The sequence below is a fragment of the Protopterus annectens genome, chromosome 4.part0 (assembly GCF_019279795.1).
Source record: "Protopterus annectens isolate FY-2018-M chromosome 4.part0, PAN1.0, whole genome shotgun sequence".
Lineage (NCBI taxonomy): Eukaryota > Metazoa > Chordata > Ceratodontiformes > Protopteridae > Protopterus > Protopterus annectens.
In genome coordinates this window covers 1,085,902,026-1,085,974,114 of record NC_056733.1, presented here as the reverse complement: position 1 = coordinate 1,085,974,114, position 72,089 = coordinate 1,085,902,026, and positions in this window count along the sequence as shown.

Here is a 72,089-nt window from a genome sequence, read left to right as displayed (position 1 = left end):
CTTTTTCATTTGCAGTAACATATCTGTTCACCCTTTTTATGTCCTTCTTTCACTATGTGCTTACTTTAAGGCCATTCAAAATGTGATTTTTCTACTGCTTTGCATTTCTGTTGCCATTAGCCCCTTTTTCCATTGTATGATGCTTCTTTTGTTCTTTTATGACTTTTATTTTGTAATCTATCTAGCCTTTGTTGAATGGGTTATTCTCACTATGTTAGTGGCCTCTTTTCAGGAGAGACCCAAGGTGGCATTTATAGTACTAGAGGATATCAGGGCACACTTCCATAGGGTTGTTTAAGTCTACCTGAGCTATGACCAGCTCAAGCATATGGGGCCTTGGTTTAGCATCTCATCCAAAGGATGACACACTCAGGACTGCAGCACCCACATTATACTGCATTGAGGTGTTATCAATCCATCTACCTAGTACAGGAATAGAACCCACAGCCTTCTGCACTAAAGGTGCATGTGCTACCTGTTGTGCCACGGACATTGCTCTTTGTTAACTGGGGCTATCCATCTGGTTATGACCCAAGTTCAGTAAAAGTCTGCAAAGAAAAGCTTTACAATTAACAAAGAGCAATGATGAATCAAAACATGAATGAAAGTTTCACCATTTAGTAATGATTACAAACTACTTAAATTATCCTAAAGCAATTATAGTACTTGTCGAAGCATACAGAATAATTGACTGTCTTGATGTCCTGATACTGTAAAGCATAACTAAAGAGACAGATACAATATGCCATACTTGTTTGTAATAAATCTACATTAGTATTATTTTGACCAAGCCTTCATCTGTTTTAAATGACATTATCTTTCACAATACCATGCACAACTATATTGTTGGACATACCAACACAAAATCTACTCATTATCAAGTGCATGCCAGGGTAGCCCTACAGAATTTTGATTTTGTTTCATTTATTTACAAGGTACACCCACTCAACAAAAGTGTTCATTTTCAGGGGCAGTCTTAGACAACTGTCCAGTTAATTAACTTGCTCAAAATTATAGAGTGAGCAAATGGAACTTCAGGGAAGTAAATCATTAGGGAGAAGAGCTACAAAGTATTACAACACATTTTAAAACAATAATTTTACAGTATTTAAAAAGAATACAAAAAAACAACTGCAGTGTAAATATTTTATTTATTTTATTTTGACATTTGTTGACTGGGTTAGTCCAACTGGGCAGAAGCCCCTTTTCAACAGAGACCAGGGGAGACAAGCTCCAGTAGCAATTGAAAGGTTACAATATTAAAAGTTACACATTTAAAAGTTATAGAAATAAAAGTTATGAATTTTTACAAAAGACAAGTTACAAATGTATACACAATGAGCATAAGACACTGCAATTCAGTTCATTTTGCAAAGAGAATCTGTGCATACAGGATGTTATTAAAAAAAACAGCAGCACATATAGGATACTATATGACAAAACAGCAGCACGTATAGGATACTATGTGACAAAACAGCAGCACATATAGGATAATATGTGACAAATATAGGATACTATGTGACAAAACAGCAGCACATATAGGATACTATGTGACAAAACAGCAGCATGTATAGGATACTATGTGACAAAACAGCAGCACATATAGGATACTATGTGACAAAACAGCAGCACGTATAGGATACTATGTGACAAAACAGCAGCACGTATAGGATACTATGTGACCAAACAGCAGCATGTATAGGATACTATGTGACAAAACAGCAGCACATATAGGATACTATGTGACAAAACAGCAGCACGTATAGGATACTATGTGACAAAACAGCAGCACATATAGGATACTATGTGACAAAACAGCAGCACGTATAGGATACTATGTGACAGCAGCACATATAGGATAATATGTGACAAAACAGCAGTATAGGATACTATGTGACAAAACAGCATTATAGGATACTATGTGACAAAACAGCAGCACATATAGGATACTATGTGACAAAACAGCAGCACGTATAGGATACTATGTGACAAAACAGCAGCACATATAGGATAATATGTGACAAAACAGCAGCACGTATAGGATACTATGTGACAAAACAGCAGCACGTATAGGATACTATGTGACAAAACAGCAGCACATACAGGATACTATGTGACAAAACAGCAGCACGTATAGGATACTATGTGACGTGACTTTGAGGTAGAAGTTTATATAGTAGCATTTAGTAAATGGTTAGAAGGGCATATGATTAAGATAACTAGGGGCAAGTGCAGCTTTAGTTGTGTTGGTGAGATAATTTTTGACTCTGTAAAGCATCCCTAGGTTTTGGTGAGTTTTTCTTAAGCATTTTTGTATATGCAGGTTGGATTTAAGATTATCATCCACTATCATCCCTAATAATTTGCTATGAGAAGTGACTTCAATTGTTGTATTATGGAGAGAGGACTTTAATTTTTTTTTCATGGGCGAGAGATTTTGTGAAAAAAGTAGTAGTTTGCTTTTTTAGGGTTGAGCATGAGTTGTGAGTTACAAAGCCATGTTTCAGTTGCTGTTAAAGCTTCCTGAGTAGTTTTTGGAGGTGTACCATGTTGTCAGATGTGCAAATGAGTGAGGAACCATATGCATACCATGTTAAGGAGGCCTGTTGTGTGGACGTGGGGAGTGTTGGTGAGAATATTAAAGAGGAGGGAACCAAGGATAGAGCCTTGTGGTACACTGGTGGTGACTAAGAGACATGTAGAGAGGTTGGAGTGTCATTTTACTGAGTAATACCTGTTGGACAGGTAGATTTTGAACCATGGAAGAGTGGGCTGAGAGAGGTCTAATAAGGACATTTGAAGTAGAAGTTTGCTGTATTGTATATACTTAAAAAATATACTATTTATCTTCTTATTAAACATATTTCACTTGGGTGGGCTTATCTTCTTATGAGACATACTTCATTTGCATGGGAGAGCAATCACTTTTCTTCTTTGTGCAGTGTTACCGCTAGGTATTTTCTTATATTAGCTTTAAAATAAAATAGGGAAGTTTTACATACAGATGGGTATGGCTAAAGCGGTTCATATATTAGTACTATGATAACTGTCTTTGTGGGCCACTTTAAGCCTAGCCAATTACCCTATGTGAGAATCAAACTCTGCACCTTTAGTCTGCAAGGTAAACACCTTAAGCATTATGCCAACCTCCCACCCTGTAGTTTCCCTTGTCCAAGCTTTCATCATCAGCCCCATTTTTCCCATTTTTTTCTACATGGGGTCAGGGTGTCATGTCACTTGTCACCACGCTATCTCTCCCTATTCAATACCACTCTCCTACCTTCTTTGACATTCATGCTTGACTTTCACAGGCCTTCTCTCATACAATCTATCCACCTGTTTGCTGGATGCCCTCGTTCCCTCTTGCCTTCTTCTTGTCTGTCCCAAATCTTTTTTTACCAGATTGCCTTCTGCTTTCCTGTACAAGTGGCCAAACCACCTTAATCTGTTCTCTTTGACCTTTTCTGCAGTTAGAGCTACTTTGGCTTCTGCTGTTATGTCCTCATTTCTTTGTTTGCCCCACAGTGTGCATCCTATCACCCAACTGAGACACTTCATCTCCATGACCTTTTGCTTCCTCAACTACCGTGCCTTCACTGCCCAGGTTTCTATACCATACAGTAGTACTAGTCACACCATTGTTTTGTACACCTTACTTTTCATATTCTTGTCATTCTTCTATCATACACTACCCCTGACACTCTGTGCCAGTTGTCTGTAGTCACTCTGATTCTAGCTTTGGCCTCCTGATTCAGATTTTTGTTCTCCTCAACCACTCTCAGATACTTGAAGCTGTTAACCTGTTCCAGTGTCTTCTCTTCTGTCTCAGTTCTCAGTTTCTTCTGATTTCCCAAATTTGCTGCCATTACCACTGTCTTATCTGTACTCAGTTTCATTCCACATGCTTTCAGTTGTGCATCATATTCCCTCTCTCTTTTGTTGAAGTTCTTGCTCAGAGTCTGCTTGTAATGCCACATCATCTACATACAGCAACTTTGTTGATCTGTCCCCTCTGACCACCTGTTTGCTAATGTAGTCCATCACCAGTATGAATAGTAGTGGGCTCAGAGATGAACCCCGATGCACACCCACTTCATAGGTTCATAAGTAGGTACTAGGCTATCAGCCCTGGGGCCTATACAAGCCCAGCCAAAAAGGTACCCTGGCTTTTGCCACCCAAGAAAATTATTTTCCTGTGCCACTGTCGAGCAGAGCCACAGATTTGATCCCTGGGGTGAATTTCCTATTTCCCATCCAATCATCAAGATTTTTCTTGAAGAGTGCTAATGAGGAGCTTTGTTTGATATAGATAGGTAGTTTATTCCAGAGTATGGGAAGTCTCTGGGACAGGAATCTATCCCTCTGGCATGTTCTGTTTATTGTGGTGACAAGGTTTAGGTCCCTAGAGTGTGTAGCTTGGAGGGATTGGGATTTCTTTAAGTGGAGGATGTCCAACAGCTCTGGGTTTGACATAGCTTTGTATGTTAGGCAGAGAGCACCTCTGAGTAGGCGATATGCGATGGAGTAAAACTGGAGTTTTTTGAGACGGTCTGCGTAGGGCATCTGTTTGAGGCTGGTAATCCTCTTTGTGAGGTATTTCTGTGGCCTTTCCAGTTGTTGTAGATGTCTTGTGAGGTACATACCAAAAGGGGCATTGTACTCTATAATGGGTCTAATGAGTGATGAGTAGAGGGGAACAATGACCTCTTTTTTTCTGGATGAAAAACCTTTTGTGATGAGGTGTGCCACGTAGAAGGATTTCCTGACTACTGTGGCAATGTGATTATCAAAGGAGAGACTACTGTCCACCTGTGTCCCAAGGTCTCTTATCGCACTTTTGGTGTTAAGTATACTACCGCCTATGTTGTAGTTCATGGGTACAGAGTTTTTACCAAAGGGGATGACAATGCACTTTTTGGCATTGAGCTTGAGGCCATGGCTTTGACATCAGGCATCTGTCTTAGTGAGACCCATTTGTAGGATGTCCACATCGTTAAGAGTTTCGATTATGGCTCCTAGTTTGCAGTCATCTGTGAACTTCGTTAGCCAAAGACCTTCTGTGTTAGCCTGTACTTCAGAGAAGTAGATACCAAACAGGAGAGGACCCAGGACTGAACCCTGTGGTACTCCACTTGTCACTGGTCTGAAGTCGGATTTGGAGTCTGCTACTTTCACAGTGTGGGTTCTGCATGAGCCAGTTGGCAACCCATCTTGTGACATAGGGATTTATACTTAGTTTAGGGAGTTTCTCTATAATTCCAGAGTGGGGGATGGTGTTGAAAGCCTTGGCAAGATCTAGATAGGCTGTATGAACCACCTTACTCTTGTCTATGGCTTTGGTGACTGCTTCAAAGAAGTCTATCAGGTTTAGGAGACATGATCTGCCTTTTACGAACCTGAACGGGGTGGGGTCCAGAGTTTGGAGATTACCAATGTCTTTTATTATAAGTTCCATGATGATACGTTCCATGGCCTTGTAGACCAGGCTCATCAGGCTAATGGTGCGGTAGTTCCCGGAGTCTGTAGTGGCTCCCTCCTTGTGGAGTGGGATAACCGTCACTGTGCACCATTCAGCAGGCACGAAACCTGAGGTGAGGCTATGATTGAACATGGTACTTAAGTGGGGTGCCAGTTCGTTCTGTAGTTCATGTAGAACGCAGCCTGGGATGTTGTCTGGTCCCATGGATGCTGTGTTCTTGGCTTTGGAGAGTGTGGCTTTTACCTATGCAGCCATGATTACAGGAACTTTGCATTCTTCTGATATAGATATGGGCTCTTTAGGGGGTGAGAGGGAGATAACGTTAGCACTGAACCTATCTGCCAGGATGTTGGCACTATCAGTTGGGTCTGTATATTTAGTGCCATTGTGCTGTAACTCAGAGCAGATCTGAGTGTTGCCATTGAGATTCTTGACATAGCTATAGAATGCTTTGTGGTTGTCTTTAGAATCAGTGGCAATCTTGTTTTCGTAACTAGCTTTGGAGGATTTTATCAGGGATTGCAGCTTCTTACTGAGGCTGACCAGGGAGCTCCTCCACTCATGGGATTTTACTCTCTTTTGCAACAGTTCTTCCTTCTGTTGTACAGTTTGTTTATGGCAGGGGACCACCAGATTGGCTTCCTTTTTTTGGAGGATAGTGTCTTGGTTCTGTTTGGGATAGCATGATCCATGCACTCATGTAAGTGTTTTTAAAGTGCAATTGTGTAGGATTCAGTAGTCGTAACTGTATTGTCCATCTGCATGGGTGTCATGAAGTTCATCACTTCTGTCTTAAGAAGCATGAAGTTAGCTTTGGAGACATTTTTTAGCATGGTTTCTTTAATGGGGGGGGTGGGGTCAGGATTTGGATATCTCGGGTAATTAGCTAATGGTCGGATCGGACCAATGAGGCGTTGACTTCAGGTGTCGAACACCGGTCACTCATGTTGGTAATGACTAGATCTAGGATATTGTTGCCCCTGGTGGGGGTGCGAATTATTTGTTCCAGGGCATTGGAGTTTATAAATTCCAGAAAGCGTTGAGTAAAGCAGTTGGTACATGAGTAGTTTTCCCAGTTAATGGTGGGGTAGTTGAAATCACCCATTATTAGGGTGTTTGGTTGAACCCTAATATTTTCCAGTAAATCAAGAAAAGAGGAGTGGGAATCCTGGGGCATGGTGGGTGATCTGTAGCAAGCTACAATTTGGATTGCAGTTTTGCCCAGAGTTAGTTGCACTTGGATAACCTCAGCTGCATTATGCTGAGCAACTAGCCAGCAGGTGTGGATATCCTTATTGAATATGGACACACCTCCGCCTTTGGTGTTCTGGTCCAGGTTACATGCTGAAAAGTGTGGCATGAGTTATAGCCTGGTAGTGCAGGGGTGCTCTCTGGAGCCGTGAACCAGGTCTCAGTCACTGCACAGATATCGATGTTCTCCATTTTAAGGAGTGCCTTGAGTGAGTGTATTTTGAGATTTAGACTTCTAGCACTGAGTAGCATCACCCTCAGTTTTTGCTTGCCTGTTCTTGTTATGGTGGTGAATTTGTCATTTAAACCTTGCCTTAAAAAGGCACTATAGGGGTGGCAAGAACCTTAGCCAGTATCCGGAATCACAGGGGTGACAGGTGCAGGCCATCTCTGGCAAAGCATCGTGGTCTGTCGACCATGTCATCCCAGGCAGACAGATACTGGATCCCGTTAGAATGGCACCAGAAGCTAAGCCAATTGTTGAAGTCAATCATTTTGTCCTTGTACTGCGGCATCATTCTGGGTGATGGCAGAATGCTACTCAGGGCTAGGGTCATACCTGCCTGAGCTACAAGATCGGAGAGCTCTTCCATGTCTCTTTTCATGTAGTCCAGGGAGGTATGTCTCAGGTCGTTCACACCAACATGGACAATGACAGAGTCATATTTGTACTTGTTGTGGAGTGACCTGAGTGCGTGGGTTATGTGGCGGATCTTGGCACCTGACAGGCAGCTGACAGTAACCTTCTCCTTGTTTAGCCTGGTGAGTGGGACATCAGTGTGCCTTACTATAGAGTCTTCTATGACTAGTGTGTTGGGTACGTTGTTTTGCCTTATTGGCTGTGGTTGAGTGGCACATTGAGTCTGCGGGCTATGTGTCATTTGGGTTGTGTTGGGGGGGTGGAGGTTGCTTGCATTTCTGCTTTGGAGGTCTCTGTTGCTTGAGCAGATTATTACTGAGAGCCTCCGCAAATGTTTTTGTGTTTCTATGTGTGGATTTTGGTGGCGTAGATTTAGTGAGACTATGTGATGAGTGTGGTGTGGTACAAGTGTTTACCTTCTCCTCTTGACTGTCAAGTTCAGTCTTGATTGGAGAGAGCTTTACCTCCAGTTTGGCTAGATAAGTGCATCTCTCACAGGTTATAGTGCTGTGTAGTAGGAGGAGAGGGTTGTCTGTGTACATGAGGCAATTTCTACATTGCCCCAAGATGCCCAGATTCATCAGATAGACAGGAGAGAACACTGGGAGCTGACCCTTGGACATGCCTGAATAAAAAACTATTTTCCTCTAGACAAGTGAGGAAAGTGAGTACAAGAGCTGTTTTTCTCTAAGCAAGTGAGGAAAGTAAGTACAAAAACTGTTTTCCTTTAGGTAATGAGGAAGGTTGAGTGCTGTAGTAATTAGTAGGTTATTTAGTGCTTACAAGTTCTGAACAAGTGCTGATCACGAATAAGCAAATTCAAGTGCTAAAACTAAGAATCTGTATCTGGACTAAACTAGTTACAGGAAAGGGGGGAAATAAGTGCAAATGCGGGCTCTTAAATCAGAAAGTTGAGAGAGATGGGAAAACTGCCCTAACGGCCAAGAACTACAATTTCTGTGCCAGAACCACTCCTTATGTGGTAGATAGGTGACCTAGTGCTTACTACTCCCACTGATAAGCAGCCCTCCAACACAGAAAGCTTGGGGGTGGGGCTATGAGTACCCTCAGCAGCCATTTGTCCCCATGTCACCCTGCATCCTGATCGTATCTGCTGTAACATCATCTGAGCCTGCTGCTTTCTCTGGCTTCATTTCCGTTCGTGCTGTTCTTACTTCTTCTAGGGTGGGCTCCTCCTCTTCTCTCACTATAAGCTGTCTCTGTGGCAGTACATCTTCTGTGGGGTTTTCTTCATTCAGAAGCTGCTGGAAGATCTCCTTCCATCTGCCTTTGATGTCCTCTGGATGGGTGAGCAATTTGTTGCTGACATCCTTTAGGAATGGTGTCTGACTGTCTTCTTTATCTTCTGACTTTGCCTTGCAACCTGATAGTTTCTTTGTACCATCCACTGAGTCACTTTCCAGAAGCTGGTAGAGTCCCTCTGATGTGTAGTTCTTTGCTATTGCAACTCATCTCTTAGCCTCTTTGTTAGCCAACAGTATTCCTTCCTCACTTGGTCTATTCTTTCTTTCTCCCACTTTTTTCTGCTCTCCTTCCTTCTTTTGATGACTTCCTGGACTTCTATTTTCCGCCACCAACTTTCCTTATGTACCTTATTTCTATACCTGGCTCAATCACATATCTGTTCTGTAGCCCTCACACATGCTGTTTTGAGTGCTGCCATTCTTTTTCAACTCCACCTAGTTCCTCTTCTTGTGGTGCTAGAGCCTTGAGTAATTCCTTAAATTGTTGTGCTTTCTCTCCAGTCATCTTCCAGATCTTCTGCCTTCAGCTCCATTCTTAAATGAGCGTGAGATGTTTTTCAGAGGCGGCAGAAATCCCACAGTGCTACAGGAAGAACATATAAACTCCAAACAGGCATTGGTCAAAGGTCAGGATAGAACATTGTACCTTATGTATGGGAGGTGAAGACCTTAACTATTTTGGCAGCTAGCCATTTCAAGCTTTCACTCATTTTGTTTTGAAACAAACTGTCTTAGTGGCTGTTTTAGCAATATATACTTGGATGAATGTGTCTACAGTTAAGCATTAACAGCCTCTTGGCTAATCAGCCTTTTTTGTTTTTCATCACTGAGGTGAAAGTTGACTAGAAGGAGCTATCATATGGACAGCCATTAAGGAAGTTTTTGCAGTAGCTCTATTCCCCAGCTTGTACTAGGTGAAGCTCCAGGGAAGAGATGTGCAATGGGCTTCATTGAAGGCCATCTTGTCACTTTCACATTGAGCATGACCTCTCAGGCAGCAGTGACCTTCTCCATGCAGCTTGAACGGTGGTTTGTCTGGTGTCCACTAGGGAAGTTACACCACTCAGTTTGCCTCTGACTGTGAACTTCCCTCATCACACCCAAGAAGTCCCCCGACCTGCCTGACTCCTCCAATGCCAGGGCTACTACTCAAATCTCAGTCACCTGGGTCACAGTCAGGTTCTATCCTTGTGTGCCACAAAACATGCTATCTGTCCAACTACTACTAGAGAGATCTCTAGACTTTGTCCCTCATTCTCCAGTACACTAAGGGTTAAATGATTAGAAAACAAGCGTAAATCTTTGTTGGATTAACATTTTCAAAACTTCTCCATTTGATTCTGAAATTTACCAAGCTGTCTGCTTCTGAGGGAGCCCGGAAGGCCCACTATCAGTACTGTCCACTCTGTGTCACTGCCACTGCAGCCATAGGTTCATAGGTTCATACTAGGCTATCTGCCCTAGGGCATTTATAAGCCTAGCCAGAGTGTGTTTGGCTTTCGCCACCCATTTTAAATTAATTTTGCTATGCCCTTTTTCGAGGTTAGTATACTGTGCCTCTGTCTAACAGTGAAACAGAAGTGATACCCGGGGTAAACCTACTATCTCCCATCCACTCATCAAGATTCCTCTTGAAGAGAGTCAATGAGGGACTCTGCCTAACCTGGACTGGGATTTTATTCCAGAGTGAAGGGAGCCTCTGGGTTATGAATCTGTCCCTCCAGCATGTCCTATTTATTTCAGTGCTGAGGTTCAGGTCTCTCGAGCGGGTAGCTTGATGGGATTTGGATTTTCTGAGGTACAGCATGTCCATTAATTCTGGGTTGGACATGGCTTTATATGTCAGGCACAGATCGTCTCTGTGCAGGCGGTATGCCACTGAGTAGAGCTGGAGTTTCTTTAACCGGGCAGCATATGGCATCTGTTTGAGTCCTTTGATCCTCTTGGTGAGGTACTTTTGGGGTCTTTCCAGTTGCTGCAGGTGTCTGGTAAGGTACATCCCAAAAGGGGCATTGTACTCAATTATGGGCCTGATGAGGGATGAGTAAAGAGGCACGATGACCTCCCCTGATCTAGATGTGAATCCCTTCATGATTAGGTGGGCTATATAAAATGTTTTTCTAACCACTTTGGCCACGTGATCGTCAAATGAGAGATTGCTATCAACTTGGGTCCCCAGGTCCCTAATTACTTCTTCCGTACTTAAGGGATTACCACCTATGTGGTAATTTGTGGGCACTTTGTTTTTGCCAAAGGGGATGACTATACACTTTTTGGCGTTTAGCTTGAGGCCATGGCTCTGGCACCAGTTGTCTGTTTCTATGAGGCCCTTTTGTAGGATGCTTGTGTTGGCTGGAGAGTCAATTATAGTGCCAAGTTTGCAGTCATCTGTGAACTTGGTCAGCCACAGTCCTTCCGTGTTAGCCTGTACCTCCGAGAAATATATACCGAACAAGAGAGGTCCCAGGACTGAGTCTTGTGGGATGCCACTTGTAACTGGTTTGGAGTCTGACATGGCTCCAGCAATTCTAACCATGTGGGTTCTGTCCTTGAGCCAGTTTGCAACCCATCTAGTGACATAGGGGTTTATATTTAAGCTGGTGAGCTTATCTATAATGCCCGAGTGGGGTATTGTATCGAAGGCTTTTGCAAGGTCCAGGTGGGCTTTGTGGACCACCTTCCCCTCGTCAATGGCCTTGGTGACTGTTTCAAAGAAGTCAACCAGGTTTAAGAGGCAGGATCTGCCCTTAAAGCCAAACTGGGTAGGTTCCAGTGTCTGTAAGTCCCCAATATCTTTATTTATGAGGTCCATGATGATCCTTTCCATAGCTTTGCAGACCAAGCTAGTAAGGCTTATGGGGCGATAGTTTCCAGGATCCGTTGAGGCACCACCTTTGTGGAGAGGGACCACTGTTGCTGTACGCCACTCTTTGGGTACATATCCTGTAGTAAGGCTGAGATTGAACAGTACTTTTATGTTTGGGTTTAGTTCTTCTTGGAGTTCATGTAGGGCGCCGGGACACCGCCTGGTCCCACTGATGCTATGTTTTTGCTTTGGAGAGGCGGCTCTTACCTGAGCATCTGAGATGTCAGGGGCAGCACTCTGCTGGGATAGATATTTGCCCTTTGGTGGGAAGGTGGGAGAAGTTTGCTGAACCTGTCAGCTAGAATGTTGGCAATGTCTGTGGGTTCGGTGTATTTTTTGTCATTTTGGACTAATTCTGAGCATATCTGGGAATTCCCACCCAGGTTCCTAACATAACTAAAGAAAGCCTTGTGATTATCCTTAGTGTCCTGTGCAATTTTCTCTCGAAGCTGGCCTTAGATGATTTTATGAGTGCCCGTAGTTTTTTGCTAATACTGATCAGAGATGCCTTCCCTTTTTGGGATTTTGCTCTATCATGTAGTAGCTTCCTCCTTCTATTGTATAGTTTGTTTATGGCTAGAGTCCACCAGACAGGATGCCTAACTTTGGAGGATTGGGTCTTGGTTTTATTTGGGATTGCATGATCCATGCATTCCTGAAGGTGTTCATAGAATGCGTTTATAAAGGATTCTGCGGTCTGGGACGTATTTTCCACAGGCCCGGGGGCTTTGAAAGATTCCACCTTGGTTTTGAGGAGTGTGAAATTTGCTTTAGAGAAGTTTTTAACTGTGGCTTTCTGGGCAGGGGCTGGGGTCATTATGTGAATATCTAGTGAGATTAGTTTATGGTCTGATCTTACCAGTGAGGGATACACTTCTGGTCTGGAGCATAGAGTCCCCATGTTGGTGATGATCAGGTCCAGTATGTTTTCCCCTCTTGTGGGGGTGGCAACAAGTTGTTCCATAGCATTTGAGTTTATAAATTCTAGGAACCTTCGGGCTAGGGTGTTGGAGCTAGAGTAATGCTCCCAGTCTATGTTAGGGTAGTTGAAGTCGCCCAATATAATGGTGTTTGGAGAGACCTTCATATTTTCCAGTGTTCTCAGGAAGGCCGAGTGGGGTTCCTGGGTTTGGAAGGGTGGTCTGTAGCAGGCTATAAACTGGAAGGCAGTTTTACCCACTGTTAGTTGCACATGGATAGTCTCTGATGCTTTGTGCTGTGCCACCAACCTGGAGGTGTGGGTATCTTTGATGAATATTGATACTCCCCCCCCCTTTTGTGGTTCGGTCCAAGTTTTGGGGGCAAAAAACATGGTATGAGGTATAACCTGGTAGTGCTGGGGTGCTCTCAGGAGCCTTGAACCAGGTTTCTGTTACTGCACAGATATCGATGTTCTCCATGCTAAGGAGAGTTTCGACTGCATGCATCTTGAGGTTTAGACTTCTGGCATTGAGTAGCATTACTCTTAGTTTCTTATCCCTTGTGATACCTATGGAGGTGGGTTTGTCTTTTGAGCCTTGCCTAAAAAAGGCACTATGGGGGTGGCAAGAACCTTTGCCAATATCCAAAAGCCCAGGGGTGACAGGGGCAAGCCATCCCTAGCGAAGCAATGTGGCTTGTCGAGCATGTCATCCCAGGCAGACAGGCATTGGATCCCCTTTGAATGACACCAATACTTAAGCCAATTGTTGAAATTGATCATCTTGTCTTCATATTGTGGCATCATTCTTGGTGAGGGTAAGATGCTACTCAAGGTCAGGGTCATACCGGCCTGGGCTACATGCTCAGAGAGCTCCTCTATGTCTCTTTTCATGTAGTCCAGGGAGGTACTTCTCAGGTCATTCACACCAGCATGGACAATGACTGTGTAATATTTGTAATTGCCTTGGAGTGACCTGAGTGCTTGTGTTATGTGGCGGATCCTAGCGCCCGACAGGCAGCTCACCGTGACCTTCTCCATGTTCAGCCTGGTGAGCGGGACGTCAGTGTGCCTGACGATAGAGTCACCTATTACAAGTGTATCAGGTGTGTTGTTTAGCCTTAAGGGCTGTGACTGTTCAGCACACTGGCTTTGTGAGCTATGTGTTGCACGTGTTTTGTTTTGCGGTAGTGGTTGCTTGAGTGTCTGCTTTGGAGGTCTCTGCTGCTTAGGCAGATTTTTATTTAGAGCCTCTGAGTATGTTTTTGTGTGTTTATGTGTTTGGTTTGCTGTCGTGGTAGGTCTATGTGAGACTGGAATTGTGATGAGTGTGGTTTCCTTCTCTTCCTGACTGGTTATGCCAGTACTGAGTTGAGAGAGCTTAGCCTCCAGTTTGGCTATATGGCTGCATCTCTCACATGTGTTGGAATTTGTTGGGAGGAGGAGAGGGTTGTCTGTGTACATGAGGCAGTTGTAACATTGCCTCAAGATTCCCAGATTCACCAGCTGGACCGGAGAGGAGATTGACAACTGACCTTTGGACATGCTAGAATAGTATTGGGAATGCCTTTATAATTGAAAAAAAGGGCCAATGGGGAACAAAGTACTCAAGAGGAGTTTGTGAGGGTGTAGTGCTTTTAATTTTTTAGTGCTGACTTATATAATTGCTTTAGTGAGCAAGTGCCAGGCTTTAGAGTGGGAATAGGGTGTTTATTATGAGAACTAGATCAGTTCTAAGGGAAAAGTGAAGAGCAGACTTTGTGGAGCCAAGAATGGTTTAAACCCAATTAAGCGGCGCTGCCTGATGCTGCGCTATGCGCAAAATCGTGCAAAGCTGCGCTAAAGCGGGTTTTATACAGGGGGGGCTTGAAAGAGCTAGAAATTGGCCCAAAACAGCCAATAGACTACCAGATTCTTGTGCTGGGAACACTCCTCCAGGGATAGATAGGCTGCTCCAAGCTCCCCACTGCCACTGGTGAACAAAGAAGCCTCCCTTTATCCAAGAAAGGAAATGGGCAACACAGGAACTTTCCAAAAGTCCAGAATACAGCAAAGCCTGTATTTGGACTACTCTAGGTCAGGAAAGATGCGAAACAAGGAACATTTTTTTTTCTTTTTTGCAACAAACAGCAGGAAAATGCAATAAATATGTAACACAGGCTAATGCACTTGAGTGGGTAGCCTCAACAGGTAAATGCAACAAACAGGACAAACTTTAAAAGTGCTGGTGCAAAAACAACTTTAAACAGTTTCAAACAGTTCAAGAAGCAGAAATACTTGCAGTTTAGCTAGATCGGACAGTCGCCCAGGTAGTAGCAGGAAAACAAACACTTTTATCAGGTTAGCAGTCACTCTTTTAGCCTCTCTGCTGCTAGCACCACTCTGCAGGACCACAAGGAGCTTGGCTGAGTAGTAACAAGTGCAAAAATCGTGCCAAAGTGGGTTTTATACAGGGGGACTTGAAAGAGATAGAAATTGGCCCAAAATGGCCAATAGACTACCAGATTCTTGTGCTGGGAACACTCCTCCAGGGATAGATAGGCTGCTCCAAGCTCCCCACTGCCACTGGTGAACAAAGAAGCTTCCCTTTATCCAAGAAAGGAAATGGGCAACACAGGAACTTTCCAAAAGTCCAGAATACAGCAAAGCCTGTATTTGGACTACTCTAGGTCAGGAAAGATGGGAAACAAGAATATATATATTTTTTTCCCATCACCCATTACCATGTCCACTTTATTGTCCTAAGCAGAACTTGCATTGCTGTGAATGTCTGAAACTATATCCTTACTAGGACAATGTGTGACATCCTTCATTTGTGAAATGTGGTAACGAGAAGCAAGAGGAAAGTTGGTGCTACACTTCTGTGCAGCCCAAGAGCTATTTCATTAGTCATTAGTAAACCAACTTTTAATTACCTTTACTTACTATCAAGAACAGATAATATGATTTTTCGCATCTATATTATATTCTCAAAAGCCAACAATGTCGAATCTGACATTGTCGGCAAGAGAATATAGAACTCTTAGTATCTCGAGCTTGTAAACAGAAATCTCCGTAAGGGGAGATTTCCATTTACTGCAATGTAGTGCACTCTCGGAGTGTGTATGTTTAAGTAGCGGGTGGTATGGGGGGCACAGGGAGGTCCTGTTAGGGTAAAAATTTAAAGTTGTGATTTTTTTTTTCATTTTCAAAGTTACGGAACTTTGACAATATGGTGTCGACCATATTGTATTCGATGTTCCGTAACTTCGATGTTATAATATAGACCTGATTTTTCAGTTGAAAGACAAATTTTCTTATAGGTCATAGGTCAGTACTAGGCTAGCTGCCCTTGCAGGCATTTTAAGCCTAGCCAGTTTCTGTGCTCAAAATAACCTATCCCCTTTGGTTATAGACTGGCCTAACTTATCCCATGGTACATAATATTGCCTCTAATGAGAATAAATTGGATTATACCATAGATAATTTGAGGGGGCATGCATAGGCTACACCATTTAGGAGTTGCCTCTGTCCATTAGTAGTACAGGAGGCAGTCCTGGGGTACATTTTCTGTTTCCCATCCATAGAGCTAAGTTGAACTTGAAAATGGACAGGGACGAACTTTGTTTTATTACCATTTTTTTAAGATAGCATGGTTGCATATTATTTGTAAATTGGACCTATGGGATTAATGCATTTATTTAATTAGCAAAAATAATAGTAAAATCAGCACACACATTTCAATCAATTAGTTTATACTCTAGACATTATCATTGTGAAGCTGTGGTATTGTACTGTCATATATGTCTAGGCTGTGGCTGAAAAGAGTCAGCAAACTAGTTCACTTAACATAGTTAGAAATTGAAATAAATAAAATATTATTAAAATATACAGTGCGATAGTGTGCATGTTTTTACTAGAGGATACTGTTGTCCATATTTTTGGGGTGACTAGGGTTAAGAGTCTGACAGTAGCTCACAATTAATAATTCAAGCAATAAGTCATAGTAAATAAATTACAAATTGCATTATATAAAGCATAGAATATAAAAAAAATATCTATTTTGCTCATGGCTCAAAAGATTTACTGAACTACGGCTCTGGTATCTCTAGATACTTTTTATACATATTAAGATAAAAGAAGTTAATAAAGGTGAAACTGCAATGAAATTAACTATATGGTTATAACATTAGTTAGCCCTATGACACAGCAGATGAGGTCTGCTTTACTGAAAATGGGAATGAATGAATGTTACAGTGTATGGACAAAAAAGTGCACCCAGTTAGACCACCGTCAGTAGTCCTTTGTGGCCTTCTTCCTTTTTGGTGCACATACTAAAGCCGATATGTAGGTTTTAGGTGACCCAACCCAGCAATCCCATACCACATACAAACATACAAACTCATCCAAACATACACATCTCCACATGCAGGCTGCATTAGAAAAATAAACATGCCACTTGCAATGCAGAGTAAGTATTTCAAAATGTTAACAGATGGCATCAGTAAGGTTATTAAACAAGGCTGAACCTATTTTGAGCTCTCTCTCTGCTTACTGCTTGCTGCTTCTTGCTGTGGGATGGATTTGAAGTGTTCTTAAGACACTCAGTCTTGCTGGCTGGATTCTGCTAAAATTCAAAGTCTGGTTATATTTGCATTCACAGTCTGTTGCATACAGAAACTTGCAGAATATACACTGATGAGAGAATATACTTTGCAGCATCAACTTTAGAGAGCAGTAACAAATAACTTTTTATAATAAACCAAACGGAACCACGTTGCAGCTTAAAAGTACTGTTCCAACTTTACTTCTCATATAGTACAGATGATGTGAGAGATATAACATTTACCTTAGGAGAAACGAGTCCCTACCATACCTCTAACATAACTGGATTTATACAGCTCTTTATATACAGTTTTAGTCCTCTTGGTATCCTGTAGAAACAATACTAAGCTTCCTTGTTTAACAATGTCTTGTAAGAGACCAGCTTTTCTGACAGTGTGAATATCCTGTAACAGTGTCCTGATGTCCATGTAGAAAAACATATTTTTGAGGAAACACATTGTTCTGTATTCTATTTGGATCTGTGTATAAAAACATATGTTCTTGTGCCAATGCTGATAAGCATATCCTGTCTTCCATGCAGAAAAACATATTTTTGAGAAAACACATTGTCAGAGATCAGCTTTTCTGTATTTTCTTGTGCCATATCCTGTTTTTCATGCAGAAAAACATATTTTTGAGGAAACACATTGTCACAGTGTTATTGTCCATTCTTTAAAAGCAGATTTTACATTTTTGCTCTTGCATACATCCTGTTTTTAAGTCTGTAAGGAGTAAATGTCCATTCTTTAAAAGCAGATTTTGTATTTTTGCTCTTGCATACATCCTGTTTTTAAGTCTGTAAGGGAAAATGTCCATTCAGCAGATTCCTTTTCCAAGCCATGGTCATTTAGTATGACTGCTGATCACATATTACTAAACTCTGTTTCTGCATTTAAGCAAGCCTTTTCTTTCAGCATATTTACAACATAATTAATTTCAGACTAATATTAATAAAATCTAACAATTCCCTCTGTTTTTAAACATACTCAAAACATTTTGTATAGAAAACACAAGAAACAAACCTATAGTTTGATACAACAAATCAAAATGCAATTTTACATAGTTAATACAATGATATTAAGTATTACTACCAAAAACTGAATGTATTTAACAACTTTTTCTTTTGCAGACCATTCTGTGAAAATATTTTATCAGTTATGAGCTGTGTCTGCTTTAATGTTATTATTTTTTTTTAACTTGATCAATTTATTATTTTGCAATCACAGAATTTAATGTATGACTTAGAACTGTTCCATTAACTCTTTGCAACTGTTGAATTAACTATAAGAGACAATAACTATGTGCTACTGCAAGCATTTATACACTGCTGAAAATACACAGTTTCAATGTCATTTTAACCATCACATTGTGGTCATGTCTTTGAACTGCCCATTAACATCTTGGTAAAGTACTGAACTGGGCTTAGATAATACATATTTGAAAGCAATTATTTTACTGGGGTAAAACCAGTGATATTACAACTTGACAAATTACTTTTGAACTTATTACAATGTATCCTGATTAGTATGTATTTACACAGAGTGTTTGCTATTTATGCATTTCAATCTAGTAGGTATCTTGGACCCATTGTTTTCTTTAAATATGTTTTTTCACACATATTTATTACTAGACATTCATTTAATTTGTACTGAATTCTTCTGCATTTGTACATACAAAGACTAATCATTTGTACTGAATTCTTCTGCATTTGTACATACAATGACTAAAAAGTACATTTAGTCTAATCTTACAAATTTAATAACATTAATATTAAGCAAAATCTTGGAAAATGTTTGTCTCTTTAGAAATATCTAGTGGAATTGCCACCAAATCCATATGTCCTGTTATTTTAAACTACATACTCAGCAATTAAAATATTGATGCTTTTTTATACCAACATTGTCATTGATGCTTCTTTATACCAACATTGTTTTGTCAAAAACATATTAAAAATAGTGACCAATCTTGTTTAATTTTTTTACATATCTTTACTCTCTTTTGTATAGCTGTAATCAATTTTAAGCCATCTCTTGTTTTTTAAACCATCTCTTGTATAGCTTTACAGTTTAACAGGTTGTAAATACAATTTCATACTAAACAATACAATAATAACCATTATGATAGCTATTAACAACTTGTAAAATATCTTATTCTGTCAGGTTTAATCCAGTTTACCAGTATTTCTAATACACTAATACCTGTTTTCCCCCCCATAAAAGAGTATTGTCAAGAAGGAATGAGATATTTCTTCCTGTAGCTTTATTTTAGACCCTTATTGTTTATTTTTTCTGTAGCTTTATTTCAGACCCTTGTTGTTTATTTTTTCTGTATCTTTATTTCAGACACTTGTTGTTTATTTTTTCTATAGCTTTATTTCAGACCCTTGTTGTTTATTTTTTCTGTAGCTTTATTTCAGACCCTTGTTGTTTATTTTTTTCTGTAGCTTTATTTCAGACCCTTGTGTAGTACTGCTTATACAGTCAGTGTAAAACTGAGAAAGTACCCCTCCCCCTGTAGTACTGCACTATTGTTTATCTGCTTTATGCTGTGAGAATAGAATGCATGTCAGCCCAACACTTTGGCTATACATTTATTTTATTAGGTTACTAAATAAAGCTTTCACTGTATATTACCTCTAGTAGGTATTTACACCCTCCTGCACAATTGATTTGAACTGTATATATATACTATAGCCCATTTGCTGGCTGTACTTGATGCAACTGAGTTTTTTTCTTTTAACATTTACTTGCAAACAGATTATAAGTGACATCTATGCACAACTGTGACATTTTATTACAATTACTAAATAGTGTTGCCTGTAAACATTTTAACAATTATGTTTTAATAACAATAATGCTTTAGAAAAACTCAAGCTACTTGTCTGGCAATCAGTCTTGTTTATCTTATCTTTTCAACATTTCCTGTAACTATTCATCTAGTCTAGGAAGGTCTGAGCTCACATTTCATACTCTGTAAACTATAGTTAATTCTTTTGGCATTTTTCCTTTAATGTGATTATGATTTGCATAACTATGCATTTATACAACATAAATAGACATTATTTTACAATTACCTTACATGGATTTCAGTATTTTTATTTATTTATCTATTGAACTGTCCTGCCATTAATTTTACAAAAACTGTTTGACTAATACCATCTGTGATTTTATTTATTTTTAAAATTCAGAACTTTAACTGTTTGGTGTTACTATACAATTATAACATATGTTTATTTATATTTGTTGTTGTCTGCCTTTTGCTTTTGTGCATTGTAAACAAATGTACTCTAGATGAAAAGAACACACATGCATGTCTGTCTTGTATATGTATATCTTTATACAAGCATGTCATGTCTTGTGACTTTAAATTTTCACTCATCTATTTTTATTTAATTTTATACACTAGAACAGTTTTGTTTACCTTTTGACTGTGCTAAGAATGGCATTCATATGCTTTACTTTACTGTAGTACTGATAGATGTCTTGCTTTAACTGAATGAAAGTAAAACATTTAAGAATGATTTGTCCAGACATCAGATCCTACCATCCTACCATGTATGTTTAACCATTTTCAAAACATAAACATATTATAAAATATATTTCTTTTGCACAGATTAGCTGTGTATGCAGGAAGTTCCCAGTCTTTGTCAGTTCAGCTAATTTATTTCCTTTATTCTGCAACTGCTGTTGAATTTCCAGTAATGTTGCATGGTCTTTCTGACATTCTTTAGTAAGCTGTTCTGCTGAATTTGAAACTCCTATGCACTTTTGAAAAGATGTATGTATAACTTGTCTAAGCTTCCTGAACTCATTGTGTCTGTCTTTTAGAAGTTTACTACATTCCTTTGTAACAAAATGTACTAGGGGTTCTATCAGTAACTGATTTGACTCACATGTGATGACAGGACATAACTGTTCAACATCTGAATGTAATGGAAACACTTTACCCTTAGTTAATTCTTCAGATCTGTCTTTACAGTCTATTTTTTTCGCAATATGATGCAATATTTTTTATGACATAATACACAAAATGCAGTTTTTGTTGAATCACACAATAAACATTTGTCATATTTCACATGGTTTTCTTTGAGATACCAGTCAAATATTGTAATACATTTGCATAATGCCTTACTATCAACCTGCCCTAATAAGGTTTTACATTTACTAATGTGCTGTGTATACCAACATTGCAATTTACTAATGTTTGGTTTACTCCTGCATGAATTATAAATAATATCCATACTGTCTAATATACAAACTGTCTTAAGAATATACAAACTCTGTTTAACATCATCCACACTAAATATGTGACACAGAAAAAAAGTCTTACCAGTTAGCAAGAAAACAGGTGATCAGGCTGCTGTTGCTGATGGCTAGAAATTTTTCAGAGTCACTTGAGAAGCTGGTGAAGCACAACAGGCAGTGGACTACTGTGCTAGTGGACATTCACCTTTTCTTGAAGAATTTATGGCACTGCGAATTTCTTGAACTAGTCTCACTCTGGATTGTGGACGTCTAAAAAACTTTACTACTGCAAGCTGCATAAACTGGAATACTTCTGTTTAGGATTTACACATACGTACAAATGTTAGTTACTGCAATTTGACTGAAGTGACCCTCTGCAGGGCTTACCATCACTCCCCTGTGTTTGAATTGCAGATTGTAGGTTCAAATGCAGGCTAGCTTGCCATTGAAAAAATTATATGGAGCTAGTCACTCAGCTGGCTTGCCATTGAAAAAATATTTTGAGCTCTCTCTGCTTACTGCTTGCTGCTTCTTGCTGTGGGATGGATTTGAAGTGTTCTTAAGACACTCAGTCTTGCTGGCTGGATTCTGCTAAAATTCAAAGTCTGGTTATATTCGCATTCACAGTCTGTTGCATACAGAAACTTGCAGAATATACACTGATGAGAGAATATACTTTGCAGCATCAACTTTAGAGAGCAGTAACAAATAACTTTTTATAATAAACCAAACGGAACCACGTTGCAGCTTAAAAGTACTGTTCCAACTTTACTTCTCATATAGTACAGATGATGTGAGAGATATAACATTTACCTTAGGACAAACGAATCCCTACCATACCTCTAACATAACTGGATTTATACAGCTCTTTATATACAGTTTTAGTCCTCTTGGTATCCTGTGGAAACAATACTAAGCTTCCTTGTTTAACAATGTCTTGTAAGAGACCAGCTTTTCTGACAGTGTGAATATCCTGTAACAGTGTCCTGATGTCCATGTAGAAAAACATATTTTTGAGGAAACACATTGTTCTGTATTCTATTTGGATCTGTGTATAAAAACATATGTTCTTGTGCCAATGCTGATAAGCATATCCTGTTTTCCATGCAGAAAAACATATTTTTGAGAAAACACATTGTCAGAGATCAGCTTTTCTGACAGTGTGAACATCCTGTATTTTCTTGTGCCATATCCTGTTTTTCATGCAGAAAAACATATTTTTGAGGAAACACATTGTCACAGTGTTATTGTCCATTCTTTAAAAGCAGATTTTACATTTTTGCTCTTGCATACATCCTGTTTTTAAGTCTGTAAGGGAAAAATGTCCATTCTTTAAAAGCAGATTTTGTATTTTTGCTCTTGCATACATCCTGTTTTTAAGTCTGTAAGGGAAAAATGTCCATTCAGCAGATTCCTTTTCCAAGCCATGGTCATTTAGTATGACTGCTGATCACATATTACTAAACTCTGTTTCTGCATTTAAGCAAGCCTTTTCTTTCAGCATATTTACAACATAATTAATTTCAGACTAATATTAATAAAATCTAACAACAAACTCATCCAAACATACACATCTCCACATGCAGGCTGCATTAGAAAAATAAACATGCCACTTGCAATGCAGAGTAAGTATTTCAAAATGTTAACAGATGGCATCAGTAAGGTTATTAAACAAGGCTGAACCTAGGTTTGAGGGACAGGTCCTGCATGAGTTGTATACTCCTGTGGTATTTTAAAAATACTACTTCCACAACTCATGCTTGGTCTTGGTTTCCCCTTCATCGTGCATGCCCCTTAGAGATTTCATATTTTTTATCTTTTTAAGAATATCTTTTACCAAGGAGTTGATAAGAGATGATCACTGCATTATTTGGTTTAGTTAAGGAATTAGACAGGTAGGACTAAGGTCACTTTTAGATTGAGGACTTCTCAATCCTATTACAATCCTCTCTGGCTTTTCCTATTTGTTTGACAGTCATGTTAAATAAGTGTAGTCATTAACTGCTTATATTTTTAAAAGTCAGCAAAACTGCTAAAATCAAATGCAGATTATCCAGAATTACACTGATCAGGGGTAGTTTGTTTAACACCTTTATTAAATTATCATTTAAGACATGGGCAAGTATACATTAACAGAAAATAAAGCAAACCATTTTAACATTTTTCCATTTAAATACAGTATGTTTTCTTTGCTACTGTCATCAGTCTGACATTAGAAACAATTGCTGAATTCTTGCCTTCCCTTAAATCCCACTCCACCTTCTCCTGAACATTATTATGCATGTATTGTTCCCACAGTTTCTGTTTACTTCTATGTGATTTGCTCCTTCCCTTTTCTAAAGTTACCTCTTCTAGTTCTTGGATCTTCTTTATAATATTCAGTACCTCAAATACAGTTGGTGTAGACTCTGGTTTTCATTTTCTAGCAATTGCTTTTTTTGGCAGCCAACAAAATTAAACTTTATAAAGCCTTACTATGTCTAGGCAATTCAGATCCTATATCCCATCTCAAATTAATAATTTCCTTACTTACAGCCATTTGCTTATCTAATATTTATGATTGAGTACTCTACAGGGAATTTTTAAAATCTGCCAACTCATTACACTTCCAAAACATATGTTCCAAGTTACATCTTTCTTCTCCATCACACCTCCAACATTTGCTCTCTAACTGAGGAAAAATTCTTTAAGTCTGCTTGGGGTATAAAAATGGATCTACTTCACATGACTGAAAGCTCAAAATACTAAATTTCATTTGACTGAGACCACAATACCTAATTTTCAAAATACTGAAAACTCATTTGACTGACTCTCATTATACTGAAAGCTTACAATGCTGAATTTCAAAATACTGAATTTTAACCCATAGACATGCACACTTACAATACAAATGACTAACTCTTTTCAAAACTTAAAACCACCACCCCTCAACTATATATACCAACTCCAGGACTGCACTACAGTGGGGAAAAGGGCATATACCTTTTCTTACCTTACAGTACTGTACGCACTGCCACTACTGCCTGGAGTGCATGAAACGTCTGTGCACACATTTAGAAATACTACAACACTACTTTCTACGCTACTATCAGGATTCTGACAGTCAGCACTAAGTTACAGTAATGTTTTTTATCACAAGCAAATCACAGGTGAAGGGAAACACGTTACGTCTGTGGCTTAAAATTCAGTATTTTGGAATTCAGCATTGTAAGCTTTCAGCATAATGAGACTCAGTCAAATGAGTTTTCAGTATTTCACTTCTGAATATATTCTGTCTTCTCTAATAACTCTCATATAATTTCCTGTAATTCCTCTTTTTAACAGATAGCTGGGAGAGCACCAGTATCTTATTTTTATTTTATTATCCTGCATTTGTATCTTAGATTTTTTATTGGTGCATGATCAGAAATAATTACTGGATCTGAGTTGTTGAAGCTTTCAATTAAATGCACATGTTCCTGTGAAATATTATTTGTATCTTGTCTAGCTCAGTTATTGCACCTTGGGGAATAATTTGTAAATTCTGTCCGAGTTCCTACTACTGAATTTGCATCTTCCATACCAAATATTTTCATAAATTTCTTCAGAAATCTACCATTTTGTTTTATTGTCCCCCCTGATACATCCTTATTATTCCAACTCAAATTCCAGTACCCATCTATATATAATATTCCTTGCTGAAAGTTGATTGTTTCTCCCAAAAATTTCTAGAGCTCCATAATATTCGTTTTCACTGGAATAGAAATACATGCCGTTGTAATCCTCCTCTCTTGCCAAAAGCCCCTTATAATCACAAATCTACAATTTTTGGCTTTTTTCCTCACCTATCACTATTGGAGCCCCTCTTGCAATTAATATAACTACTCCCCTTTTCCTCTGTCCCTGGTCTTCTGTTGAATATACATTCTGAAATCCTCTCTTTGTTAAATTTACATGCTCGTTTCTTTCCAAATGTGTCTCCTGCAGCATTGCTATTTGCATTTTGCATTTCTTAATATAATTCAGTACTCTTTCATAGGTTCATAGGTTCATAGGTTAGTACTAGGCTATCGGCCCTAGGGCCTATACAAGCCTAGCCATAACAATTCCCTGGCTATTTCTTCCCACAATATTTACTTCCTTTATCTATACCTGTTTTCCATTCACATTCCAGGAAAATATGGACAGCATAGCCATCATGATAAAAAGCTATTGTTACCACCTATTATACGTGACAATTTTTTGAACGTGTATTTCCAACTTTTGTGTTACATGCATATACTAATGGTGGCAGGCTGATCTTTTGTACAGTTGTTTATTCGTATCTCCATTTAAACCTATGCCACAGTTTTCATAACTTTTTTTGTTTTAATGAAAAGACTCAAACAAAAAAAAAAAATAAATAGGAAATACCCCCATCCCCTATTAATTTGGGACAAACACATAAAACTATGTGCATCTTCAAAACATGAAGTTTCACCCTCTAGAAGGGAAGAATTGCCCCAGATTGACAGCTTCACCTACAAGCATTATCTAACCTAAAATCAAGGTTACCTATGTTAAAGTGCATGCTACAGCCTGTGCTCCCACTTACACTGATTGCTGTCACTTCTTTTGTTATTTCTCTTCCCCTCTCAGATATAAAAACAACTTGTATTTTTTTTAGAAAACATTAACTTTAGCGCTAAGAAAAAGTGCACTGGCTATCTTTAAATAAAGCTAAATTGTATACTGTTCTATTAACTGCATTAAAGTGTTAAGGCTGCTAGGGAGGTTGTCCCAGTTTATTCACTTACCATAATTTCAAACTTAATTTTTTCACTTTACTGCTTGCTATTTCCTTTACATGTTGAATTTTCCTCAGGAAATAATTTGCATAATTCTCAAGATTAACAGCTTGCACCTGCAGATAGCTTATCTCCATGGAAATGTACTCAGTAATGAGTCTTTGTAAATTTCACTCAGAAAATAATGTACACTAGCCTTCAGGTGCAGACATTTTGACTGCACTGGACATTTGCCAGTGGAAAACAAACAAGGCAATATATTTGCAGTTGGATGAAGCATTTTCATGGCTTTCACTAGTTTGTCTTATTTGTAAAGCCTGCATGCTTACAAAAACATCTGTTTACAGCTTAAGCTACAGGCAGTAATCTAGCCCTGAAAAATAAAAAGAGACTAATATCCTAATTTCACATATAATATAATTAGTGTACTTTTACACTCCACCCCTACCCCAGCAGCACAAGATCACAGCATATGAACATTAAACTTGCTTTTGCCCGGCATTTTTTCTCTTGTTATACTGTGAAACCTTTATTTCTTATAACTAAAAAATACTTGTTTACTTTATTATCTTTAACACATACAGCAGTCACTGAAAAGACTGCCCCACATTTAAAATACCCATGGCTACGCAGTGCAGAAAACTGTTCTGTTTTACTATATATATATATATATATATATATATATATATATATATAAAACATGCAGTTTATATCATGAAAGGTTTTATACAAATGCTAATAAGATCAAAAATTGTTTTACTTACAGTTAGCTTCCCCCTATTAGTGCCCTTCTAAACATTAATGATATAAAGTGGGGTATATGCTTTATAGTCCACCCACAAGTTTAACAAAGACAACAAAAGGTCAGTGTTTTTCAGCCACATTTACTTGCAAAATCATATTTCACAAATGTGATAATATGCTTTATAGTCTTCTATTTATTCACTAATTTCTGAATTGCTGGTCTTCTTTCTGTTCACCTCCATTTCCCAACACCAGATTGTGGTTTAAGTCCAAGGTACTGTTGATTCTTCTAGTCAATTCTTGTGTTTTTTTTTCTGTCTCTCAAAGATTTTCATTTGGAACATTGGAAAAGTTTCACTGGCAAAGTCTCTCGATAAACCTTACTGTCAGAAGAATGAGAAGCAGAGTCCCCTTCTACTTGTTTGGTTGGATAAACTTTTTTATTTTCTCCTTAGCATGTTCTGCATCAACAATGACTTTGATTCTCCAGGAAACACTTTGAAGACAGCTGGATAGAGCAGCTTGAATCTCACACCTGTCTCTCAACATTCACGGATTTCTGGGATAAATTTGCTTCTCTTCTGCCTGGTGTGCAGTGAATAAGCGTTTTTCTACAAGCATTTTGCTGCCTGCAATTTCTAATACTTTGCCCTTCTGCCACAATTTTATCAGGATCAACTCTTTCTGCTGGTATGATTGCATCTCTGCTAACTCGTATTCTCTGTTTTTTCATTGCCAGGTTTGGAGCATACGCTCGATATGTATTTCAACTAACAAATTCTGCTGTGGAACATCAGTCCAGTTGCTTATTTATGCTTTCATAAAATTAACAGAATCTCTTCCTTCCAGTTTCTCTAGTACAGCAGAAAATCTCATCTAACTCTATTATTTTAAACAGATCTTCTTGAGAAAACTGATATTCAGCCAGCTTTTTCTTCATGTTAGCTTCTGATTTTTGCAGGTTTATCACTTCATCTGAATGGTTAGTCCAAGTTTCCTTTATTTTCTCTAGCCCTTGGTTGTTTGAATTAATATATTCCTTCAGTTTTTTATTTACTTTAATTATCTCTGAGTACATTTGATTTATTTTTACCTCAAAATTACTGGAAGCCATCTCTTGAATCAAAGCTGAATTGGTGTAGAATCCTTCCCAGACAGTGTTTTCTCCAGCTTTTCTAGTTGATTTTCTTTCAGGTCTATCAATTTTGTTTTTCTTTGCTGGTACCCAGGCAGTGTATTTATAAGCCAGTAACTGAATTTTAATCCCTTCCCTGCCTCTCTGGCAGCCAGCTGAGCTAGTAATTGAACCTGGTTTGGCTGTGCTGAAGTCCGAGCTTTATCCCTTTATGCCACCAGAGAAGGTTTTTGCCCATGACATGTTGATGCTGACTTCTCATTTGCATGCACACACACACACACACACACACACACACACACACACACACACACACACACACACACACACACACACACACACACACTCACATGTGTAACATTATTGCTGCTCCCTAGCCTCTTGAAGAGAGCTGCATTGTGTCATTAAACCCATATCCTCCTCCTGAGGTAGGTGAGCTGGCCACTGGCTACTCAAGCATTTTCCTTACTGAACCTTGAACTTTCCAGTAGGCTGCCCCCCCAAGACTTTCTTTTTTTACCCACAACCCAGACTCACAATGGAGAATGTACAGAAATAATTACAGGAACACCATCCTCCCTCCAATACAAGTATCAAGCAATCAAGCACATTTGGAAAAGAAGAGAGTGTAGCAATATAATTCCTGAGCAAAAGCACAAACACACTGCTATATTAATTAATTATATTAATTATATTATATTAATTATATTAATTTGTAGCTTTAGGAGCAAAGGCACTGCTTTTCTCTCACTTCCCCCATCCATCATATTTCTCTGACTTGACCAGCTGATTTATTCCTTGTGGGTGGCATCTAGTTCGGGAGACCATTATCCTCACAGTCTTCAGTGTTTTTCCTTTCTTGAGACCTATCACCCCATCCCTTTCTACAGCTGACATGTACCCTGCAATGCTTGCCCTTTTATGCAGTTATGCTACCACGGAAAATCTGAATCTGTCAGGAGCACAGTGCAGAGATTCAGAGCTCCAGTATAGGTAGGGAGCACAAGATGACTGAGGTCTTGAACATTGAGAGGTTCTGACAACTGCTGCTAGACTATAACAGAAAGAGAAGGCTTCTCATTATGGTCTTAGCTGATGTGAGGGGTGTAACTGATGCCCAGATTTAGGCACTGTTGGACAACAATGATCATATCACCTTGTGGTTTACAGTAAGTAAAGAGGGTAATAGTAAAAGACAATGATACTGCTGTGGAATTTTACAAGAGTAGCAGGTGGATCATAGTGTGATAAGTGAGAAGCTCCAGGATGAGTTAGGAGGCTAGAAGCAAATCACGGAAATACACAAGCTATGGAAATGGATCTGGGATGGAGTACCTATAGTTATGGACAAGAATGTGAAGAAGTTGCATAAAAGGCAAAAAAGAGAGCATGGCTAATGAAGCTATATTGGAATGTGGGCTAACAATTAGGACAAAGCAGAGGTATCTCAGTCTTCATCCAGAAGAGTCTTACATCATAGATGGTGAAGCAGCAGAATGCACTAGAGCTTCTTTACATCCAAATAACCATCAGAAAGGTCCCTTACTATATACTGAATAGTAATAGCACTTCATCTATTACCCGAGAAAGTCACAACACCTATCTACAGGAAATGGAATAGCTTATTATTAAACTTAATACCATTTGCCTAAGTGATCTAAACTATTCAATTAGAAACTGGAAAATAGGGTTGTCACCTTTCTATGTTGTGAAAACCAGACCATAGTCACACCCCCTTGCATTTTCTACAACCCCTACCTCTTTCTGCTCATTTCCCCACCCTCCCAGCCCACTCTCCTGCCCATTTTATGACATAAATACTCACGTCATCTTGAGGTGGAATGCCTTATTTTACCTCTTCTCCCTTAGCAATTCATTTCAACTGACAAGTATTCTGTGTTTTTTTTTTTTTACAAACTCTAACATTCTGTTTGTGGAGATACACAGAATACCTGAGTTTGTACAGTGGTTTCTGGACTACTGGACCAGCATTCTGATTTCTGAGTAGTCTGGAAAAATACTGGATAGGTGGCAACACTACTGGCAAACTTACACCACTACTAGTGTAAAGCACAGAGATTCCTGGACTTTCTCAGTACAAATGTCCTGGAACATTTATTCACAGTACTTAAATGGGGGAACATCATCTTGGATTTTGTCCTTATTAATATGGGGGTATCTTGCGCCATCCATTGTGAATATTCATCACTTGTTAGATCTGATGTTAAAGCCATCTTTTTTGAAAAAAAAATTGAAACCAGAGACCCCTTTCACCCAAGGTACCTTTAGAAATTTCTCTAAGACAAATTACTTACTCCTAAATGATACAACTGGTGAGCCTCAAATCCCCAACAAAGAAAGTTAACTCCACTGAATATGTGAAAGCATACACAACCGCTCTAGACAAGCATGTAAACAGCTGCATAGATTCAGCTGTACTCTATAGGAACAAGCGTAGGGCAAACCTCAGAAATGAACATTTTTAGTGGAACATTAATATCAACAAGCTTTGCAGTAAAAGGAAGAGAATTATGAAGAAAAGTGCGAAGAGTAATTCTCAGAATGACAGCCCTCATCATTGAAATAAGCAACTCAGGAGCTTAATAAAATCCACCAAAGCAATGTTTGAGGATAAAATGCCTACCTAAGCCAAAGACAGGCATAAGGGCTTTTTCAGTTATGTTCATAATCTCAGCAGAGCAATGCAGCAATGCTCAGAGACGATTGTGAGTGATGTTACCGATACTGAGGCTGAAAATAGAGCGAACCTATTGGCTGATAAATTTGACTCAAATGTTACCTCTCTCTCTCCCCTCTGTTTATCCAGAAAGATATTTTTGAAACTGACTCACCTCCAACTATCACACAAGATGCAAGTCCTAAAAGCCCTATCAAATTCAAAAAATACTACATTAATAGGTCCTGAAAATATGGATGGATGCATCTTAAATAGCATGAAGCAAAATTTCACCATCCACTCAACAACACTGTTCAGCTTCAGCCTCCAAACAAGTTTTGTACCAAGTAAATGGAGAACAGCTCCAGTCATTCCCCTGCATAAGGAAGGACCCTCTGCAGACCCAGGAAATTACAGAGCCATAAGTCTGATCAACATAATATGCAGTATGGCATGCTTTCATAGGTAATCAATAAGAACATGGGGAACCTCTGAACACTGGACCCATCATCATCTGGATTCATCAAGGACAGAAAAAACTCTTACATGCAGTGTATAGGGCTTTGGAATTTTTTGATTGCAATTCCACAGGGGTAGTTTACATTATTGGGTGTGGATGTAACAAACCAAAATGGTATATTGGTCAAACCAGTAGAAAAGTCAAGCTCAGAATTTTGGAGCATTTAGGGGACATCAGGCATAAAAGATTAGACAGTCCAGTGGCCAAGCACTTTGTAGAGAGCACAAGGGGTTCCTGAAGGGTTTTATTTTGTGTTTTGGGAAACCCAAGAGTTTTGGTGATGAAGCAGTCTTTCCTGTAAATTGTGGAAATGGAGTCTAGATTCATCTTAAATTATAAGACTCTCTTTCGAATGGTTTGAACATTGAGAATGCTTAGAAAATAATTTGTACAATTAAATTTTTGCATTCAAGTTTAATATTTATCCTTAATAATGTTTAAAGTCAAAGGTGTGTTTAAATCAAAGGTACATCAAATATAATCAATTTAATGTTATTCAATGTAAAAAATTTTGTATTGCTGCATGGAAGAGAATTGAAATTTATATTATATATATAGTTGATTACATCTTGTGCATTTTAAAGTTTAAAGAGATTGCAAAAGTGGTTAGAAAGTTTAAAGTAGAAAATAGGTAGTGAATTGTGCTGGTAGCAATTTGATGGATGGTTTAACAAGTCATGTTGAATCAATGATTGATGCAAATGACATAGATGTGTATTTATAAAGGGGTGTTGTTGGTTTAATAAAATGTATTCCATGGCCCGAAGGCGAGGTACCAAATTAAAAGACATCTCAACAGTCGATGCTGTTTTTGTGTTCCAGTTTTTTGCTATTCATCAAGGACAGGTCAGACTTACTCAACCTGGTGGACATCTTTGAAATGGTCAGTAAAGCAATGCATGAAGGTAAAAGAGTACACACACTGCGCCCACCTCCCAACCTGGCCAAGGCTTTTGACTCAATCCTCCCACTGAGGTATAGTAGAAAAAAGCTAAATAAGCTTACAGCTGAGGCTCAAAGGGTTAAGGTTGTGATCTGTATTTCCTGTGGAACAGAGTTTGATCTCTCTCAATCCTTATGTGTCTACTGTGTGATCTTTTTAAGCCGCACTTAACCAGACAGTGCTTTATGGCAGCTGGAAATGTAGATAAAAGCTCTTCCAATGGTCCCTGGACTACAAGCCTAGTAACTGCCTATGAACCTATGAGATGCGATGCACAGGAATAAGCCCTTATGTCATGAGAGATCAAAAGAATACAGGGAAAATTTCTCCACAAAGAGACCAGTGACTCATTGACTAATGCGATCTCAAGGGATCAGTGCTGTGACCTCTCTTGTTTGGCATCTACTTCTCTGGAAGTAAAAGAAACATATACCAAAGGGTTCTGAAAGACTAAATTTGTAGATGACTGCAAACTAGGGCTGTTATTAAATCCTCAAATGATTTAACCATCCTGCAGGAAGGTTTGTCTCAAACAAATAGTCATACAGAATCATGGCCTTAAACTAATTCAACTAAATGATAGAAATCTCTTATTATATCCTTTGGAAGTTATCTACCTGAGGGATCTACATTGACAATCACCCCTAGAAAGGTGTCCCACAGTTGTTTGGGATTTAGAATGTATGTGAACATTGACCTAACTTTCCAAGCAAAGATGTGTCCACGTCATAAGAAAGTCACTATATTGCTTACAAACAAAGGGATTGTGGCTAGGTTTTAGAGATGTCATTATCTCCCCGCTACTCAGACTTCATTAGGGCCGATTACTGGAGCATTTTCCCCTTTGGCTGATATATCTGACCAGACTCATGAAGCATTTGGAATACTGAAGAGCAGACATGCATTACTATGCAAGGCCTAAACAATATCTCCTACATTGACCCATGGAGCCCCACTGTCACTATACTCTGTATCTTGGAGAATGCTAAGGCGTGACCTGTGGCATATGGCCATCCTCTGACCCAGTACTGAGTAGACCTGTTGCATCAGCAAGTCAAGCTGGCATCAGAAATGCTCAGTCAAGGGGGATCTAAGCCTCTTCTGCAACATTAACAGAATGGTTTGGGGGGACAGTGGGTGCAGGAAGCACAAAACAAAGGAGGCTCACAAAAGCATGAAATATGGTGAGGCCATCAAGGGGCAACAACAAATGGGGTTATCAGAAGGGGTCAGAAGGGTGGGTACACAGCAGAGAAGGAAGGAGAGGTCAGGAGAACTAGCCAGGCTGAGTAAGGGTGGGGAGGGATATTACAAAACACATGGACAGGAAACAGAGGTACTGATTACTGATACTTTGCTTCCAGTCTTCACAAAAATATAGGAAAAAAAAAAAGAAAGGGAAGTAGGAGGGAGGTATCATGTGTTTGGGAGGAAGCATGGGGGAGGGAGTGTGTATCATGTTGGGAGGAAGCATGGGGAGGGGTATCATGTTGGGGAGGGAGAGGGAAGCATGGTGGGAGGGTATCATGTTGGGAGGAGGAAGCATGGGGGGGAGGGTATTATGTTGGGAGGGAAGCAGGGGGGGAGGGTATCATGTTGGGAGGGAAGCATGGGGTAGAATTATCATGGCTGGAAGGGGAAACATGGGAGTATCATGTTGGGAGAGCATGGGGAGTGCTGGAGTATTATGTGTTGGGGAAGGAGGCCTGGGCTTGGGAATGAGAGGGAACAATTGATGGATTTTTAGGATGAGTGAGAGATAGAAGGGGAGGAGGGCAGAGGGAATCTGATAACACACAAAGATCAAAGGGTTGTTGATTCTGATAACACACAAAGATCAGAGGGGCATTGATTCTGATAACACACAAAGATCGGAGGGGCGTTGAATCTGATAACCCATGAAGATCTGAGGGACGTTAATTCTAATAACACACAAAGATCGGAAGGGCATCGATTCTGATAACATGTAAAGGTTGGAAGGGAGTCGATTCTGATAACACAGAAAGATTGGAGGTGCATTGATTCTGATAACACACAAAGACTGGAGAGGCATTGATTCTGATAACGCACAAAGATTGGAGAGGCATTAATTCTGATAACACACAAAGATTGGAGAGGCATTGATTCTGATAACACACAAAGATTGGAGGGGCATTGATAATGATAAAACACAAAGATCAGAGGGGCATTGATTCTAATAACACACAAAGATCAGAGGGGCATTGATTCTGATAATACACAAAGACTGGAGAGGCATTGATTCTGATAACACGCAAAGATCAGAGGTGTGTTGATTCTGAGAACACACAGAGATCAGAAGGGGGTTGATTCTGATAACACACAAAGATCAGAGGGGTGTTGATTTGCACTTAGAGTAATGCATGATTCAGTGACCAGGGATTAGCTTTTGCACATTACAGTGGGGAAGTGGGTCAGAACACAACAGGAGGCTAAAAGATGAAATTGGATGATGAGATCAAGTATGTTTTCTCCTCTTGTGGGGATGGTGACTAGTTGTTCCATGGCATTTGAGTTTATGAACCCAGGAACCTTTGGGCTAGAGTGTTTGGGCTTGAGTAGTGTTCCCAGTCTATATTAGGGTAGTTGAAATCACCTAGTATGATGGTGTTTGGAGATACATTTATCCCCTCCAGTGTTTTCAGGAAGGCCATGTGAGGTTCCTGAGTTTGAGAGGGTGGCCTGTAACATGCTACAAATTGCAGAGCAGTCTTGCCTGTGGTTAATTGCACCTGGATGGTCTCCGATGCATTGTGCGTTGCCACCAACCTTGAGGTGTGTGTCCTTTATGAATATGGACACCCCCCCTCCTTTCTTGGTGTTGTCTGGATTTTGGGGCCGGAACGCATGATATGAGGTGAAACCTGATAGTGCTGGGGGTGCTCTCAGGAGCCTTGAACCAGGTTTCTGTCACAGCACAGACATCGATGTTCTCCATACTGAGAAGGAAGCCTCTGCGTGCATCTTGAGATTGAGACTTCTGGCATTGAGCAGCATTACCCTTAGTTTTTTTCCTTTTTTGTGTTCTAGGGTGGTATTGCTTATTTCAATGATGATTACAGAGCCATAAGTCTGACCAACATAATATGCAAAGCCATGGCAATACTTTTCATGGAAATAATAAATAAGAACATGGGGAACCTCTGAACACTGGACCCATCATAATCTGGATTCATCAAGGACAGGTCAGACCTACTCAACCTGGTGGACATCTTTAAAATGGTCAGTAAAGCAATGCATGAAGGTAAAAGAGTACACGCACTGCATACCTCAACCTGGCCAAGGCTTTTGACTCAATCCTCCACTGAGGTATAGTAGAAAAAGCTAAATAAGCTTGCAGCTGGCTCAAGGGTTAAGCATGTGATCTGTATTTCCTGTGGAACAGAGTTTGATCTCTCAATCTTTATGTGTCTACTGTGTAATCTTGCACAAGCTACTTAACCAGACAGTGCTTTATGGCAACTGGAAATGTGGGCTAAGCTCTTCAATGGTCCCTGGACTACAAGCCTCGTAACTGCCTATGAACCTATGAATCGATACTGGGAATAAACCCTTATGTCATGAGGAGATCAAAATAGGGGAAAATTTCTCCACAAAGAGACCAGTGACTCATTGACTAATGGAGTCTCCAGGGATCAGTGCTGTGACCTCTCTTGTTTGGCATCTACTTCTCTGAAGTAAAAGCTTATACCAAAGGGTTCTGAAAGACTAAATTTGTAGATGACTGCAAACTAGGAGCTGTTATTAAATCCTCAAATGAGTTAACCATCCTGCAGGAAGGTTTGTCTCAAACAAATAGTCATAGAATCATGGCCTTAAACTAATTCAACTAAATGATAGAAAATCTCTTATTGTATCCTTTGGGAAGTTATCTACCCTGAGGATCTACCACATTGACAATCACCCCTGAAAGGTGCCCCAGTCATTTGGGATTTGGGAATGTATGTGAACATTGACCTAACTTTCAAGCAAGATGTGTCCACGTCATAAGAAAGTCCTTCTATATTGCTTACAAACAAAGGGATTGTGGCTAGGTTTAGAGATGTCATTATCTCCCTTTACTCAGACTTCATTAGACCGATCACTGAGCATTTTCCCCTTTGATGTATATCTGACCAGACTCATGAAGCATTTGGAATGCTGACAGACATGCATTACTAAAAGTATGCAAGGCCTAAACAATATCTCCTACATTGACCACTTCAAACCCCTGTCACTATACTCTGTATCTTGGAGAATGCTAAGACGTGACCTGTGTCTGGCATATGAGCCATCCTTTGACCCAGTACTGATAGACCTGTTGCACATCAGCAAGTCAAATGGCATCAGAAATGCTCAGTCCAGGGATCTAAGCCTCTTCTGCAACATTAACAGAATGGTTTGGGGGGACAGTGGGTGCAGGAAGCACAAAACAAGGAGGCTCACAAAAACGCATGAAATATGGTGAGGCCATCAAGGGCAACAACTTAAATGAGGTTATCAGAAGGGTCAGAAAGTGTGGGTACACAACAGAAAGAAGGAAGGAGAGGTCAGAACTAGCCAGGCTGAGTAAAGGTGAGAGGGATATTACAAAACACATGGACAGAAACAGATGTACTGATTACTGATACTTTGCTTCAGTCTTCACAAAAATATAGGAAAAAAAGAAAGCGAGAGGAGGGTATCATGTTGGGAGGGAAGCATGGGGGGAGGGTATCATGTTGGGAGGGAAGCATGGGGGAGGGTATCATGTTGGGAGGGAAGCATGGGGGGAGGGTATCATGTTGGGAGGGAAGCATGGGGGGAGGGTATCATGTTGGGAGGGAAGCATGGTGGGAGGGTATCATGTTGGGAGGGAAGCATGGGGGGAGGGTATCATGTTGGGAGGGAAGCATGGGGAGTGGGTATTATGTTGGGAAGGAGGCCTGGGCAGAATGAGGAGAACAATGGATGGATTTTAGGATAGTGAAGATAGAAAGGGAGGAGGGCAGAGGGAATCTGATAACACACAAAGATCAAAGGGTTGTTGATTCTGATAACACACAAAGATCAGAGGGGCATTGATTCTGATAACACACAAAGATCGGAGGGGCGTTGAATCTGATAACCCATGAAGATCTGAGGGACGTTAATTCTAATAACACACAAAGATCGGAAGGGCGTCGATTCCGATAACATGTAAAGGTTGGAGGGGAGTCGATTCTGATAACACAGAAAGATTGGAGGTGCATTGATTCTGATAACACACAAAGATTGGAGAGGTATTGATACTGATAACGCACAAAGATTGGAGAGGCATTGATTCTGATAACACACAAAGATTAGAGAGGCATTGATTCTGATAACACACAAAGATTGGAGGGGCATTGATAATGATAAAACACAAAGATCAGAGGGGCATTGGTTCTAATAACATACAAAGATCAGAGGGCCATTGATTCTGATAATACACAAAGACTGGAGAGGCATTGATTCTGATAACACGCAAAGATCAGAGGTGTGTTGATTCTGATAACACACGGAGATCAGAAGGGGGTTGATTCTGAAACACACAAAGATCGGAGGGGCGTTGATTCTGCTAACACACAAAGATTGGCGAGGCATTGATTCTGATAACACACAAAGATTTGAGGGGCATTGATAATGATAAAACACAAAGATCAGAGGGGCATTGATTCTAATAACACACAAAGATCAGAGGGGCATTGATTCTGATAACACACAAAGACGGGAGGAGCACTGATTCTGATAACACACAAAGATCAGAGGTGTGTTGATTCTGATAACACACAAAGATCAGAGGGGAGCTGATTCTGATAACACATAAAGATCAGAGGGGTGTTGGTTTTGATAACACACAAAGATTGGAGGGGCATTGATTCTGAAAACACACAAAGATCAGAGGGGTGTTGATTCTGATAACACACAAAAAGATTGGAGGGGCATTGATGCTGATAAAACATAAAGATCAGAGGGGCATTGATTCTGATAAAACACAAAGATTAGTGGGGTGTTGATTCTGATAACACAAAGATCAGAGAGGCATTGATTCTGATAACACATAAAGACCGGAGGGGCATTGATTCTGATAACACGCAAAGATCAGAAGGGCGTTGATTCTGATAACACACAAAGATTGGAGGGGTGTTGATTCTGAAAACACACAAAGATTGGACGGGTGTTGATTCTGATATCACACAAATATTGGAAGTGCGTTGATTCTGATAACACACAAAGATCGGAGGGGGGTTGATTCTGATAACACACATAGATCAGAGGGGCATTGATTCTGACAATACACAAAGATCAGAGGATTATTGATTCTGATACACAAAGATCAGAGAGGTATTGATTGTGAAAGATCAGAGGGGTATTGATTGTGATAACACACAAAGATGGGAGGGTTGATGGAGATATACAACAAATCATTAGCTAGCACTGAAGTGCCAGAGGAATGGAAAGCAACAAAGCCATAGCTGGCTCATCTGATGCCAGGTACTGCTAATGATTTGAAGACCCTCAATACTAAGCTTGGCCAAAATAAAGGTATATTCTCTGATCTGGTACTCCTCTCCTCTCTCCTAAGAAGGAACACTATGTCTTTCTCTTGTCCTCATGCTCTGCGTTAGTGCAAAGAAAAAAAATGTATCTGCCAATTGTTCCCCTAAAACTTTAAGTCTGGGGCAACTGCCTCCTTTGCCACTCCATGCCTATGTTTCTGGAAAAGAGGAAATGTGATACCTTTGCATAAAGGGGGATCAGAAAAAAATCTGGAGAACGGCAGGCTTCTTAGCTGAACAAAAATGGCAGAGAACTTGATGGAAATAATCCTGCAAGGAAGGCTGGTAGCACCTCTTGCGGGTACAATTTCCAGGACAGAAATCAACATGAGCTCATGAACAAAAGGAGCTGTTAGTTAAAACTAATCCAGTTTTATGCCTGTATTCAAGGTGAATTTGAACAGGGGGGAGTACAGGTAGATGTAGTCAGCCTGGACTTCAATAAGGCATTTTGCTTTTTCCTGTGCAGGAGACTAATATAAAAATATGTAGGGTCTGGGGGTGGGATCAAGATTGTGCAACTGGATAGCCACGTGTTTGAATGGTAGAATACAGATGGTTCTGGTGAAAGGGACAATGTCATGAAACAGGAAAGTGATTTGTGGAATACTGCAAGGCTGTCTCTCCAGTGCATTTGTCTGAGTCTTATCTGAGGGAACAGAGAACACATGCAACAATGATTGATTGATGGAAAGAGCCTAGTGAAAGAACTGGAATGGCTAAACAAGTGGGAAGAAATGTGGCAGTTTAGGTTCAATGAGGTTCAATGCAAACAAATGCAAAGTACTACATTAAGGCTACAACAATCCTGGTGTAAAGTATCGGCTAGGGAAAGAGGAACTGATAGCAACTAAGTGATAAAAGCAGTTGGGAATGTTGACCTCATGTGGACTGATCTACTGGGAACAGAGTGAGAGGGCAGTGGTAACAGAATGATTGGCATATCTTCTGAAGAATTTTAATACTTCTACTGTACAAATTATTGGTACTGCATGCACTTCTTGAAAGGGACATCAAGTTGCTGGAAGGAATTCAGAAAAAGTTAGCAAAAAAACATATGTAGGATGGAGGGGAGGAGATATGAAAAGGTGCAGGGCCGTAACTATGGTAGGGCAAAGGAGACAGCTGACACAATTGCAAGATGGCAGAGGCTGAGATCAGCAGATGCTGATGGGTGAAGGTGAAGTATTGGTATTCATCTAAGAATGCCAGTACTCAATACTGGATTTGTAGTAAATGCTGAAGAACTGAGTATACTGTGATTTACCTAGTACACACTGCTTGTTATCAAGCAGTTTTAAAGCAAAATGTTTTTTTTGGCTTCAACTTTGAGAAGATTGTTTTCTTCTTTTTTTCCTTCCTCAACTTTGAATGAGGGGGGTGATAGCTCCACCTGCATGGATTGACAGATGTCCTAGCTATTGTTCTGACAAGAGGCTAGAGCAGTTACAGCTCTTCCCACTTGAAAACAAACATTGTAGGAGAGGATGATATTGGTGCACAAGATCATATCAGAGAGATGTGAAGGCATCATGTGGGTGGCGCAGTGTTGTAGTGGTTAGTGTTGTCACTTGTGATGAGCATGCCCTGGCCCAGCAATCAAGGAGCCTCAATCCTCACCACTAACACCAGGGAGGGCATCTCATATAAGAGGAAAGGATAACAAATACACACAGTAAAGTACAATTTCCCTTAAGTGCACACAGAGATCACAGTCAGTCTGGGGCTGATTGCTCCCTTGGTTCCCAATAAGACTCCCCACTGGCACAGCTATAGGGTCCAGATCTCAGCCTAGCTGGCAATATAACCTCCAGTACCCTCTCTGTCCCACCAGTGCTTTGTGTGCCTGTCCAGGTAGCTGACATACCACACACACTTTGAGATAAGTATTTATACAACTTCACAGACACTCCTGGGAAAAGCTGACACAGATTCTCCAGCTGTGCCCCTTTACCCAGACTATACAGTAGTAATTTCTGCCACCACCAGCTAATACTTATCAGCTACCCAAAGGCCCTTAAAAGGTTGTCCAATTATTACTGTGCAATATTATTATCCAATTGGTAACATGACTATTCAATCTAAGGCTTATTACAGTGGCTTATTACAATAAACTCTATAAATATGCACTGTACTCTAGAGCTTACTTATCTCTACACAAACCAGCCACAGGTAAAGGTTTTTAAAATATTTAATAATAATTAAAAACACAAGACAATACTACTACACCACAGTGATATCTAAGAGTTCAGAGATCACACAGAAACTTAAAACAATACAGTAGGAAAGTTCTGATATAACAGAAAAACACTTGTCTAACTTTCTTCTAAGTTCCTAGTTATTACTACAAGAAAACATACTTCTAAGACACTACTCACATAAGACAACAGGCAGAGTGCTGATAAGTGGGATATCAAGATCAAAATGCTCACAGTCTCTCTCTGAACAATAGTTTTCAAACTCACTAACAAACATATTTGCTAGGCCCTCCCAGATTGCATCATTTTGGCACTTAAGTTTTCCCAGTATACACATTACATCATTTTGACACAGTCTGGTGTTCCAAAAAGGCTACATTATTTAGCAATCTAACACCTGCTCAGGAAACTACAACAATAAAAGACATTTCACATGTACACTCTAGCAATTATTCCTTAAGTTAAGACAATAGAAAGAATGTATTCAGCCAGCCACTTTGGAACCACTATTTAGATAATTTTAACATCAAAGAACATTTGAAATGCTTGGCTTAGTTTTCCTTACAGCAGATGGCAATGTTGCAACAATCTTGAAGTTCACATTTTACAGTGTTTTCTTTCATTTAAGAACACAAGCCTGTATTTTGCATTTATATATACAAATGATAGAATTATGTATCAAATTCTATTTGACTAGGCTGGCAGCCTTCACCCATCTTTCCTAAATCTTCACATCTCTTCCCCCTGGAGAACTCAAGCTAGTTTTTCAAGTGACCCTTTATAAACGCCGCTTGAGAAGGTTAGATCTATCTGAGAGTACCTCACCTCATTCCGTGTCTTGAGAGCCCATCTGCATTGGCATTGCTAATCCCAATGTGGTGCTGCACTGACATATATGCTTGCAACCCCAGGCTCCATCTTAGCAACTTGGCATTTTGCTCACTGGCTCTGTTTAACCATGTTAGAGGGTTGTGATCTGTCATAACAGTGAATTTCCTTCCATACAGATAACGGTGAAGTTTTTGCAGTGCCCACACTACGGCTAGACATTCTTTTTCTATGGCTGCCTAGCATTCCTCCCTGGGTTTGAGCCTACGACTGAGATAAACCACTGTGTGCTCTTCCCCCTCTAAAGATATCTGGCTAAGTACAACCCCTACCCCATGGTTCGAAGCATCCACTTGCCCAACAAATTATTTGCTGTAATCTGAACTGGCTAACACAGGGGGTCCCCCAAAGCTTCTTTAAGCTTCTGGAATGTCTGCTCACATACTGGGGTCCACACTACCTTATCTGAGCTATTCTTCCTTGTCAGGTCTGTGAGGGGAGCAGCTATGGTACTATAACTGGGAATGAACTTTCTGTAGTACCCTGCTGTCCCTAAGAATGCCCTCACCTGCTTTTTGGTAACAGGTGCAGGCCATGCCTGAATAGCTTCCACTTTGGCAGGTTCTGGCCTTATCTTACCATTCCCCACCCTATGTCCTAGATAGGAGACCTCTGCCATGCCCACCTGACATTTGCTCAACTTAATGGTCAACCCTGCCCTCTGTAGTCTGCCCAGCACCTCGCTGACATGCTGAAGGTGCTCTGGCCAGGAATGGCTGTAGATGGCAATATCATCTAGGTAAGCATGGGCAAACCCTCCTGCTCCTGCTAGGATATTATCCACCAGCATCTGGAAAGTCACTGTGGTATTCTTCATCCCAAATTACATCTTTGTGAACTTGTACAAGCCAAAAGGAGTCACAAAGGCTGACTTCTATCTAGCACTGGGAGTCAAGGGCACCTGCCAATAACCCTTGGTAAGATCAATGGTTGTAAGATACTTAGCCTCACCCTGCTGGTCTATGGTCTCATCTGTCCTAGGCATGGGGTAAGCGTCCGACTCTGTGTGACTATTTAATTTCCTGTAATCCACACAGAACCTGGTGCTGCCATCCTTCTTTGGCACCAACCCCACTGGCGAGACCCAGGGACTGTTGGACTCTTGAATCACCCCTAGTTCCAACATCTCCTGTACCTCCTCCCTCAGAGTCTGTCTGACTCTCTCAAGCACCCTATAAGGGGCCTGCCTAACAGGCCTTTGGGGTCCTGTAGCCATGTGGTGCTGCACCAGGTGGGTGCTCCCTGGTTTCCAGTAAACATGTCCCCAAATTCCTGCAACACTGCTTGGACTTCTCGAACCTGGGTAGGAGACAGCTGCTGGGACATTGCTACCCCTTCCACCGAAATGTCAGCCCGAGCCTCACTGAGGAGATCAGTCCCCAAATCTCCTTCAGACTCCTCCTGCAATCCACTGCAAATACTCAGCACAAGGGCCTCCCTATCATGGTAAGGTTTCATCATGTTAACATGGTACAGTTTGTGCCCCTGCCATCTGCCTAGCACTTCCACCATGTAATTAACATCACTTACCTTTCTTACCACCTTGTAGGGTCCCTCCCAAGCTGCTTGCAGCATGTTGTGTCTGACAAAAATGAGAACCATTACTTGCTACTCCACAGCATACTCTCTAGCTCGAGCATTCCTGTCATACCACACCTTTTTCTGTTGTTAGGCTTCTGCCAGGTTCTCCTGGGCCAAGCCCATGAGTTTCCTGAGCCTTGTCCAGAGGGTTAGGACGTATGCCACAACAGACTCCTTGTGAGACTCACACTCACCTTCCCACTCATCTCAAATTAAATCTAGAGGTCCCCTCACCCTATGCCCATACGCCAACTTGAAGGGTGAAAAACCTGTGTATTCCTGGGGAACCTCTCTGTAAGCAAACAACAGATGGGGCAAATATTTGTCCCACTCCCTCTTAAACTGATCTGCAAATGCCTGTAGCATGGACTTGATTTTAGAGTTTAACCTCTCAACAAGACCATTAGTCTGGGGATGTTAGGGGGTGGTCTTCATGTGCTTCACCCCACAGGACTTCCACAGACAAGCCAGCAGGTCTGACATGAAATTGGCACCTCGGTCAGTCAGTATTTCTTTTGGGAAATCTACCCTGCTGAAAATCTCTAACAAAGCATTTGACACCTTCTCTGCCTCAGTGGAGGACAAAGCCACTGCCTCAGGGTATTGTGTAGCATAATCCACTATCACTAGGATATACTTTTTCCCTGTGGAACATGGGGTACTCAGTGGACCCACAATATCCACAGATACCCTCTGAAATGGCTCCTCAATCACAGGCAAAGGCATCAAAGGAGCTCTCAACTTGTCTCCTGCCTTGCCTACCTTTTGATACTGCTCACAGGTCCTGCAGTACTCTGTTACATCTCTGGAAATTCCAGGCCAATAGAAGTCCTGTATAATATGCCTCTTTGTACGTTTTATGCCCATATGACCTGCAAAGGGAATATCATGGGCTATGGCTAGAAGTGCCAAATGGTAGGCTCTAGGCACTACCAACTGCTGTATTCTCTCACCTTCTAGCCCTCCCTCAGGGGTCCACTCTCTGTACAGTAGCCCTTTGTCCCAGTATACAGATTCCCCCTTCCTTTGAGAATCAGGTGCCTCCCTAGCTACCTGCCCCAGGCCTTGCAATGTAGGGTCTGAGAGCTGAGCCTGTCTCAACTCTCTCCTTGTAACCATTCCCAGCTCCCCTTCCACAGGAAGTCTGGCATCCTCTGACAGTAGTGCCTCATTGTCAGCATGGGTACTACTACTCACCTCTACCTTTGCAGTTACCCTGTCCAAGGGAACACCAGTACCCACAAGCAGTTGTGGCTCACCTTCAGTCTTACTTCTACAGTGTAGCTCACTTCCTGAAGTAACCACCTCACCAGTCCTTGCTGCAAGTATGCAGTCTGTCTGGGTCTCCCCCCAGGCTACCAGACCCCCATGCTTGTCTCCTAGCCTCACTGTGTATATCTGCATAAGTACATCGTACTGCCTCATCCAAATTGTTCCCTCTCAGGACATCTGCAGGCTGGTAGTTCCATACCCCTGTTGTCTCAAGACAACCTACTAGTGGCATTGTGTCTTTCCCTCTTACTGGCTCCCTCACCTTTGGTTCCCCAACTTGCCTCCATGGACATCTATATGCCACATGGCCCCACTGGCTGCATTCAAAACATTTAACCCTAGCTCCTGGACGTGTACCTGGACTAGTGGCTTCCCTGCTACTAGCAGATTCTGTTGGTGCAGTCTGTGCTGCCCACCTTGGGTTCCTTTAGACCCATGAGCAGTACTGGGGGGCCCCTTCCTGTGCAGGGCTGCCCTGCTGGCCAGATATAGGTCTCCCTTCTTCCCCAACTTATCTGAAGTAGCACATTGTCTATCAGCTAACCAGATCCTCATGTCCTCAGACAAAGTGCTAAGGGCTTGTTCCCTTTCCAAAAGGTCTGCCAGCCCATCAAAAGTGGTGACCTGACATCCACTCACCCAGCTATGAAAATAAGTGCTCAGTTCAGCAACATATTCACATACATTTTCATCTGCCTTGCGTCTATGCTCACAAAACTTTTTCCTATACATTTCAGGTGTTAGCTTAAAACATTCTAACAGACATTTTTTTTACAGCAGTATAATCAAAACAGACAGAGCTAGGCGTTTGTGATATACAAGTTACAGCTTTCCCATGGAGTAAAGGGGTCAGGAACTGTACCCAGAGCCTTTGGTCAACACTATACTGTTTGCATACCCTTTCAAACATGTGAATGAAACTATCAAAATTATCCAGCTCTTTAAACTGCGGTAGAAATTTATTGACCTGTTGTGCTTCTGGGGTCCATTTACTCCATTCCCCATTACCTCCATGACTCTAGTGAAGAGTCAGCATTTCCCTCTCATGCTTCCTCTGACGCTCCTTTTCTTCGGCTTCTATCTCCAAATGCCTGGCCTGCAACTCAAGTCTGTTTAGCTCCAGCTGGATTTTTAAGTCCGCTGCAGAAAGTTTGAGCTGTCCATTCTCTGAGGATATTGTATCTCCACTGCCAGTCTGATTGTTCTTCGCAGAAAGGTTGAGCTGTCCATTCTCCGAGGATATTGTATCTCCACTGCAAGTCTGAGTGTCCTCCTGGATGCTGTTTTCTGATGCAGCTGTAACCAGGGCTGCAATCAGGTCTGCTTTAGTCAGGTTTCCATGCACCAGTCCCCTAGCCTGGCACATCTCCACCAGCTGGCTCCTTGTCAGCTTTCCATACTCCTGTGCTGACATGCTGCCTGCTCACCCTGACTAACTAAGCTAACAAAAGAAATAAAACAATTGTGATCTGAACTCTGGGTATACACTGTGTGGCTGATTTAGAGTACAAAACATCTTCAGAGATCACTGTACATAAGCTACAGGATTCACTCTACCCACACCACTGCAAACCACAAGTGAGGATATCTTATCCCAACCACTGTGAACCACAAATGTGAGGCTATCTTATCCCACCACTTCCACCAGAAATGTGATGACCGTACCCTGGTCCAGCAATCAAGGAGCCTCAATCCTCACCACTAACTCCAGATAACAAATACACACAGTAAAGTACAATTTCCCTTAAGTGCACACAGAGATCACAGTCAGTCTGGGGCTGGTTGCTCCCTTGCTCTCCAGATCCCCAATAAGAATCCCCACTGGCACAGCTATAGGGTCCAGATCTCAGTCAAGCTGGCAAGATAACCTCCAGTACCCTCTCTGTCCCACCAGTGGTTCGTGTCCCTGCCCAGGTAGCTGACACACCACACACACTTTGAGATAAGTATTTATACAACTTCACAGATACTCCTGGGAAAGGCTAACACAGATTCTCCAGCTGTGCCCTTTTACCCAGACTATACAGTAGTAATTTCTGCCACCACCAGCTAATACTTATCAGCTACCCAAAGGCCCTTAAAAGGGTGTCCAATTATTACTGTGCAATATTATTATCCAATTGGTAATGTGACTATTCAGTCTAAGGCTTATTAGAGTGGCTTATTACAATAAACTCTATAAATTTGCAATGTACTCTAGAACTTACTTATCTCTACACAAACCAGCCACACGTAAAGGTTTTTAAAATATTTAATAATGAATAATTAAAAACACAAGACAATACTCCTACACCGCAGTGATATCTAAGAGTTTAGAGATCACACAGAAACTTAAAACAATACAGTAGGAAAATTCTGATATAACAGAAAAACACTTGTCTAACTTTCTTCTAAGTTCCTAGCTATTACTACAAGAAAACATACTTCTAAGACACTACTTACATAAGACAACAGGCAGAATGCTGATAAGTGGGATATTGGGTTGGGAGGGTGGCCTAATGGCTAAGCTAAGGTGTTTTACAAGCAAGCAATAAGGTAGTTCTCATCTCAAGGAATCTCATATTAGCTAAAAATGCTCGCTAAGCAGGGCAGTTAGCCTAGTACTAACCTATGAATCAAGATCAAAATGCTCACAGTCTCTCTCTGAACAATAGTTTTTAAACTCACTAACAAACATCTTTGCTAGGCCCTCCCAGATTACATCATTTTGACAATTAGGTTTTCCCAGTATACATATTACATCATTTTGACACTTAGTCTGGAGTTCCCAGGCAAAAAGGCTACATTATTTAGCAATCTAACTCCTGCTCAGGAAACTACAACAATAAAAGACATTTCACATGTACACTCTAACAATTATTCCTTAAGTTAAGACAATAGAAAGAATGTGTTCAGCCAGCACTTTGGCACCACTGTTTAGACAATTTTAACTTCAAAGAACATTTGAAATGCTTGGCTTAGTTTTCCTTACAGCAAATTGCAATGTTGCAACAATCTTGAAGTTCACATTTTACAGTGTTTTCTTTCATTTAAGAAAACAAGCCTGTATTTTACATTTATATGTTCAAATGTTAGAATTATGTATCAAATTCTATTTGACTAGGCTGGCAGCCTTCACCCATCTTTCTCCATTCTTCACATCACCTCACAGCAAGAAGTTATCTGGTTCAATTCTTGGCTGGGGTGCCTTCTGTGTGAAGTCTGCATGTCCTCCCTGCATTCATGTGGGTTTCCCCTGGGTGCTCTGGTTTTCTCCCACATTCCAAAGACATGCATCTGGAGCGTTCCTCCCTGGGCCTCCACTGAAAATGGGCTCTGTCCCTGTTGAACTTTCCTGGTAAACAAATGTTAAAGAAATAATAATAAATAAACAGAAAATAAGTAAACAGAAAGTACAGCAAGGGAAGGGGGGGGGGACACAGGCAAGAAAGGATCAGGATAACTACTCTCTGCCTCTCCAAAAGTACTTTAGTCAGGAAGGGGGTATAGAGCCATAAAATCGACTACTGGAATGGATGGTGGAAAAGGAATCCACAACAAATATTCAAGGAGCATGGGACAGGCAGAAAAATAGTAAGAGGGAAGGTAGAGATGACAAGGAGGTAGAATGTTAAATGATTTTAAAAGGACAGACCAGGCAGGCTTATTTTCTCCTTTTGCCATCAAGCAAATATAATGTAATGCACTGATTCTAGTTAGAATGCTATGTGCTACTTAGCAAGGATTGTAAACTCAGACCTTACAGATGGTTTTGTACCATGATGACTTCCATTACATGGAATAACTTCTAGCAGGTTATGGTGGATCACATAATCATTCTCCTTCCAATATGGGAGAGCAAGCATTGGCTACTCTAGTCTCATCCTCCCAAATCAGCTCTTCTACCATCTAGGCTGCTATACAAACCCAGACCATCTGGGTCATTGTCAGGGCTTCTTCTGTTTATGCCACACAGCTAAGAAACCAAAGTTTGAGCGAAAGGCAGTTTGATATTCTCCATGCAGTGGAAAGCAGCAAATACAAATGAGTGAAAAATACTAAGAAGACTGCAGAGGCTTTTCTTGGATCAGCGATGAACAGTATCTAGGTGCACATCCTCCATTAATGAAGAAACCAACCCGGCACCACACTGATAGTGCCCTGATTGCAACCCATATGACTGAGATTAAATTAATGACCCTAGCACTGGAGGAGTCAGGCATGTGGGGTAGAGCAATCAAGGGGCTTGACCCACTTTTCTCTCCCAGAGGGGGAATGGATTAATTGTGCACACTCAGGAGCACATTGGGTGGTGTTAGCTCCCTGATGGAGACTGAGGAAAATATAATTAATGCCTCAACAAGAGGGGCAAGACTGTTTGGAGGGAATCATTGCACAAGTGAGGGCACATTCTATGCTGTCAGCCCATTGCATGGCCCCCTCTGAAATCCTTGATGGGTGTATGGTAGTAGAGCTGAGAATAAAAAAAAAAAGAAAGAAAAAGAAAAATCTGTTAGCCTGCCCTGAGGGCTGTATGAACAATGGCCTCTCACAATCAACCCTTGCTTTGATGATGGGGAATGACTGAGCTGGTTGGCTGGGTGGGGGCTGATGATGGACAGACAGTGGGAAAAACTGCACAAAAATATGATGAGACTGGTTAACAAAATAATTTTTAAGAAATTGTCATCTGGACGCATATCCAGTTTTGTTGCAAAGCCAGACCATAAAAATCTCTGCTAAAGTTTACACTACCAGGCTACCAGTATTACGGAGTGTAGCAGGTACAAAAATAAGCCATAGAACATAGTTTGTGTTCAAAATATCAGCAGAGTTCATTCTTTTCAGAACTATGTGTATTTAAGTCTATAGAGTGGAATAGATTCCATAGTTTGAGCAGATACCTGACTATTTTTCTGATTTATCCATTGCTGGTCATTTATGAATTGCCTGACATTTTCATTGTTTATAACTGTGAGCACATCAGGTGAGAAAAGGAGATTTGGCATTTATACAATCTCTTTCTTCATGCTGTTTGCTTCTCACTTGACAGAGTCTAGAGAAGTGCTGCAATGTCATACATATCCACCTGGCAATAAACTGTGATGTCACAAAAGGAGGTTATGACTTCAAGTAGGAACTAAGCCAAAGGGGCACACTGACACTGTAGGAATTCTAAGGGAGAAAATATAATTATGCACATTCTTTAGAAATTATATAGAGGAGAAGTATATAACGTATAGACGGAATACAAATAAAAGTGCAGCTAATTATTATACATTTAAAACCTTCTTTATGTCAGTAGCTTTTAAAGTTTTCTTATTACTGGCTTTCCCATTCAGAAGCTGCATGAGGTTTTAGGAGCTAGTCAATGTCTTTTGGAAAACATAAGCGAGTCTAAATTTCCTTGTGAATACAAGCATAATCATTAGAATTTATAAAATGTAACTGCTACCCATTAATTTCTATTTAGAGCTATACTTGACATGGTTGCCCCAAAGCCTGTATGAAAAGAATGTAACATAACAATGTGAGTGCTGGCAGAGGTTTGCCTGAAACATACATTCGTTACAGTGCTGCCTGTTGCACTGTTGTCTGAGTTCCCTGGAGCTAATATTCCAAGCAAGAATTAAATCAGATTGTACTCTGACACATCATATATTCTCCAGTGTTTATCTGAGCTGCTAATTTATTTTGTTTACCCTGAGAAATGTTTCCAGCATGATGTCTGCCCTTCAGCGAGAGTGTCCCCAGCCCAAGGACATTCCGTGAGGGCTGTCATTAGTATCTAGTGGTTGTCAAGTAATCTGTTCATCTGTACTGTATGGTCTTTCTGTCTTAAATTACTTCCTAGGACACCCACCCTAAGATGATTCAGCTTCTGTGTACCTTCCCTTCCCCCTAAGCAGTACCAACTGTATCTACATTGCAAATGTGGAGGGGGATGTATTAACTTTTAGCACTGCATCACTGAATCATTTATTTATTTTCATACATTTTTTGTTGATTTTTTTCATGCCCTTAGCTATACAGCAATTTAATTCACATTTGCAAATGCGCATCCTGTTTAAATGCAAATGATCGGCCTTCTAAATCTGGAGTTCCGTTCGTGAAATGTTAATTTTCAATTGAAAATTGAATTTTTTTTTTATCTACCACATCCTTATGACTCTGTGCATTAAAAATTACTTGTTTGCCTGATATGTGAATGACAACTGTGTATATAATTTTAAATAAAGCACAGAGGAAAAGGGGCATATCGCTATGTGCTCTACTCACATTTTCATAGCAGACAAACAATATATTTTATAGAAACAATGGCATACACATGGCAGAGTGTAATTAAGCATTATTCATTAATGTAGTTTGTAATGAATTTCTTTTGTTCTTTATGGCTCACATGTCTTTTATAACCACATATTATTTTTGTCAGTGAACAGTTTCCTGTTTTTTTCTCCATTTAGTGAAATAGCTGTCATTAATTTTAATTCTGATCTTTTATCCGCAGTACCATGATTATTCTAACCACCCTCTTACTTGTTTAGCATTACTTTTGAATTAGAAAACATTGCATCATTACCCATGTTTCTTCAGGGCAAGCCTGACTTGTGTGCTGGCATCAGCAGGATTACTACAAGTTTATTGTCCAAGCCCAGCCACTCTTTGTCCCCGTGCCTGTCATCTCAGCATATGTTTGGCAGCTTTCATTCTGTGGCCAGTATTCATACTAAATGGTGCCGAAGCATAACTCACCCTAAACAGATAACTGAGCTGAATTTCAATGCCATCTACTGATTCTTAGTTATCTACATTCCCAAAAGGACAATATCTCTGTCGCCGAGAATTTGCATGACCATGACTTGCAATGGTAATGACTATGCAGTGGATCACCTATCACCAGCTACTCATAGGATGACATACAGGCACTGAGCCCCTTTAGTCAACTTATACACACACACACACACACACACACACACACACACACACACACACACACACACACACACACACACACACACACACACCACGCACGCAAACATGCATGCACTCTCACATACACAGCAGATACTCACGAACCCACTCAAACTTTGTCCCAGTGCTATCACACACATGCACTGACACACAAATATACACATGCATACACTTTTACACTCCTAATCAGTCACAGAATGGCTAACCTACATCAGGCATCTGTACAGGATGAAGTGGTTCTGATTCATTCTGCACAGACTCCAAACTACTGAAAAGCACAGGTGTGTCCATTGCAAGAATGCCACACCCACTGACACCTTTTTATTCCTGCTGAGCCAAGTCTGTTTATTTATTTAGCTTGAGCAAGTAAGTGGACTGGACCATGAGAACCATTTTCCAGCCTTGACATAGGAAGACAGTGATTAAAAAGTAACAATTATACCACATATAGCTTAATAGTAGAATAGCAGAAAATGTCATTCTGTAATAGATTATTAAGTGTAGTAGAAAGATAACTTAAGCAGAAAACAGAATGGTGCACAAGGGATGACAGAGGATGGATGAGAATAATACATTGCAATAAGAAAGTATGAAAATAAATACAGGAATTAGATGAAAAAGAGAGCAGCTGAGGGCAACAGCTGCTGAAATGAAAACATTCGTCGCATATCGCCTACTCAGAGGTGATCTCTGCCTAACATACAAAGCTATATCAAACCCAGAGCTGTTGGGCATGCTCCACTTAAAGAAAACCCAGTCCCTCCGAGCTACACGCTCTAGGGACCTAAACCTTGCCACCACAATAAACAGAACATGCCGGAGGGATAGATTCCTATCCCAGAGACTTCCCATACTTTGGAATAAACTACCTATCTATATCAAACAAAGCTCCTCATTAGCACTCTTCAAGAAAAATCTTGATGATTGGATGGGAAATAGGAAATTCATCCCGGGGATCACCTCTGTGGCTCTGCTCGACAGTGGCACAGGAAAATAATTTTCTTGGGTGGCAAAACCCAGGGTACCTTTTTGGCTGGGCTTGAATAGGCCCCAGGGCCGATAGCCTACTACCTACCTATGAACCTATGAACCTATGAACAGACACGATTAAACTAAGTCTTGAAGGAAAGGACTAAGATGCTTGTGCATTAAAGCCAAATAAATTAGTTGGAGATGCTTTATGACATTACATTTTATAGTCAGGCAAAGATATAATCTCAGTGCTGCCAGAAATTCTGTGTTCTCTGGAAAGGTGTGTTATATATGAGAGAATAACATTCCAAGTTTTTGGGACAATGAGAGTGGCTTTACCCCTCCAAGGTGAGAGAGTGGTCATTGTATAAAGGAGCCGCACCTACAACCTTAAAAGTAGCTCATAGCAGCCCTTAGAGGTGCTACATTGCAAGACCTAGCCCATAGCCACTACAAATAGCACAACAGCACTGTGAAGCAACTTAGCCCACAGCCACCTCAAACTACTCCACAATACTGTTAAGTAACGCTCCCAAGCTGGCTATCACACTTGCATATATAGCCAAGTTATGCATTTACTTAAATAGGCATACATGTGCAACAGCACCATCCACCACTTAACTGATAACTATCTCAATAAACTAAAAATTTCTCTTATTTAAACTCTGTAACTCTGTCAGTCAGTCAAGTTTTACTTCACGCTGGACAATATGGAAGGTTGGCCTACTTGTTTCCCCTCTGTCGCAGCCTTAAGTATCCTAAAGAAGTGTAGCAACTGCCTTATGATTATAGATAATGAACTCCTACTAAACAAAAATAACTAATTTGTGAGAGTGGCAAATATTTAAGATATATAGAGGCCTCACTCTTACAAAGAAAACAGACTGTGAGCACTTTACTAACATACCACATGCCATACAACCAACCCTGATACACCATGTAATGTCATATGCCAACACTGTAAAGAAATCCTTACCTAAGCTTGCTAAATCAATATGGATGAAGTCTCAGTAAAAATCAAAAACAAACATCACATCATATATCACCTTTAACAGAGTATCTGTGAGACTAAGGGTCTCAGCTCCAGTAAACTAGTTCACTTCTCAAACAAAAATGTTCCAGTGATTGATGACTCCATAATGAGACACACAGATTCCTCACTCACTAGGCTAGACAAAGACAGGGTGTTAGTGAGCTGTTCTCTGGTACCAGGATGTGTGACATGCCAAGGACCTTTAGGACCCCAGCATCAGATAAATATGACATAGTACTTATGTATGTTGTGGTGAATTACTTGGAGGTGAAAAACCCTCCTAAGCAATATACAGAGCCATGTCTGTGCTCTCTGTGCATAACCCAAATGCAGAGAAGATCCTAATATTGAGCGGAATCCTTCTTTCTCTACAAGTGATGCCTAGTTACCAGAAAAAAGGATTGGGTTCAATAATTGGTTGAAAAATCAGTATCATTCTAAGTGCATCCAATGTGTGTCAACATAGAATGAAATGCTTAACAGTCCTACTTGCTTTGCAAAGGATGGTCTGCACTCTGCACCTGTCATTCAAAGACTTCTGCATAGTGTCTGAAGCCTTTGCTGCCCCATACTGCCTTTTAGGCAAAGTTTTCTAAATGAATATTCCAAAATAGCAAACGTATAAGCATCTAAACAGGATCAAATTAAGATGGTTCTGCTCAATGCCAGAAGTCTAAACAAGCTGCCTGACCTCGAGGCACTCCTGCATTTAAAAGGCATTCATATATGTGTAATCACTGAAATCTTGTTTAAATACCCAGGAAGTATTCCCTCCATACCTGGGTTTAGTTCCTGCCATTCCTTCAGACCCAAAGGCAATGGCAGTGGAGTGTTCATACTTGTCAGAGACTGCATCACCTCTACACAGATTCTGAGAGACCCACAAACTGAACTTCTCATACTGCAAATCACACTAAACAAAATCAGCTAACAGTGTTTCATCTGTTACAGGACCCGTTTCATGATCCCAGAAATCCTGTATCATGTTCCTAAATATCATAGATGTGCTTCTCATAAATAAGAACTCCATTATTCTGGGGGACTTTAACTACTATCAATTGACTGGTGTATGTACACCACCAGTGTAGGATATGTTCAGATGTTTTTAGACCTAGTGAATAAACATTCATTGGATTGTTTCTAGCTGGTAACCATTTGAAATATTGGAACCTGCTATAGTGAATCCTGAAACATGGAGAGTGAATAGCTGAAAAAAACAGACTTATGTATAAACAAAGTCCAACATGGCCATTTCAAAGAATATTCACTTTTCTCTGAGGTATGGCAATTTCGGAATTGGTATATATATATGTTCATGGAGTGTGGGGGACTTTGCCTTCCACATTGGGGGTGCAGTAGAGCTTTTTTAAAAGAAAAGAGCAATTTTTGAGATTTGCTTTTCTCCCATACTTTCAGTTTTTTTTTCAGCTTGTCTGAACACGGCATTTTGAGTGCCAACATTTCAAGAGGAAGCCATTCTATCCCAGTTAGAGGACAAATATTCTTAGTATGAAATTTACCAATGTAGTGTCATCATACACGACTCACCTAGTAACTCATCATTATAATCATCAACCTCCTTTTTTCCCATTTTCTAAATTTGGTCAGAGTGTTGTGCCAGCTGTCACCATCTCTGTTTCTAGTCAGTGCCACTCCTACCTCTTTCGACATTCATGCCTGGTAGGCCTGGTAGTCGTGGGTCTTCTCTCACACAATCCATCCACGTCTTTGCTGGATGACCTCATTTCCTCTTGTCTTCTTTTTATCTGTCCCAAAACTTCTTCAGTGGATTGTCTTCTATTTTTCTGTACATGTGCTCAAGCCACCATAATTTGTTCTGTTTGACCTTTTCTTCAAGTGGAGCTACTTTGGCTTCTGCTCTTATGTCCTCATCTCTTCATCTATCCCACAGTGTGCATGCTACCACCCAGTTCAGGCACTTTATATCTCCATCACTTCTACCTTCCTCAACTGCCCTGCCCTGCCTTTACTGCCCAAGTTTCTGTACCATACAGTAGTACTGGTCGCACCACTATTGTGTACACCTTACTTTTCAGCTTCTTGGCAGTCTTCTGTCATACACTATACCTGACACTGTATGCCAGATGACTGCAGCCCCTCTGATTCTAGGTTTGATCTCATCATTCAGACTTCCCTTCTCCTAAACCACCCCTCCCAGATACTCAAAGCTGTTAACCTGTTCCACTATTTTCCCCTCTATCTCAGTTTTCAGCTTCTTCAGATTTCCCCCATTTGCTGCCATTACAACCATCGTATCTGTACTCAGTTTCATCCCATGTCCCTTCAGTTTTGCATTGCATTCTCCTATACTTTGTTGAAGTTCTTGCTCAGAGTCTGTCTGTAATGCCACATTGTCTGTGTACAGCAACTTTGTTGATCTGACCCCCCCCCAAACATGTTTGCAAATGTAGTCCATCAATGGTATGAACAGCCGTGGGCTCAGAGCTGAAAGCTGATGTATACCCTCTCCAAATGGGAATCCCTATGTGAGACTGAACACTTTTTTACTTGAGTCATTGGGCTCTTGCACATAGCTGCATTAATTCTACCACTGAACCACTGCAGGACTGCCCAATTCATCTTTCTTGGGATCTTGTCATATGCTTTCTTGCAGGAATGCCCAGTTGGACTCTTTCCTCATCTCTAGCTTTTTCCTCAACAATCTGTCTCACTGTAAACATTAGGTCAGTTGTGCTACATTGTAATATGAATCCAAATTGCTCATCTCCCATCTTACTTTCAACTATTCTGCATATTCGTTTATCAGCCACCCTCTCCAGAATTTCATGCAATGTGACAGGAGTTTGATACCTCTGTACTACTCACAGTTGTGAATGTCCCCTTTTTTTCCTTGAACACTGGCACTAGTATGCTTATTCTCCATTCATCTGGCATATGCCTTTCTGTCCACACTGCTATGAGTACCCTCAGTAGCCATTTCGCCCCTATCTTACTCAATATCTGTATCATATCTGCTGTGACCTCATCTGAGCCTACTGCTTTCCCTGACTTCATTTTCCATGGTGCTGTTCTTACTTCTTCTATGGTGGGCACCTCCTCTTCCCTCATCATAGGCTGTGACTGGGGTAGTACAGCTTCCGTGGGGATTTTTACATTCAGAAAATTCTGGAAGTGCTCCTTCCATCTGCCTTTGATGTCCTGTGGATTGGTGAGGAGGCTGCTGCTGGCAACCCTTATGAAGGGTTTCTGACTATCTTCTTTATCTTTCTGTCTTTGCCTTGCAACCTGATATAGTTTCTTTGTGCCAACTAGTGAGTCACTTTCCAGAAACTGGTACAGTGACTCTGATGCCCTGTTCTTTGCTATTGCAACTCATTTCTTAGCCTGTTTGTTAGCCAACCAGTATTCCTTCCTAGCCTGGTCCATCTTTTCTATCTCCCATTTTTCTTGCACTCCTTCATTCTTTTGATGGCTTCTTGCATTGATGGATTCTACTGTCAGCTTCCTTTATGTACCTTATTTCCATTTCTGGCTCGGCCACATATCTGTTCTGTAGCCCTAACATATGCTGCTTTAAGGCACTGCTATTGTTCTTCCAATCCGCGTATTTACTCTTTTTCTTCAGGTGCTACAGCCCTGAGTAATTTCTTGAACAGTTGTGCTTTCTCTCCAGTCATCTTCTAGGTCTTCAGCTTGGTCTCTGTTGACCTTAGAGCCTTCTCAGACTGATGCTTGCAGCTGATTGTGGCAACCGGTGGTTTATGCTATGAGATGACTGTTTCATTGGGTATGACTTTGAAATTGCTGATTCTACCCCAGTGCCCTTTCCTCACTAGGAGGAAGTCTACCTGAGAAGTATGTTGACCACTCTTGTATGTGATTGTATGACTGTCTCTTTCTGAACCATGTGTTGGCTACTATCAAGCCATATGCCAGACAGAAGTCTAGAATAGCCTCTCCTTTATTTCTGATGCCCTACCCATGTGGACCCAGACATTTCTCATATCAGGAATCGCTGTTCCGTATGTTTCAATTCACAAGAGAAAGTGGAGTCACCTGCTGTTAATCTGGATGTTCTTAACATCTGTGCTGTCACAACATTGTTAAAAATGTGCCCAGGATGCATACTCTGTCTGTGGACAAACGTATTCCAATGGCAACTGTTTCTACATATGGAACAGCGATTCCTTGAGAGGGGTTATAATAAGATAGAAATTAGCTCGGTTACAGCTCGAGCTTATGCATCTAGAACTCAGGAGGGTAAGCCCTATTTTTTCTTCACCCCATTTTGCAAACAGAAAGTGACCAACTGTAAACTGAGAGTACTAGTTACTTATGCTAGTAACATTACGCTGTTGAAGGACATCTATGCTAAACATTGGAATATACTTAGATCTAATGAGAGAGTGGAATCAATAGTAGGAGAAGCCCCGAGCTATATGTATAAGAATAAGAGATCACTTAAGAAATTGTTATGTTATCCAAAACTTAACTCCAATACTGATACACAGTTAACTATTGGCATGTTTCCTTGTCGGGCATGTAATTACTGTCATTTGATTGACAGTAGTGCTGCATTTGAACATCCAGACATGCATAAAAAGATTTTTTTTAGAGCAAGAGCTAACTGTAACACAATGAATTTAGTTTATTTATCCTACTGTACGGTTTGCTACTGTTTTTACATTGGGATGACAACACGCAGGCTATGGGACAGGATGAGGGAGCATCAATATGATATCTCCAGGAGAGCTAAGACTAATGCTCTATCCAAACACACTATGCTACTAGGTGCTCAGCACAATTTTAAGTTTATGGTTGTTGAAACAGTCAATGTGGGTATAAGGGGGGGGGGGGCACATAAAATTAAGGTAGAAAGCAAAGAATTGAACTGGATTATTAGAATGAAAGCTAATATGGGGAAAGGGCCTTAATGATAAATTCTCTATTAAACCAGTTTTAATGAATAGCTAGATAGATATTAATTAGGTTTAGTATTTTTATGAGGATACCTCTATGAATGAAATGTTCTATACGTTTTTTTATGAATGAAATGTCTTTATGTTTACACAACGAGTTCTGAGTTGCATTTTTGTGTGGCTTTAAGGGCTCTAGTTAACTCCTAATTGTTCTTATATGTTAATTGGCTGTTTTGCTTTTAAAAGTACTGCAGTTTGGAGCCTTATTTGTCTGATGAAGCAGCTGTTGCTGCAAAAGCACTCACTGTTTGTTCTACTGTTTGTGCTGGGATTAAATTTTTGAATTTTACTGCTGTGTTCCGCTGCCTCCTTTGACTGTGATATTGTATGATCTGTTTTTTGGAGGACCGGTTTACCTACACCATAGTCTTTGTTCTTTGTCACCTAGAGTCATATTTTACACTATCGAGCAGCATGTGATCCATATTCTCCTATCTTTTGGATACTGTGCACCACAGTATATGCTCAAAGCAGTTGGTCTACGCAAATCTTCCCCCCTGTAGGGCACCATGTAGAGTGTGTGCTGCTGGCCACAGCTCTATTATTGGGTGAGATTGAGATGGAAACACTCAGCATGTTTTGGGGTGGGAGAATATGCAAACTGCAAACAGTTATTGGCTGGAAGTCAGGATCTAACGTTGCACCTTGTGCATGAGAGACGAAGACCTTAACCATTATGCCATCTGGTTCCCTTGTAACTAATTCTCCAAAAAGGTCTGACCATAAGCTAGTAACCTTTCCCTTCAAGCTATCTAATCCTCCTGAAACCAATATATCAGATTTCAAAGACTTCAAATGCAAAAATCTCTACAAATTCAATGATGAAGTCCCAAATTTCACTTATAATATCATCATCCCAGGCATTGCCTCAATAGATAGATTCATCAAAGAGTATTATACCTACATAAATAAATGTACAAAACTGGTAGCCCTATCCAGATCCAAGACAAATGGAAAGTTAAAATAAAACAATCTTGGTGGTCCACTGACATAAATCAAATCTGCAATAAAAAGGAAAACACTCATTAGAGGGTACAGCAAATCTAAATATGCAAAGTCAAAGAAAATATTAGAAATTTAACAAAGAATTTAAAAAAAAATCTTACTAAGGCAGTGCATAAACTCAGGTTGGTATCTAAAACCAAGGACAATTACAAATCCTTCTTTAGTTGTGTGATAAAACTAAGAAAGATTACTCAACAATGTACATAACTCATACTCAGTGACAAAATCTACTAAACTTAGTGCAAATATCACTCCTTAGATGATTATTCAATGTAATACAAATGCTGCCCAAAACTAACACTTCCTCCACAAGACCAGATAACATACCCGACTGCCTGACAAATAGTACCAAACATACCCTGGCAGAACCTCTGTATAAGATATTTAACGTGAGTAAGTCTACAGACTCAAGCCCGGAATTATGGTGTACAATGCTGTTAATGCTCTTCTATAATTGTGGCCCTACTACTGATGCCCTAAACTATTTACCCATCAACCTGATGGGTCTCATTTGTAAGGCCACGGAACACATTTGTAAAAGGTAGATCCTGTCTAATGAACCTGGTTTAACGTCTTCGTGAAGGTAACTTAAGCTGTTGACAGCAGTCACACATTACACACAGCTTGCCATGATTTAACAAAGGCATTTGATGTTATCTCTCATGCTAACATAATTAATAAACTAAATGTCTACAAATAGATCCCTATGTGGTAAGATAGTCAGCAAATTACCTAAAAGACAGAACCCACAAGTTACAGGTGGCAGGGTTAGAGTTGCTGGTGCTATGTCAGACTCCAAGTCGGTCACAAGCGGTGTCCCACACGGCTCGGTCCTTGGCCCCCTATTGTTCGGCATCTACTTCTCAGAAGTACAGGCCAACATGGGAGGACTTTGGCTGACAAAGTTTGCAGACAACTGCAAACTGGGCGCCATAGTGGAAAGTGCATCGGACACGGATATCCTTCAGAAGGGACTCACGGAAACAGATAGCTGGTGCCAGAGCCATGGCCTGAAGTTAAATGCCAAAAAATGTATAGTCATACCCTTCGGGAAAAACAAGGTAACCCCAAGCTACCATATAGGTGGCAATCCACTAAGCACAGAAGAGGTTATCAGGGACCTGGGGACCCAGGTTGACAGTGGCCTTTCTTTTGACACTCACGTTGCTAAAGTGGTTAGAAAGACCTTCTACATTGCCCACCTGATCATGAAGGGATTCACATCCAGATCTAGTGAGGTCATTGTTCCCCTGTACTCTTCACTTATCAGACCAATGATCGAGTACAATGCCCCATTCGGGATGTATCGCACCCGACATCTGCAGCAATTGGAGAGACCCCAAAGTTCCTCACCAAAAGGATAAAGGGACTCCAAAATCTGTCATATGCTGCCAGATTGAAGAAACTCCAGCTCTATTCAGTTGCATACCATCTGCTCAGAGGTGACATGTGCCTGACATACAAGGTCATGTCCAACCCAGAATTAATGGACATGCTCCACCTCAAAAAATCCAAATCCACCAAAACCACTAGAGCAAGCGACTTAAACCTTAGCACGGATATAAATAGGACGTGCTGGAGGGATAGATTTATCACTCAGAGACTCCCTATGCTGTGGAATAAAATCCCGGTCCATGTGAGGCAGAGCACCTCGCTGGCTCTGTTCAAGAGAAATCTTGACCTGTGGATGGGAGATCGTAGGTTTATCCCGGGAATCATCTCTGTGTCACTGCCGGACAGAGGCACAACAAACTAATGGGCACAGTATTTTTTCATATAAGGGGTGGCATAAGCCACAAAAATTTGGGCTAGGCTTATAAATGCCTTAGGGCAGATAGCCTAGTATAAACCTATGAACCTATGAACCTAAGGGGCAGTGTCAGAGAACATGAAGGTGACCAGTTGTTCCCACAGTGCTCAGTGCTGGGACAGCTTTTGCTAAGTATTTACTTCTCTGACCTACAGACTAAAAAACAAGATCTATGTCTAACTGAAAATAGGCTTATATTAAATTCTAAAACATGCAACACTTGTCACATTTGGTAGGCAAACCATCTCACCAGCACACGCATTGAAAATATGCCTCATCAAAATGTAGTTAGAGACCTGGAGATCTGGGTTGATAATTCCCTCTCCTTTGAGCACAATGCAGCAACACTTGTCAGGAAATCCCTTTACTTGTCACAGATGATTGTTAGAAGAATATCATCTGCATCAAATGAGGTTATTGTTGCCTAGTGTTTGCCACTGATCAGTCCAATTATAATTACAGTGCTCCCTTTGGGACGCACCACATCAGACATATCAAATAGTGGAAAGTCCTCAGGGTATCCTAACAAGAAAATAGGCTTACAAATCCCTAAGCTAACAGAAAAGACTAGAAAAACTATCCCTCTTTTCTGTATCCTATGCCTTGTCTTCTGAGCAATCAAGGATTGTGTAATCCAGGATATTCTGTACCTTCATAAATCAAACAATTCCAAGAACACCAGAAGAAAATATCTAAACTTGCTTCAGCAGATCAGTAAAATAAGATGGAGAGACATGATTTGTTACTCAGTACCTCCCTCACCTTTGGAATAGAGTCTACCATGCAGATAAAGCATCATGATACACTATCTGCCTTCAAACAGGACCTAGATAATTGGATGAGTAGCCTTAAATTCACTCCAGACATGGCTGTTATCACCCTCCCAAAGAAGGGAGGTACAGTCTAGGGTGGGAACTTGTAACTTCTGATGGTCACAAGACCCAGTAACCTTGAACTTCTTATGAAAACAGAGCTATCCTGGTTAAAGCATAAGGAATGAATTGGAGGCTGAGGTATTACTAGGATATTTCTTTGGGAGAGACAGTGCCCCAAGCACATAAGCTTGATGATGAAAGACAAAAGAATGAGGGCATTTCATTATTGGATTGGGAGACAGTAGTGATTGGAAAGGGTTGTTGTGTCTTTTGGCTTTTCCCAGTTAGGGGTCACCATAGCAGAACTCCAGTCTGCTAATGATTGTCAGTAGATTTTTACATGCCGAGTTGCCAGCTCTGACGCACAACCTTTAACGAAGGTATGCCCATTCACGCATGTCTCCACACAGAAGATGCTCTAGCTGAGAATCGAACAGGACAACGTCTTACTGTGAGGCAACAACGCTACCGCAGCACCACCACTGCAGTTTGTGATTGGAAAGGGTGATGCACTGAGTGATTGGAAAGGGTGATGCATTGATATTCTTTGTGGGAGAAATGGAACATAAACTAGCATAGTTTATTGACAGTATCTCAAAGCCTGAATGTATTAGTGCCAGACTGTGTAAGAAGTATAGCAATTCTATTCTAAGATAGCTATTAGGACCCCTTACCCAATATCTTCTGTGCTTCATTTGTTTGGAAAGTTAGCAGTTACAATAATAGAAATTTTACTCTAAGTCAGTTTGATGGGAGAAAGATGCAATAAGGTCCAGGTTAATTCTCGGATATTTGACATTTAAGTTGTTTTGAGATTAGTCCCAGAGTATGGGGTGATAACTTCCCCATTGGTGGAGTAGGCAGGTTTCTTCTCATAGAAGTTTCTACACATCACAGCTATCATCTTTGATATATTTAGATAGATAGAGTTGCCGTTGCCTGTTGCAGAACCATTTGGCTAGGAGGGAAAGATCCTTATAGAGTTTGGAACTGACAGATGAAACAAAAAGAAGCCATCATTGTCTTTCACTTCTAACTCAAGTTTCCTATATTTGTGTTTTATTTTTACAATACACTACACAGATATTAGTATATTTATTTATTTATTTATACATAAGTTTTTTATATAAATATTTATACTAACATTTTTAATTTTTGCATTATTAGTATTTATTTAGTTTTACCACACATTGCATTAGTTACACATATGTACAATTTATAAAATATTTATTCATCTTATATTTTAACATATTAATTATCCAGTACACAACATTATTAATAAAAATGCTTTATTTTATCTTGTTTTTCAAATCATATAATTGGATTTTTTATTACTATTATAACAAGTTACAATGCTATGAATTACATTACAAGGAATACATACACACATATATTTCATATTTATTTCACCAGTATATTAACGTAATGAGACATGGTTTATACTCTCCCTTCCATTTAGGATTACACTTACACCTTATTTATTATAAAGAATGTATGAACACAGGTAGATTTTTAGAGTCTGAAAAATGATGGTATTTTATTATTATGTTGATTGTTCTAATTAATCAATTGATAAATTACACTGATTGTAATCAACTTTCAATATATAAGGCAGCTGCTCCTATGGTTATGTACTCTGATGAAACCCACCAGATAGATGGGTGAAAGTGCTCAGTGATTTTTATTTTACGAATTTATTAAATGACAGTGTGTTTTAGTGACTTAGTGTTGCTTAATTCTTTTTACTAGTTTTATGTCTTTTGTTTTAATCTTCTGTGCTTCATTTGTTTGGAAAGTTAGCAGTTACAATAATAGAAATTTTACTCTAAGTCAATTTGATGGGAGAAAGATGCAATAAGGTCCAGGTTAATTCTCAGATATTTAACATTTAAGTTGTTTTGAGATTAGTCCCAGAGTATGGGGTGATAACTTCCCCATTGGTGGAGTAGGCAGGTTTCTTCTCATAGAAGTTTCTACACATCACAGCTATCATCTTTGATATATTTAGAGAGATAGAGTTGCCGTTGCCTGTTGCAGAACCATTTGGCTAGGAGGGAAAGATCCTTACAGAGTTTGGAACTGACAGATGAAACAAAAGGAAGCCATCATTGTCTTTCAAGAACATCAATGTACAGCCCGCTGATACAATATAAACTAGGCGAAGACCATCATATCATTTGTGTAAGCAGAGGAGGTTACCTCAGGAACAGTTGCTAAGGCCTGAGTTCAAAAATATGAAGAAATGTAAAGGGCCTAAAATGGATCTGGGGGAACTTCACTAAGGATATGAAAGTGATGAGAGAAATGACACGGTTCTACTTTATTCTCTCGAAAGACGATTCCGTCGAATACGAATCGTGTGACACATAAAAAGTGAAATGCGAATATGTCAAACCAACGAAACCGCGAAATTGAAAATGTCGAACCATCATAGTTGGCCCGTCTGCGGTATAGCTTCATAAGGTAAGTGTGCTATAATTACAGAACTTAGGGTTAGGGTGCGGGTTAAGGTAAGTGCATAGGTAGGTTGTTGTGTCTTTCGGCTTTTCCCGGTTAGGGGTCGCCAAAGCGGAACTCCGGTCCACTAATGATTGGCAGTAGATTTTTACATGCCGAGTTGCCAGCTCTGGTGCACAACCTTCAACGAAGGTACGCCCATTCACGCATGTCTCCACACAGAAGACGCTCTAGATGAGAATCGAACAGGACAACGTCTTACTGTGAGGCGACAACGCTACCGCAGCACCACCACCGCAGTAATGTATACAATGTATGTAAGGTTTAGTGTAGGGTTTTGTTAAGTGTATGTGTGTGGAATTTCAGTTTGTTTGGGTATAGCTTTGTAGGATAAGTGTGCGGTAGTTACGGACCTTAGGGTTAGGGAGGGGTTAAGGATAGTGCATAGATAGTTGTGTATGTGGGGTTTAGTGTAGGGTTAGAAGTAGGGTTTTGGTGCTTTACAGTAGGGTTAGAAGTAGGTTTTTTGTTAGTGTATGTATGTGTATTTTGTTATTGTGTTTGGGTACGTAGTGTGTTCCGGGTGGTGGGCTTGGCCAACTATGATGGTTCAACATTTTAAATTTTGCAGTTTCGTTGGTTCAACGTATTCGCATTTTACTGTTTATGTGTTGTGCGATTCGTATTCGACGGAATCGTCTTTCGAGTGAATAAAGTAGACCCAAATGACACAGTTTACCAACTTATTTAAAGTGAATGCTGCAAAGTAATGAAAACAATGTTAAACTGCCACGGGAATTAGTACATAAAATTTATACCTCCTAGCTCACATAGAAAAATGCCTGCAGATCCCACAAAAAGAGTTGGAGATTGTTTCTGGGGATAGGGAAGTCTGGGCTACCCTGATCAACATTCTATCATACTTTTCCAAGTGTTTCAGAAAATGGATGGCTAGGTATTTGGATGGATGGATGGATGGATGGATGGATGGATGGATGGATGGATGGACTGAAAAGCAGAGGATGTGATTTGGAATCAAAGACATTGCTCAAACTGGCAAATATTTCCCCTTTGAAAGCATCATGCTGTTATAGGTGAACCTACAGTTTGCTCCATACTGGTGCAGTGAATCTCAAAATATCAAAGCAGACTGACTACTGGGTTTCTGCTATTGATTTATTATTGCATCTGATATGCATATGTTCATATGATGTACTTTAGGTTTTGTTTGTGGTACACACAGAAATAGGGAAATGTGAGTCTTGTGTTTGCTTTCTATCTTTTCTCCCTTTTCTCTAAATTTGTGCAACCTGGGAGATTTTGCATATAGAGATCGGGGATATAAGGCATGCCCCCACATAAGGGGGTGCTGAGGGTAAGAATTGTTTACAGTGTTGTGCAACATTTGACTTTCTACTATTTTGACTATAAGACATTTTGCTGGATTAGATATTTTAACTGAAACGAAGTTGATTAAATGGCATCTAATTGACTATATGAAATCCCTGTTATAGACATGGCTGGTATGCGAGAGTTGGGCATTGAAACCACAGTGGCACCTTCTAAAATGATATTGGGATATTTACAATATACAACCAGACTTACAGTTTGCCTGGTGTGAAGAAACAACATTCAAAACTGTTAAGTGTTGATAGCAATGAAATGAGGCAAAGGTTAGTGTTGGCCATGGCTGGTGCTGATCTGGGTATAGGAGTAATGCTTGAGTACTTGAGTGCTGTCATAGTGAGGTGAAAATGAGAGTGGTGAGTGATCAATTTATAATATATGTGAGGAGAATCAGAAGGAAGGCATCACCATATTTCAAGAACATTGGAGAAGAAGCCGTACCAAATGAGTTTGTTAGGTCTGAGGCTGAAATTAGAGATAACTGGGGGAATCTGTTTATTTTATTTATTTATTTTATTTTACATTTGTTGACTGGGAAATTCCAACTGGATACATGTCCATTTTCAGAGGAGGCCTGGGGAGAAAAGCTCCATCTCAAATATGAATAACATTGTACAGTACATCTTGGTATAGAATGCTAACTAGATAACATACAAAATATTGTGGTAAAAGCTCCACTCATACAGATAATAAACAGGGTAGTCATAAGTTCGTATATAATACATAGGTAACAGATAATAATAATTCTGCCAGGCATTAAAAGACTAACAAGGTTATAGGACGTTAGGAAAAAGTCATAGTTAGTCCAGTAAAAGGGAAAGGTATGGAAAAGTGAGAATTAGTGCAGGATATCCCCTGATTAACTTTGACCTAGTAATAGATGTATGGTAGTGTACAAGCAGGGTAAAAAAAGATAAGAAATATATCAGTGAGGAGGATGACTGGGAGGGTAGAGACAGAAAGCATGGCAAGGTGAAAAGTGATGTGTTACATATATTTCTCTTAGAGAGAGGAGAGAGAAATTCTTGAATGAGTACTTAAGATAGCCAGTGTGCCATGAGATGCTGTTTGAGGCTTTTTTTTAATTAAGAGTGTGAGGTTATTTGTGTGAGGTCAGCTGGAAGTGAGTTCTAGATTTTGCCTACAAACTTAGAAAATAGAGAGTCACCGGCTGAGTTATTAGGTTTGTGTGTTTGAACAAGCAGTTTGTCTGAAGAGTGAAGTGGCCTGGGGTTACAATAGGTGTTGATGAGATTGTTTAGACCAGGAATGTTTTTAGGGTGGTTGAGGACATTATGCGTTACTATAAGTTGATTATAATGAAGTAAAATGGAAGTTCTAGCCACCCTAAAAGTTTGAGGTTTTGGCAATGATGTGTCCGATATTTAGATCATGTGGCAAATCTGGCGATATGGTTATAACAGTTTGAGTTTATCAAGTACTGATTTATTCATGTTAAGTAGGATAGGTGAGGCGTACAGGAGGGTAGAGAGTAGGTGTGTATGGGTAATTTCAGACCTAGCTAATGGGGTAAGGAAAGGTTTATTTCTATATAGAGAACCAAGTTTTTTGTTAATTGTTTTGATAGTTTGATGAGATGCATATCAAATTTAAGGTTATTATCAACTATTACCCCTAAGAGTTTTGTATGAGTATCTGGTGAAATAATGGTACCATTGTTGGAAGTTATTGTAAAGGTGAAAGGAGTGGACATGCGGGTTGGGGAGAAGAGCAGTAGCTTGGTTTTATTAGGGTCCAAAATCAGACGTTTATTATAGAGCCAGTTTTTCAATTTCAGTTATTCATTCATTCTTTCTTTTCTTTTTGTTTTGATTACCAGGAATTTGAAGCAATTTTCAATATCATTTGAGATGAAGCTCAATTTTAGTTTAGGCCCAGGGTGAACAGCTCTTCAAGAAACAAGTAACACAGGAGAGTGTGATCATAAATTCACCTAAAATATTAAAGTGCCAGTTATAAATTGTTCACAGTCATCAAGTTTCACAAGAACATAGCAGATGTGCAAGGTCAGGACAGTCGAAGTTTCATTATGATGAACGAGATGGTTACAAACATGACTTACGTAATGGAAGGAAGACTTGTGCCAGATCTTTTTTGAACATTTCGCTTCCATATGAACGGTATTGTTTTCTGTATATATAACAACACAGCTGAGTTTATTACTTAATTTATATATTAATGTGTTATGCTCAATAAGATTTTATTGGGAATTAAGTTATATGTTACGTTATAATGCACGTACCTTTCCTTTTTTGAAGTTTTCTTTTGACATACCCCTTTGACATGTACAATCCCTATGCTCTGTTATGTTTTCACTCAAAGGAGACTGTGTATTATTTTGGAGTGGCTGATGATGTCAAAAGGTTTTAATGAGAAACCTAAAAATACTTTTAACACTTCTTGCTCATTGTGTGTGTTTTTTTTCTGTAATATGTTCAGATGTAGTTAATAGTGCTGTCTTGACTGCAACGTTCTTAGTGCAGGTTTTCAGCTGCTGACAGTTGACATGCACTGAAGTTCAAAATGATGGCATGACTATAGTTGTTGAATTCTAATGATATGTCTTATTTGTGAAATACATGAAGAATAAATCTTTCCATAACACAGAGGACAGAGGTTCCGGAATACCATGGTTTATCAAGATTGCCAAGTAAGAAGGCTTGCAGTTTTATAAAATTTGGAGCCAAGCCATCTGAACCCCAGTAAACTATGCCCTTTCATTTTTATCAAGGATTTTTCTTATAATAAAGATATCCAATACCATTAATGCAAAGAATTCAGGTTCATTTTGGTTGTCAGGGTGGTTCAAGCTGAGAATAAGTTGTGATGTATAGCATTGCTTTTTCCTGAATAGTTCAGTTGTTTCTTTGACATCAGTGTATTGGGTTGGGGAAAGGGGAGTCCAATGACATGAGTGAAGTAGTTTATTGATGTTACTCTAGAAGGTTCTCTGGTGTGAAAGGAAGTGATGTGTCCAGAGAAAGAGGAGCAGTTTGATACAGTGAGACATGGTAAATGGAGTAGGGCTTCATAACAGTACCAGGACTGGAGTTGTTGGTTCTTCAGATTTCTAAACTTATAGTGTGGGATTTTTTGAACCCTACTAGTAGGCAGATTAATTTCCTGACATATGTTTTTAGCTTCTGAGGTGAGATGGTATGCCTTAGCGTGAATAAAATGGCTTTGGCCTGAGTGTAGAAATTTGTTTACAGTAGTTCCTTAGGCTGAAGTAAGTGTACTTACCCTGTGGAATCCAGAACATTTATAATAGGTCTATACCTTATTTCATAGTCTGAACATACAATGAATGGAGAAAATATCCAAGGAACAGAATGATGAGAGACCCTGGGGCAACAGAATTAGAATATGCATCTCACCATGGGAGTAGAGTGATATGGACTCCAAGGCAAAGTCATGGTTGTCCTGCTGAAGGACTGCAGTTCTGGTTAGCTCTTCTTTTTTTTGTATCCTTAATGTGATACATTGTTTTTGGAATATGCACTGTTACTGAGAATATTGAAAGTTTGCTAGACACCCCGTTTTCGAAGCAGAATTAAGAAAAATTTGAGATGAACACTAACTACCAGTACAACAGAAAACTGACTATTTTTTGGAAACATTAAGTTTCAGTAAATCTGCTCAGATTATATCTGAGTTTTGCTGATGAGTAACACCTTCTAATAATGACACTCCATTTTAGTCCTCTAACCCTATTAAAATGTGTGTTTGCACCTCTACTTGCCAGGATAGTAGATTAAGGTTTATGTATGTAAAATACAAGTCTACATGAAAGGGATCCCACATTCGACAAACCAGCTATGGCATTAACCTTCAGATCCCGCTGTGCCTACATTGCAAACTAGAATGCCCCAAACACTGAAAACCCTTAGATGTTTGTTTTGTAAGGACATTCCAAGCATGGAATTCTTTCCAGACCTTCGTGACTTCATCATTAGATATAATATCTTGATGTTATACATCCACCATTTAATTTCTTATACTGTAATATGGTTTCCTCTGTCTGGTACCAGGGCATGACATTATGTATATTAGCAAGTAAGTGGGAAATTACCATGATGCTGTTAGTTATATGAGTGAGGATAATTTACAAGCAATGACAGTATAACCCACTCATCTATGCATGTTGTTTTATATGACTGTCTGTGGGCAGCAGAGTTGCCTGTCTCACCAGTCCGAGATTCAAGTTTGACTTTAGGTCAGTATCTCTGCATATGTAGAGTTTACATGTTGTTGCAATGTTTGTGAGGAATTTGTTTACTGGGGCAGTACACTGATCAAAACAGACCATTTGCAAGTGAAGACTGGGCAAAGAAATTCACAAAATAAATAAACAAATAAATAAATAAAACAGAACAAATTCACAAACAGAGTAACCATGGAAGGTAGATCATCCCATAGACAATTGAAACAATAAGTAAATACTATTAACAGAGTAAAAAAACAAATTTGAGTTAATTGTTGTAGTAAATATGAATGAGAAGCAGCAGGTTAAAGTAGAAATGATGCAGGTAAGGAGGGAATAAGGTTATGTGTCCAGTGGAAAAGCACTTGGAGTTAGATTTTTGATGGAGGTGTTTTTTGAGTTGTGCTCTTAATGTGGGGATAGAGGAGAATTTTTAGGTGAGGGGGAGGAATTGCCAGATTTTGGGTGCAAGAATGGCGAAGGATTGGTCTATATGGTGCAGTTTGGTTTGTGGTATCTGGACTGAGGGACTTAATTTGGAGAGGTTGTGGAGGTTGTACTGTGTGGTTTTAATTTAGAGTTTGGCTACAAGAGGTGGGAAGGTACCTGATTGAAGTAGTTTGAAATGAAGAGACTGTAGGATTAGTTCAACTCGCTAGGAGACTGGTAGCTATTTGGCTTTGGAGAGAGTGATGCAGGGGTGTTCTTGGGGGGGGGGTTTGGAAATGAATTCGCAAATTTTGTTTTCAGCGGACTGCAGAGTGGATGAATTTTTTTTTTTTTTTTGTGGCTGTGGCTATGATGGGGAGCCTGTAGTCAAGTTGACTATCGCAGCTCCAGCTAATCTGAAAAGAAAGGGAAATATTTTCCAGAACCGAAATAAAAGAGAACTGATCTTTTTCCTTGTGCTTTCAGTGTGGCTTTGGAAGTTAAGTGACTGGTCTAGCCATAAATCTAAATATTTAAAGGATATGGTTGTTTCTACCGAGGAACCATTGACATTGCAATACTGAGATTTTTAGGAGTTTTTTTTCAGCTTTAGTGAGATTTCAGTTATCATAGTTTTGTATTAGAGGAGTTTGGGAGTAGCTTGCAGTTGCTCAGCCAGGAACTGAGGGAGTGGAGGTCAGACTGAAGCTGGGTTTGAATACTGAATGTGAGGGAATAGACTGCATAAAGAGTCATAGGAAGGTTAAGAAGATTGGCGGTAGTTTGTTAATAAAGATTGAAAACTCCTCCAAAACATCACCTCCCAAAACATGTTGGTTTATTGGGTTCATTTGGTGTCTATATTTGTATATCTATCTATAAACATGCCTATCCACATATGCATATATGTATGTATGTATGTATATGTGTGATGTGTGTGTGTGCGTGTGTGTGTGTGTGTGTGTGTGTGTGTGTGTGTGTGTGTGTGTGTGTGTGTGTGTGTGTGTGTGTATATATATATATATATATATATATATATATATATATATAAAATTTATCTTCAGTTGGTCAACTAACATAGATGTTGATATCCTGAGGGTAAACTACTATATTGAAAGCAGAAACGTCATCTTCCTAGCACATATACACTGAGGTTGCTTCTTGGAGCATGCAAATATTAATTTAAAAAATGTAAACAACATCTCCCCCATCCCCTGCTACTTATATATACTAACTCTGAGATCTGAGATTGCACAATCCCCAGGGAAAATGAATATTCCCCTACCTGGGAATTGTCAATCTCGCACACTTATCTACTATCTGTATAGATGACCAAATGAGGTTGGATAAACAGATGACCAAAATCCTTGTTGATCAAACCCATAAAACCTATTGCATTATATCAGTATATAACATTATATCATCCACATCAACT